This window comes from Panicum virgatum, chromosome 2N, assembly GCF_016808335.1.
Source record: "Panicum virgatum strain AP13 chromosome 2N, P.virgatum_v5, whole genome shotgun sequence".
Taxonomy (NCBI): domain Eukaryota; kingdom Viridiplantae; phylum Streptophyta; class Magnoliopsida; order Poales; family Poaceae; genus Panicum; species Panicum virgatum.
In genome coordinates, this window is record NC_053146.1 from 63,232,884 (window position 1) to 63,298,530 (window position 65,647).

A 65,647-nucleotide genomic window follows, 5' to 3' on the forward strand; every position below is an offset into this window, starting at 1 on the left:
ACAAACCGACTTAGAATCAAATTACAACTCTAATTCGGACTAATCTGCTAAAAAACCGGTCAGACCGGTCACCAAATCCGGTCAGACCGGACTCCTCGCGTTGCACAACAGCTAAAACCGGTCAGGCCGGTTCCCAAATCCGGTCAGACCGATTTTGCGCAGATAGCTGAACTTACTGGCGCCATAACTCCTACGCCCGGACTCCAAATTAGGTGATCCATATGTCCGTTTCGATCGTCTCGACGAGGGCTTCGTCTTGGTGCATTCAAACCCATGATTTGACCTCATCTTGATGCCTTTTTGTGTCCATCTTTGTCTATGAAATCATATCCAGAATATCCCAAAACGATCTCCATATCCTGCACAATGGTCATACATGCCAAACTTGCAAAATAATAAGAGTTAATATTGAATTGGCTATTTTGGCATTTATCTTGCCTACTTCAGGTAATGCCAATTTTGAGTGTCAACAGGGGCGCCCCACCTTGAAGACGCTGGCGCGAGCATTGCGAGGATTCGATACGTGCGGATGGCAGCTGCTTGCGTAGTCGGATGTCTGCGTAATCGGGCGCAACGGTGAAGAAGGCAGGAGGAAGAGAAAGAAGAAATCGTTTGACCCGATCCATCTATCAGAAATTCAGGTGTTGAAAATGGGCAAAACATTTAGGAAATCAACTTTATTGGTATGGGCCTTTGTTTAAATTAAGCAAAGGTTTTGAATTGACTTTTATTATGGTGATGTAGAAATCACACGTCCTTATTGTTATTGATTGGCTTCTCCAGTTGAGGACACTGGATTCTACAAGCCCGGGCTGTGTCGGCTCCACAAGCCGGCCAGTTCTTATTTCTTCGTACTAGTATATAGTCTCGATCCTGTCACCATCTTCAGAGTCTTAGGGGCAGAAGACGACATTGTAGTTTGTTCCGGTGGGGCACGTGAAGGTGCTGGTGGCGTCGTCCTTGGGGTAGCTGTACGCGTCGGGGCACTCCCCCTTGAAGTACCTCGAGTAGTTGGTCGGCCCGCAGCTGTTGGCCGCCGAGCCGACGCAGCAGTACACGTCCTCCTTGAACACGGGGCACGCGTTGTTGCACGCCCCGTCCTGCCGCAGCTCCGCGGGGCACCGCGCGTTCACGTCCGCCGCGCACCGGGGGTCCCGGCCGCACCCGGACCCGCCGTCGGGGAGGAAGCTCATGGGCACGTTGAAGCCGTCGATGAGGGAGATGTCGAAGAAGTCGAGGTTGTTGAACTGGTTCAGCGCGAACTCCGCCAGCGTGTTGGGCGCGCGCCCGTACCCGGTGCAGCGCAGCACCCCGCCGCAGTCCCCCGTGCGGCAGCTCCCGCGCCCGGCCGCGTCGAACTGGCACCCCGTGCGCGCCCAGATGCGCGCCGTCGAACTGGCACCCCGTGCGCGCCCAGATGCGCGCCGCCGTCGTGCCGGCGGGCACGTTGATGCGCCACGACTCGCTGCGGTTCAGCTGCCGCCCGCCGCCCACCGGCACGGAGGCCGCCCACACCGTGAAGGGGCACTGGTTCACCACGGTGAAGACCGCGCCCTCGCCGCCCGCGGCGAGGAGGGCGAGCGTCGCGACGGCGGCGACGCAGCCGATCATTGCGGAGCACGCCATTGAGAAACCGAGAGATGCAGCAGCGGACAAGGACGCCGAATGGGTGGGTATGATTGCTTAGACACGACGAGATGGACTGGGGTTTTATAGTGGACGGATCGGATGAGCTGCTGGATGGATTGGGATGTGGAAAAGATGAACTGGATCGGAAATCTGGAAGATGTCATCGGTCGTCGTTCACGTCCGTGCATGATGAACTGAATTGGTGGTGGCTGGAAAACTTTGAACGTTTCCATGGAAATTCTCGGCAAGATTGACTACGAGCTGCTTAGCTGAGATTGTTTGACGTTGACGCCCACACAGACGGCTAAAGTGGCGTCACGCGCGCATGAGCTAGTGCCGAGAGCTCATACGTGGTTCTTGTTCTTGATGTACTCTGCGATAACCGGGTTGGCCGTCAACGTCATAGGGCGCCTCGTCCAGCATTTGAACCTCACGTTCGAGTCAGGAGAGAACAAAACAACTGTTTGAGATAATAAGTGTAATAAGAGGTTGTTTGGATCTAAGTGCTAATGTCTAAATGTGCTAAAGTTAGCACTAGCCCATCCAATATAGGAGTGCTGATGGGACGGGCTAATCTTTAGCCAAGACTCAAAAAGTTTAGCAAAAATATAAGTGCTAATAAATGTTAAGTTTAGCAAAAGTATAAGTGCTAATAGATGTTAAAGGTATAACACTCAACTTTAGCCCATCTAAACAATTCTTAAGCTCCGGAAAAAATATCAAAATGCAGGTAACATGCTCCACATGCACTGAGATTAGGGATGACAACGGGTCTAAACCTATCGGGTTTTGCCGTCCCAAACCCAAATCAAAATATTTGAACCCGTTTTTCATACCTGTGACGGGTTTAGAATTTTGCCAAAACCCAAACCCATCAGGTCAGAGGTACCCACATGTCACCCGTGGGTCTACACTTTACTATCGCCCTGTTTGATTTAGGGGTGAAAACAATTGCATGAAAATGTTTCCATATGTTTGGCAAACCCAACGGCATGCAAAGTCAAAAAATGGTGGATGCACACACCTAGTTGTCCCCAAAAGCAGGTAGGGAGGGGGCCTAGGGGAGGTCTGCGCCCGGGGGGGCATCTAGCGCTGGGGCACGCGAATGGGGACACCTAACGCGGTTCGATGTGGGTCCCGCCTAATGGCCCCCTCCCATGGGCTCAATTTCCCAACTGTTGGAACCAAACATATGACATTCAGCACAGAGAAAATTTTCCCCTCCCCAAACCAAACACGGCCATAGGCGCATAACATAGTAAACACCATTGTAGCGTATTATGAGTAAGAAATCTATGTTCATCACTAAAAATTACAAAAGAAAATATAAATATAAATGACAAGCTCTATATTTAAATGATCATAACACCATAAAATATCACAAATCCATTATAAGCATATACAAACACGACAACTGCAAAGCGACAACACCCATACCCACCACTTAAGGGTTCACCAAAATAAGAATTGAAGGAAAATGATGTTAAATTTGTTATAAACTCACAAAATAAAATGACAATTGTTCTATGTTGGATCGGGTTTAAATAACCCATGGGTTCGCGGATTTGGGTATTGTAGGAATAAACCCGTGCACATAAACCCAACAGGTAGGATTTTGTGCCCATTAATAAACACACGGGTCTAAAAGTTGATCCAAACTTGTACTCTAATGGAGCAAAAATCCATCGGGTTTCGGATACCCATTGCAATCCCTAACTGAGATGGGGTTTTTGAATTCCTCACAAGTGGAAAGATTATTAGATGCCATGCACATATGGTGCAAGCTAGAAATGGCTAGGCTCCGTGTGTGAAATTGGATTGAACAAATTGAATTGAGACTCCACTTTCAGATTCACATGGAAATGGAAAATGAGCTCTAATTCAGTTATTTTGTTTGATTAGTAGTTGGATTATTAAATTAGAAACAAAAAAAAACAATTGAAAGTAAAATTTGGTCGCGTATTCTAACAGAAATCCAACCGAGTGAGTACGCCCCTCTAGGTGAATGTACCGAGCGCTATAGTATTAAAGCCGACATCACTGTGTGTCGCTTGGCTGTGTGGCTGATGGCTGGTGCTGATTTGTTATGAGAGAACAGTATTGCTGACTGGCTGGTAGCTGGTGGCTGGTGCTGATTTAGTATGAGAGAATAATACTGCTGGCTGGTTGGCTGATAAGCCAAGCGAACACAGCGAAGCAGTAAGTGGAAAGCACTCGATTTGTGGATTCAAAATAGAAATTAATTATTTTATTCCTTCCTAATTCTTTTAATCAACTATAGATTCAAATAACTAAAATGGGATGAATCATATTAAATTCCTCAATCCTAGTCTAGTTTTGTACACCAAACATGCATAAATACAGAGGTATGCAGTGGGACATTATGTGGTTAGTTCTTGGTCACTCTTTTATCCTATTTTATTGTTCTTCGTTTCAAACATGATTAGTTTACTTAGATGGGTTTTAAGTTGATCCAATACCAAAGAAAAAATACAAATAGCAAAGTAATCATAGAGGCCAATAATATAAAAGTTATATTAGTAGGTTTATCGTGAAACAAACTATTACAATATGTAATTTTTATTTAAAATAACTTATTTTAAAAGTAGTATTGGTTAAAGTTAAAAAATTTTGCTTTTGAAAAAAATCTAAATGTAGCTATATTCTAAACTGAAGGAGTACTATGCACTAATGCCATTTTTACCTTTTGTCAGCAGCACCGCACTACAGCAGCCAACAGCCATTGGATAACACACGCACGGCTCCCATCACCCACCTCACTCTGCCCACCAATGGCGACGGGTGGCTGAGAAAAACGGAGTCCAAGCTCCCCGAACCTCCCCCCATGGCTCCTCTCGCCTCCCCTCCTCTCCCATACCGCGCCCCTGCCTTCCTCGCCGCCCCCGCCATCCGCAGCGGGCGGCCTCCACGCCTGCTCAGCCCGTCGCGGTCCGCGTCCCCACTCCTCTCCTCCGGCTGCGCAGGCTGCTTCCCCCGCGCCCCTCGCGCGCCCTGTACCGCCGCCCGCGAACGCCGCCGCGACGCCGTGCGGGTAAGGCTGCCGATTACCGTCTCTAGCTCAATGCAATGTCCTGCCGCGGCGCTCGTGATTTGTGCTGCTGCGATTGCGCCAATCGAGTGTGTGCAGTGAGATCGTGTAGATACGAATTAGAGATGGGATGCACGGGCTCATGATGGCTCAGCGACATTATAGGTTATTATACATACCACTGGTATGATACAAGTGTTAGTGCGTCACTCCAGTACGTTCAGGAAAATAATGCTGTTGTTTCCTCGGGTAGACGACTAGAAACTGCTGTACCTGTAACAAGCATGCATCATGAATTAACTTTGGTCAGCTACGTCTATTCCACGACTCTGTTAAGGCACATTGGGCTTGGGGCTTGGAGGAGCATCAGATAGAGCTTTCATTTCTGCATGTATGGTGAGGAAATTTAGGAGTATGGTTGAGTGTGTTTTGTCTGCTTGAAGTGTTTTGTGGCCTTGTGAATTTAGGAGTCTTGTGCTGAAAAAGTGATCCTGCCTGGCAGGAGTGACTTTTTAAATTTCTCCTTAACTTTGTTTTTAGATTGGAAGCTTGGACACTGCAAACATGGATGCGATTCAATTTGTTTAGTTACTTGGAGAGTGCAAATACGGATGCGTCTGGTTCAGTCAGCCATAGGTGGAGGACAGGGAAAAACAATGCTAATCAGCGATACTTCGAGTCATGTAGAAGTTTAATATACTTTGTGGCGCACTTTAGAAATTCCTAGTTTGTATATATTAGTTCATTATTTTTCTAATAATTTCCTCAGTATCCCCATCAGTACTTTGTCTGCACTACTGAAATTGTGCTAAACTGTTACTAAATGATAAGCTAAGGCTTTTTATTAAGTACCTAGTTCAATTTGGAGTTGTGTATTGAGCTCTTAGGCTAATTGGGGACCATCACAAGTATAATGGATATGATTACTCTTGCACCTGTATTGTGTTACTTAAAGACAGTTTCATAAGTGATATGAGAAAATGGGATTGCAAGTCGAGCATAGCTCAGTTGGTGCGGCTCCCAGGTGTGGAGGCGCACCCGCCCGGGCTCGAACCCGGGTGCTTGTACGCTGGGGCACGGCCCCTCTGTGGCGCGGCCCAGGCCGCCACAGTGGCACTGGTGGACCCCTCTGTTGGCCTTACCTAGTGAAAAAAAGAGAGAGAATGGGATCACTATTATTATTACTCAGGGGTCAGGGCATCACTTTATTTATCTTGGCAATTATGCGTGTCTTGTTGTATAGTATTACCATATTGATCTCACCTGGTCCCTTACACAGACATTCTCCCAAACTGATGCTGCTGGACAAGCACCTTTATCAAAGACTCTGTCAGACCTCAAGGATTCCTGCTGGAGATTTCTGAGGCCACACACAATTCGAGGAACTGCTTTGGGATCCATGTATTTATTTACTGTTCTCATTACTATCTTTTGTTGCTTTAGTGTTGGATTATGTTGGTAATTATGTTTTGATTTTTCCTTTGGTAATTTATAATTGGGTTGATGACTTGATGCAGAGCTTTGGTTGCTAGAGCCTTGATAGAGAATTCCCACCTGATAAATTGGTGGTTGTTATTCAAAGCATTCTATGGACTTGTAGCGTTAATCTGTGGCAATGGTTACATAGTTGGGATCAATCAGATCTACGATGTTGCTATTGACAAGTATGTACAATCATTCCATGGGTTGGATTATTTTTAGTACCTAAAATTCAGGAGCTATTATGAATTACGATTGATAGTGAAATATTTGCAACAGTTGTTATTGTGTACCTCACATTTCTGATTTTTTTTGCTATTGAACAGGGTAAATAAGCCATATCTACCCATTGCTGCTGGTGATCTCTCAGTTGAGTCAGCATGGTTGCTGGTGACATTATTCGCAATTGCAGGCTTTTCAATTGTAGTGTTAAACTTTGGATCTTTCATTACCTCTCTATACTGCCTTGGCCTATTTCTTGGCACTATATATTCCGTTCCTCCATTCAGACTGAAGAAATATCCGGTTGCTGCTTTTCTTATCATCGCAATGGTACTTGGCCCCATCCTGTCTCTGTATTTACTTCCCTAGCACCGACTGATTCCTTTTTTTTTTGTTTTTGTTTTGGTCATTCTTACCATAATTTGTATTGAAGTGCTATTGGTTACATTATGTGCTAAGTGAAACAAAACTTAATGCAAAAAAAGGGTAGTATCTCAGAAATTACTATATACTCCTACAATAGTTGCTTGCAACAGAATATCTAACTCTATTGATTCAAGGATTATGTGGCTTACAAAATTGTTAGATATGTCAGTGTACCTTGCAACATAACTATGCTTCTTATTCTACTTCCTTAAGAAGATGGTAGTGGCATCAAATCCATTTGTCAAGTGTTAACCAAGCATGAGTTGGAGCTAACAGTACTAAGATCCAATAGATATGATTGTCCAGGCATGCTTGTGCATGCTAATTTTGTTTTCATGATCTTCAAGCTCCTTGTAGAAACGGATGATTAGTTGAGAACTCAAATTTCTAGGATATGTATTTGTTGGAAGAAGAGAAATAATAGCGTGACTAGCAACTCACCTGTACCAGTGTTGCTATGCCTTTAAAAAGGTACCTTACAAGGCTTTCTGAAAAACTTTTGATCTATTTATTTGCTGGAACTTTGACTAACCGAGGTAATTCCATTCTTTACAAATTACAAATCACACATGATACTGCCTGAACTTCTTAATTTCTCTCGGTTTACCCTGCATGATCTTGTTTCCTGCATTTCATGTTTATACAAACACTTCATACATATGCATATCTTTTTGGCAAGAGAATCCCACATTTCAAGATTTTTTTATCAGGTTCGGGGTTTTCTTCTCAACTTTGGTGTGTACTATGCTACTAGGGCTGCACTAGGTCTTACATTCCAATGGAGGTAAATAGTCACTGGAAATTTCTGTGGAACTATTCTTGCATTCAGCATTATAAGTAGACATTCCATGTGTCTTACTTAATAGAAGTGGTAAAGGTTCTGTTGCTTTTGCTTCTCATTGCAGACGAACATTCAGAGACAAAATGATGTCTAATGCCATGTGATATTTTTGTATCTGCAGCTCTCCTGTTGCTTTCATTACATGCTTCGTGACACTATTTGCTTTGGTCATTGCTATAACCAAAGATCTCCCTGATGTTGAAGGGGATCGCAAGTGAGTTTCTAATTTTACATTGTCCTATAGTTATGTCCGCACTTTTTCTAATTTTACATTGATTTCGGGTATCAGTGGTAGCGGTTGGAACCAAAAACTCCGTTAGGATAACACAATATATGTCTAGGTGTACGTGTTTTAAAGAACATGCATCGAGGGTCATTACAATCTTCATACTAATGCCCAAAATCAATTGGTCAAACCATCAACACCTAGTTATCAAGACGAAGTTGTAAAGCAGACAATGATATTTTGAAACTGTGAGGTTTGTGTTACACTTCTCCAAGTTATGCCAAAAGAAATATCATTCAATGGTTGAATTGCTGACATTCTACTTATAATTTTTTTCCCCCTGTCAGGTATCAGATATCAACTTTGGCAACAAAACTTGGTGTCAGAAATATTGCCTTCCTTGGCTCTGGTCTATTGGTAGCAAATTACATTGCTGCTATTGCTGTAGCTTTTCTCATGCCTCAGGTTATCTTACTGCTACGTTTGAGCTCCCTTGTAGCTTGTTTTCTCCTTCTGGCTAAAGAGACAAACCCAACAAGTGTTGTACACAACATACATTTTACTGGCATCATTTCCAATACCTTGTTTTTGCATATCTCTAATTCAACTCCAGTAAATGCTTAGATGGTAGAAACACAAATAAGGACAATTGTACTACTACCTTACTGCTACTCGCAGTGTTAGTATATACTACAATTCCATACATAGTGTTACGATTTGGAAGATGCAAAACCACTTGTAAATGTAGGTATATGCACTATCTTAGCCTCCAAGAGCATCAAGATTTATTCAAGGGTATTTCAAGGATTAGCAAACAGGATTGTGTTTGAATATTAAAAGTTATCATCAATCTTGAGGCATGTTTGATGATGATGATGATTGCATGTGTAGTCATGTATCTGCATGTAAATTTTGAAAGATTTCACCTTTTCTTCCTCCACTCCATGCAGCATGTTCAATCAATATGGCCTCTCCCATTCTGTCAATTCTCACACTTTATATAATTCCACATATTTTTTTATCATTTATATTTATGCTATAAAATGCATTCATTTCAGACACTTAGTGATGATTTAATTTGTCACTGTAATTTTATATAACTTTTGTTCAATATTCAGACTCTTATATTTCTGAAGTATATCAGCATGGAGGATTGCTGTTCTTTCCATTGGATTTTTCAGAGCAGTATGCATGTTCAATATAGATAAGATAGTGTTACCTGGCTCCTTTTGTACTAATATTTTCTAATTTGCAGGCGTTCAGGCACTCTGTCATGGTCCCTGTGCATGTTGTCCTTGCAGCTGGTTTAATTTTCCAGGTAAACATGTTTGGTATTATGAATGATTGGTCCTGCAGCTTATATATGTTCTTACTGTTTCTTCTTAATACAAGACATACATGGTTCTTCTGCGTGTTTGAGAGAAAAAGTTCTTAATTTCTCAATGCAAACCTATGTACTTAGTGAATTGGACTAATCAGTATTGTTACCTTGCTTCTGTGGCATGTATGTTCTAGTTCTGACTTGTTTGTTCTTTACCATGATTTCAGACATGGGTTCTGGAGCAAGCTAAGTACACTAAGGTGAATCTTTCAAGTTACACTTTTCACAGTTGAGGTGTATTGTTGGTGTATATGCGAGCTCATGTATAGAGGCCCATCTAGAGGCCCATGTATAGGATCTATATATCCCACCCTTCTAGGGTTTGGAGGAATATAAGGAATTATTCTCTCCATCATGGTATCATTAGCCTAGGGTTAGGTTTTCTCTCTCCCTTCCCTCCCAGCCGCCCGCAGCAGCCACCGCCGCCGGCCTCCTCCTCCCCTTTTCCCTTCTCCTTCCCTCCCCTCCCTTCCTCTGCTCCGCGCGCCGCGTGGGACGCCGCTCCGAGCGCCGCCTGGGCCGCCGCTCCGTCCTCTGCCCTTGCAGCCGCCGCCGCCTGGGGCCGCCTGGGCCTTGCCGCTGCCGCCGCCGGCGCGCGCGCGGGCGCGCCGCAGGGGGCGCTGCCGTCCCGGCTGCCGCTGCCCTGGTAGCGCTGGCGCCCCTGCCCGCGGGCGCAGGAAGCGCGGAGGGCGCGTGGGGGCCCGATCCGCCGCCGCCGGGGCCCGATCCAGTCCCTCCTGGCCCTGCCTGCCGCTGGGGAGCCGCCTGTGCCACCGTCCGTTGTGGAGCCGCCCGTGCAGGCCGCCGTCGCCGCCGCGGGCGCCGATCCGGCGGTCCTGCAGGCCGCAGCGCAGCTCCTGCAGGCCGCGGGTGCTGCTCTAGGGGATGCGGCCGCCGATCTCGCCGCCCTGCGGCTCCCACGGATGCCGCCGGCCGCCGATCCCGCCGCCGCTGCTGCCCACCGCGCCGCCATCACCGCGGGCAAACAGCCCGCCGCCGACACCACGCCCGATCCCGCGTGGACCGGGCTCGGGATGTCGCCCGCGGATGCACCGCTCTCCGCCGCCTCGCCGCCTAGTCGGAGGCTTCGGCGGCCCAGGAGCGGCTCCGCGTGGCTGCTCTCGCCTGGGAGCGCGAGCGCGCCGCGGCCGACACCTCCACTCTCCGGGTTGCCGAGGCGGAGCACTTCCTCCGCGTCTCCTCCGGCCGGCCCGTCGTCCCCGAGCCCGGCGCCTCTTCCTCCCGCCAGGCCCCGCCCGCTGGTTCTGGAGCCCGGTACGACCCGACCGACCCCATGGTCGCCCAGCTCCACCTCTAGGCCGCTGGCGTCCAGAACATCAGGGCCCTGGTCAACGTCCTCCTCGACCCGACGTCCTCTTCCTACGGACGCTGGCGGGACCAGGTCCTGCTCGCCCTCCGCCGCTACGCCCTCGACGACCACGTCCTTCTCGACACGTCGATCGAGGCGCAGGACGTGGCGTGGCTGCGCCTCGACAGCATCGCCCTGTTCTGGATCTTCGGGACTATCTCCCTAGATCTTCAGGACCTCGTCAGGACCCACGGCGGCACCGCGCGGCAGGCCTGGTGGCGCTCGAGGGGCAGTTCCTCGGCAACGCCGAGTACCGCGCCCTCCAGCTCGACGCCACCTTCCGCACCTTCGTGCAGGGGACCTCTCCGTTGGTGAGTACTGCCGGCGGATGAAGGGCATGGCCGATGCTCTTCACGACCTCGGGGATCCGGTGTCCAATCGGGTCTTGGTGCTCAATGTCCTGCGGGGCCTGAGCAGCACCTATGACCACCTGAAGAGCTGGATCGCCCGCCAGAGACCCTTCCCCTCCTTCCTGCAGGTCCGGGACGACCTCGCCCTCGAGGAGATCACCAGGGGTCTCGCGCCCGAATCGCCCTCGTCCACCTCCACCGCGCTCGTCGCTGCTCCACCGGCTTCCTCCGCCGCCCCTGCCACCTCTCTCCTTGGTGCTGCTCCCGCCGGGCAGACCGGAGGTGTGGGGGGGGGTGGACGTCGTCGGCGGGGGGGGGGGGGGGGGACGTGGGGGTGGCGGCGGCACCGGTGGCCCTGCTTCTGGGGGTACCGGTACCGGTGGGGGCCGTCGGGGCGCGCCAACTCCGCCGGCTCCGACTCCGACTCTCGCTTCTGCCCCTGCCCCTGGAGGTATGCCCTGGCCATCCTTCAGCAACCCATGGTCATGGCGCATCTCGATGTGGCCGTTTCAGGGTCCGGGCTGTACTAGACTCCGCCTGCTCAGCCCAGCCAGCAGCCGATCTGGCCTGGGGGGTGGGACCAGGCCGCTTTGGCGCAGTCCTTCAGCACCATGGGACTGACGCCGCCGGTTAGCACCGGGTGGATCGCCGACTCGGGTGCCTCGTTCCACACCACTCCTGGTGCCGGTATCCTCTCTTCCATCCGACCCCCACACCCCTCTTGTCCTTCTTCTATCATGGTTGGTGATGGGTCTTGCCTTTCTGTCACCGCCGTGGGTTCTGCTCCTTATCTTCCTAATATTCTTGTTGCTCCTCAAATGGTTCACAACCTTCTTTCCATTCGCCAGTTTACTGCTGACAACTCCTGTTCTATCGAATTTGACTCTTCTGGCCTTACTGTGAAGGATTCGGCTTCCCGGCATCCGCTCCTCAGATGTGATAGCCCGGGGCTCCTTTACACTCTTCGGCTTTCTGCTTCCGCTGCTCCGTCTTCGACTTCTTCTTCGTCTACTGTCTTTGCTGTGATGCCTTCTTCCACCACCTGGCACTGCTGGCTTGGACACCCCAGTCGCGACGTTTTGGCTAAGCTCAGTCATAGTACCAATGTGTTTCATGTACTAGGGCTCCTGCTGAGCACCTCTGTCATGCGTGCCAGTTAGGTCGTAATGTTAGACTTCCGTTTTCTTCTTCTTCTTCGCATGCTGCGCATGCTTTTGATCTTATTCACTGTGATCTGTGGACATCTCCTGTACTCAGCATGTCTGGCTACAAATATTACCTGGTCATTGTTGATGATTTTTCTCATTACTCTTGGACTTTCCCTTTGCGCGCAAAGTCTGAGACCTTCCCCACCCTCCTCCACTTCTTTGCCTGGGTGTCCACTCAGTTTCGGCCTCACTGTTAAGGCCGTCCAGTGTGACAACGGGCGGGAGTTCGATAACTCCACCTCCCGTTCCTTCTTCCTCTCTCGGGGTGTTCAGCTGCGTATGTCTTGCCCGTATACCTCTCCTCAGAACGGTAAGGCTGAGCGGATGATTTGCACGACGAACGACGTCGTGCGCACCCTTCTGATCCAGGCCTCTCTGCCCCGCGCTTCTGGGCTGAGAGCCTCCACACCGCCACCTACCTGCTCAATCGCCTTCTGTCCACTGCTTCTCCTGCTCCCACTCCACACCACGCTCTCTTCGGTACCCCTCCTCGCTACGACCACCTTCGGGTCTTCGGGTGTGCGTGTTACCCTAACACCTCCGCCACCGCTTCTCACAAGCTGGCACCCTGCTCGACTCGTTGTGTGTTCCTCGGGTACTCCCTGACTACAAGGGGTACCGATGCTTTGACCTCACCTCTCGCCGCGTTCTGATCTCCCGACACGTCGTCTTTGACGAGTCGGATTTCCCCTACTCCACCTCCTCCACACCTTCTCCTGACCCCGAGCTGGAGTCTTTGTTTCCGACTGACCCGGTGGTTCAGCCACCGTTACCTGTCTGTCATTTTCCTGTAGGTTTTCCCGGCGCACCGGCACCGCTTCCGGTGATCCCTGCTGCGCCGAGCGCGGCCCCGGTGCCCGCGGTCGCGCCACGCGCGGCCCCCGGACCTCCGATCGTGCCGTGCGTGGACCCGGTGTTTCCCGCTGCGCCACGCGCGGCCCCGGTGCCTTCCCCTGCACGGTACGCTCAGCCGGTGCAGGTGTACCGGCATCGTTCGGCGTCGACACCGGCGCCACCTCCTTCTCCGGAGGCTCCTGCGACGCCTACACCGGAGCCGTCGCCGCTGCCGCTTCCTCCGGCTCCCTCTCGAGTCGAGCCGGAGGTGTACCACCCGCCAGTCATCCATCGGGATCCTCGGCATATTCATCCCATAGTGACTCGGCAGATGGCGTCTCAAGCCGCGACTCTCTGCGCCACCGAGGGAGAGCCGCGGGTCTCTCAGGTACCCTCCTCTGTCCGCGACGTCTTGGCGGATCCTCACTGGCGTCGCGCGATGGAAGAGGAGTACGCGGCTCTTCTTGCCAACCAGACGTGAGACCTCATGCCGCGTCTGTCTGGTTGGAATGTGGTGACTGGCAAGTGGATCTGGACGCATAAGCATCGGGCTGATTGCACACTGGAGCGCTACAAGGCTCGCTGGGTTCTCCGGGGGTTCACTCAGCGACCTGGTGTGGACTATGATGAGACATTCAGCCCAGTGGTGAAGCCCGCTACGGTGCGCACGGTCCTCTCACTTGTGCTCTCGCGCTCCTGGCCTGTGCACCAGCTGGACGTGAAGAATGCGTTTCTTCACGGCACTCTCTCAGATACTGTCTACTGTTCTCAGCCAGCGGGATTTGTGGACTCGAGTCGTCCGGATATGGTTTGCCAGCTCAACAAGTCTCTCTATGGTCTGAAGCAGGCTCCTCGGGCTTGGTACTATCAGTTCGCCACGTTCTTGCTGACATTGGGGTTCACCGAGGTCAAATTCGACACGTCTCTCTTCATCTACCGCCGTGGGGATGAGACTGCATATCTGCTGCTCTATGTTGATGACAATGTGCTCACAGCCTCCAGTCAGCAGCTACTTCAGAGTGTCATCTCCTCTCTGCAGCAGAAGTTTGTTATGAAGTATCTGGGTCAGCTCCACCACTTCTTGGGCGTCACTGTTGAGCCTCGCCCGTCTGGTCTTCTCCTTCACCAGCGACAGTACGCACTCGATATTCTGGAGCGGGCTGGGATGACTGATTGCAAGCCCTGCTCCACTCCTGTCGACACTCAGGCGAAGCTGTCTGCTGATCTGGGTGATCCGGTGGCTGATCCTACTGCCTACCGGAGTCTGGCTGGCGATTTGCAGTACCTCATCTTTACCAGGCCGGACCTCACCTATGCTGTTCAGCAGGTCTGTCTCCATATGCATGATCCCCGGGAGTCACACCTTGCTGCCCTGAAGCGTCTCCTCCGCTACGTTCGTGGCACTGTGGACCTCGGCTTGGTGCTTCACCGCTCGTCCTCTGCTGAGCTGGTGGTCTACATCGACGCTGACTGGGCTGGCTGCCCGGACACTCGTCGCTCTACTTCCGGCTACGCCGTCTTCCTGGGCGGCAACCTGGTCTCCTGGTCGTCCAAGCGGTAGCCGGTTGTCTCCCGCTCCAGTGCTAAGGCGGAGTACCGGGCTGTCGCTAACGGCGTGGCGGAGGCGTCCTGGCTACGACAGCTCTTGGCGGAGCTCCACAGCCCGGTCGCCAAGAGCACACTCGTCTACTGCGACAACGTCAGCGCCGTGTATCTCTCCACCAACCCCGTCCAGCATCAGCGGACGAAGTATGTGGAGATCGACCTACACTTCGTGCGCGATAGAGTCGCCATCGGCGATGTTCGGGTACTCCATGTCCCGACTACCTCCCAGTTTGCTTACATCTTCACCAAGGGATTGCCCTCCTCGACCTTCACGGAGTTTTGCTCCAGCTTCACCGTAGCCGGTGGCTAGTTGTGGCAGCGGGGGGGGGGGGGGGGGGGGGGTATTTGCCCTTTGTACTCTATTTGTACTCTCTTCTTGTCCAGTTTTGAACACCGCTGCGCCGGTAGTTTAGACTGCGGGGGGTGTTAACTTTCTCGTTATCCAGTCTTGAACACCGCTGCGCTGGTAGTTCAGACTGCGCGGGGGGGGGGGGGGGGGGGTTGGTGTATATGTGAGCCCATCTAGAGGCCCATGTATAGCATCTATATATCCCACCCTTCTAGGGTTTGGAGGAATACAAGGAATTATTCTCTCCATCATGTATAGATATACTATTAAGAAAAGAAAGGATTAAGTAACTGAAATTGCTTGCAAAAGCTTATTGCATGTGATCCTGTGTGTATTTTTGCTGCGACAAGTAGTTGCCACTTTATTTTTAATGCACTCTAATCTAAAGGTACTAATATCTTTAATTCTTCTTGGGTTGGGAGGAAAAATGGGCCTTTCAGAGCCTTAAATATGGAAGTGCGTCTAACCTAAATAAAAATAGCTTTCATGTTTTGATGTAGCATGTGTCCATGAATTATCTGTGTTATTGCTTTTGGATGAGATGGCACAATAGATGTTATAATCATTTTTATACTTGTATCCTGTGTTTGTTTAACCGTTTTCTTCTTGGAAGAGAACTTGCAAAAATAATTGTGATATCTGATGGGGCAAAAGCTTATGATGAATAGATTTTTTTTTTTGTTTAGTGACCACATGTGCCTCATTTATGATATGAAGTTTGCCTTAATCTGTTTTGCAGGATGCTATTTCGCAGTACTATCGGTTCGTTTGGAATCTCTTCTATGCTGAATATATCTTCTTCCCATTAATATAGAGCCTAGAGGTAACCTTTTCTTGAGAAATTTTATTAGCATTTGACCCTACTTTTAAATTTCGTTTAGTTCCGAAATTTATTTCATAAACATTCTCAGATCTGGTAGTTCAGAGTGGGCTACAGCCTAATGATGGGAGCAAATCAAAAAGGGTGGAGTCGATAAAGTGCAGGGGCTATCAAGGATCCTGGAGTTGTAGGAGCTTCGGAAGCTTTTGTCATGCTGAGGGTGAGGGCTTTGTTGGAACTGCGGTAGCTGTCTTTGGCACAAATTCAGCAGTGCCCCGTTCTGTAGGGTCTTGTCTGGGAGGGCTTGAGCTCAGGTCTGACGTCGATGGAAACTCAAGTTCTGGCCCCAAACAGGTGGTGGTGCTGGTGCAACGGCCAAGCCAAGCTCGTAGCTTGTCACTCGAGGTTAAGCTAATACGCGAGACATATTGACGGCGTGCCCTCGCAGTGAGTCACGAATACAGACCACGGACTACTAACTCTAAGCATCCCTTTGGCTTATACTGCATATATATTCCTTGAGCTTCAGCTGTACCTGTTGTATAGTCGGAACCACTGTCTTTTCCACCGTTCTGGAAGGACTGAAACTTTCTCCATGTGTGTTTTTCTGCATCATGTCAGGTAGCTTCGTGTCATACTATAGCAATGCGGCAAAGAGCCAGGGAGGCAAGGAGCTAAAGGCCTCGGTCGCGCGACGCGAGGCCGGGCCTCCGCTGTCGGTCACAACGTGCGACGAGGCGCGCGCATGGCGAGGTTCCGGCAAACGGGTGAAGGCACGGTCACGGTCGCTTTTTTCGGCACTCAGGGTTGCTGGTCCGCAGAGCCGGCGGTCCCGGCTCGCGTGACAACGCATGGTCGTGCGGCCCGGCGACGGGGACGGCGGAGCCGGGCTGTTCCCAGCGCGGGAGGTAGCCTCCCGGCTCCGCTGCCGCTGTCCCCGGACTCTGGCTCCCGGAGCCGCCCTCACCGGCCGCACCAAGCACCCAGCTACCGCCATCCGCCAACGTGTACGCCCCCGCACCCACGTCGCGGCGTCCGGTAGATCTGCGGGCAGGATCTACACGCACCCCCGAGCGCACGTGCCACGGACGACCAGTTCACACAGTCAGTCACAGCGGATGAAGCTGTCAAAGGTCAACGTTGCGGCCTTGGTAGCAGCGATTTCCCGCACTCTGAGAAAATCATAAGCCGGCACGGTCGGTGCCAGTCTGGCAGTCTCGATGCTCCGAAAGGACACGAGATGAAGCCTGCTGCTGTGTAGGGAAGATTCTTTGCGTTGCAGAAATCGTAAATCCTGCTGCGTACAGTATGATAGCATTTGCATTATTTGCAAAAAAAAGGTGATAAAATTTTATGTTGAAAGAAAATTAAAAGGAACATAACATTTTATTACAGTTCTGAAATATTCAGTCAAAAGATGCTGCAAGCCTGCAGCCCGCAGAGGGGGAATTTTGGAGGACGTTGGCCCGTCCGCGAGCGAAAAGCTGAGCTCTGAAAAAGAGAGAGCCCTGCGTGTGACTGGCAGGGTGAGTGCCTCTGCATCGTGCCCGTGCCCTTTTCTTTTCTGCGACCCTTTCCATTTCAAAAGGGGGGAAAGGTGAAAGTTAAAAACATGGGCGAAACAATTTGAATTCGCAAGTTCCCACGGCGTGAAAAATGCACCAAGTCTCTATAGTATTGTACTAGATGTTTTCAGTTTTTTCACCCTCCAGTGAACCTGGCACAGAGTTCTTCGGTTTCTAGTTCCATGGAACTGGAATGTGTTTCGCGAAAATGGATTTGCGAAGTTCAGATAGTAACAGGGTCTGTCTGACGGTAATTGCAAATTCAGAGCGCTCCTGCTTGTCAGCAGTAGTACCGGCATAAATTGGTAGGTTCAGAGTTCAGAGTGGATCTTTCCATCGCAAATAAAAATAACGAAAAAAAGAGGAACGATTGGATCTTTGTATGAACATGTCCCATGTGTCCGACGACACTTGTATGATCCAAACGATAGTTTAATCGAACCACAGTTCTGGAATTTTCATTTGCACATGCGTTCGGGGTAACGGACAGGGCTTCGAAAGGTGTTGCCACTTGCTAGTCTGATTATTTCATCAGTGAATTGGTTTGTAATTGCATTGCTTGTGCCAGGCAAGTGCCGTTCATAAACAGAGGAAAATGGGAGTGCCTCCTCCACATTTCAGTATTTCACCACTGGCTGGGGGTGATAAACTGCTGATTTCCTAGTGAAGCGTTGATCTGTCAACCGCTGAAATGGATATATTCATGAATCCCCATCCTCTAGGAGGCAAAAAAAAAAACCTGTAACATACTCAATCCAAGCAATGAAATTTGACCTAAGCGAATTCTGCAACTTTGGATCTTCCGTGGGGCATGATGGGTTTCGGGTAACATCTGTGGGACTATTTTTTTCTTAGGGATAATAATGTACCATGAATTTAGAAATTTCATGGTTCCTTATATATTTTAGATTAGAAATTAGAAATTTCAATGCAGATATGTACCATGAAAACTCGTGATTCTGTTTTATTATTTTACGTAACACCGTATTTTGCATTTGAAAATTAAACATGATATAATGAACTTTCCATACTGCAAAATGCGTGAAAATTTTTTGGTAGATTATGTGCACTATAAAAATCAACGCCGAATAACAAGTGGACTGCAAGAATCACATAATGATTATATGGAAATTACATTTTGAGCAACCTAATCATGTAACAATTTAGGTTTTATGATGATAAAGCCTACTCAAATGTCCAAATTCCATCGAATTGTAATTGCATGTATTATTCGTCCTTCATCCCTCCATAAATTAAATCCAGAATGTTTATATAAATTTGATTTTTGGCTATAATAAAAATGTCCACTGGTTATAGATGAGAATGTGTTTTCTTTTCTATATTCGGCACTACTCAGTTTGTAGCAAACACTTCTCAATAGGACCGTACTAGCAAATTTGAAGGTCCTGTGTGAAGCTATAAACTGGGCCCTAATGCCGTCGCTGCGGCCTGCGAGTGCCCAGTGAAGTCCAGAAGGTGGAAGTGTGTCGCGACTCGTGTCTTGCCTGGCGAGCGATGCCGGGGGGGGGGGGGGGGGGAGCGGAAACGATCGCACTGCGTCTACTGATTCGATCGAAAGATAATGATCGAGCAGCATATATCCTCTTCTATGACATATTTGAGCTAGTTTGCTTCGTATTGGGTCAAAAAATAACTAAAACAAAGCCTACTATATAACTATACCTAGTATACTCATTGTATTTTTGGGCCCCTTGAAATTTGGGAATCATGTGCGGTTGCACGGGCTGCACATGCCTAAAAACGAGCGTGCTTCTCAATCTACATGTCAGTTTTAAACCAAATTATCAAAATTCATGGTGTTGTATGCTCATCAGCTCCTATAGTATTTTGTGGTACTAACCTGTCATCCAGGGAGAACATATCTGGCAATGACACAAGGAAAAAGAATTAACAATTGAATAAGTTAGTATGTGATCATATAAATGGTCCATTGACAACTTTCTCAAATCACTGACACTCTCTCCCTTCTCATATTAGCTCATAAAAAATCTAATGTGGAGACTCAAGAGATAGCTGACTCGTTATAGTTGGAGGAGATCTAAATGTGTCCATGGGATTTGTATTTGTACTGAGAAAGACACCTTGGATTTTCTTTTTTTTTTAAAAAAATAGCGCCCACTACCTTCAAAGCTCAATTTAAGAGTCCAACCAACCCACAGGGTAGCCACAGGAGTGTGACCGCAGAAATGCTGGCCTCCTGGCCTGGCCTGTCCTTCGCCGCTCCTCTGGAACCTGCACACTGCACACCTCCCAACTCGTCAGTCCTCACAGTCATCACGCTCCCGCAGTCCCGCTGGCCGCTACCACGCCTCCAACGATCAAAAGCTCCTGCTTTGATTCCTCCTCCGGTCCTCACCCACCGCACCATCCTCACCTCTTTTCCCTGTTAATTTATTCTCCGTGTCCCCTCCTCTCCAGGATCTCACTGAACTGTGAGCTCTCGGTCAATCGCTCGCATTTCTTTACTAATCGCCACTTCTCGGAGAGATTGGTTTTAAATGGCGCTTATTATAAAGTGTTTTGAATTAAACCTCCAAGAAACAGAGGGAAGCTAGAGAGCCTCCAGAGGCCATAGCCAAGAAGAACACAAGCTCCAATACCTCGGATTCTCTGCGTGCTGCCGCGGGAGAGGGGAGAGAGCTTCCCGTTTCCCATCATCTATCACCTCGCACTCGCAGGACTGTTGCAGCAGTCAGTCTCCACTCCCCCAGATCGTGCTCACTTCTATTGTCGGGGGCGGCGGCCGCCGCCGCCGCGGTTCGTGCTGCTCCGCGGCGGCTTTCTTGGTCCTATCTCCGTCTGTAGCGGGTTCCTCCGTGCGCGTGTCAGGAAAGGAAGGAAGAAACGGCTCTTCATTGAGGACAAAATCAGGTGGCGATCTTCTCTTCCCTTGCTTATTTTGTTCCCCTTTTTTTCCTGTACTGTTGTTGAGATTACGATGTCGCCGTTTGTTGCGTTCTTTTGGAGCCTTGCGGGCTTTCCTGCTCGTGACTTTCTACCAACTGAGGTTCCTCTAGAAAGGGGTGGCATTTTAGCCGACAAGCGGCGGATGAAGTTTTTCCTGAAGCCTTGTTCACATGGTGCCTGAAGGAACTTCTAGGTGTTCATTGATCTCTGCTCTTGTTCTCTAATGTTTCTATTTTGAAGGGGCATTCACAGTTCTCCGTTGTTCTGTCCATGGTGGTTTAGTTCGTGAGAATTTTTAGTGTAGGTTTGAATTGTTCATGAATGTGTGGCGATAGAAATTGGGAATCTTTTGCCCTCATGATTTAGGGATGCCCACTCACTGCCTCAATTTCTCCATTTATTAGCAGCAAAAGGTTTTGCATAATTCGGGGTGACATTTTAAGTCGTGGATTCTTTAAAGACGTTAGTGCCACTGGACAAGTTCATGGGACTGCCTGAATACCGTGTAATGCAGTACATTAATGTTTTCTAAGTTTGTTGCTCCGGGCTGAAGATTTAGGTACATCTGAAAATTGGTTTCCCAGTATTATATTTAACGTATGCTCTACAAATGTGGATGCATATTGCTTGCACTTGGTATCATCAATGACTTTCATAGCTTAAATATCTCGGCATATATGCAATTCTCTAGTTAAGAGTTGCTATATATTTAGTTTGTGATCTTGGTAAATGAATAAAATAATCACCTTTTTTTTGTTGCTGTTTCAGCTTTGCTTGAGAGCTTCCGGAGTATACCTTCTTCACAGCTAATCAGATCCTTGGTTGCAACAATATGTCGCCCAAGCGACCACAGGGTGTGGTTATGCTGTTAATGCTCATGGCTTTTGATGTTTCAGGTACTCCAGTTCATCATATTAGTTTGCAGTACGTAGATATGGTTCTAGGATGAGTAGTGCAAAAATTATATTACTGACTGTAGAAGTAGAACTATGGTGGTGCAAAAATCATACTATGTTCTACATAGATGTACAAAAACATTATTTTCCATATTGTAGTACCTCATTCTGATTTCCCTGACTGTGCGGGAAACTAGTTTCACAAGGACATTACAAAATGTTGTTTTGAACCAAAAAAATAGGTTCTAAAATGTAATGCCTATGTTTGCATGCATGACAATCATCTCTGCAATTTGTTGTAGGTGCATTTGTTGGTATCACTATTGGCAACGAAATGTCAAATCCACCATCAGCAACAGACATAGTGGCTATCCTTAAAGAAAAGAAGATTCAACATGTTCGTCTGATTGATTCAAACCATCAGATGTTGACTGCCCTTGCAAATACTGGAATAGAAGTGATGGTTGGGGTTCCCAATGATCAGCTACTACGTGTGGGGCAGTCTCGTTCCACAGCTGCTGATTGGATTAACAAGAACGTCGCTGCTTATGTTCCAGCAACTAACATCACATATATCGCAGTGGGTGATGAGGTTCTTACTAACATTCCAAATGCAGCCCTTGTTCTTGTACCTGCATTGCGATTCCTCCAATCAGCACTGTTGGCTGCAAACCTCAATACTCAGGTGAAAATCTCGAGTCCACATTCAATGGATATGATCTCGAAGGCATTTCCTCCCTCCACTGCCACTTTCAATTCGACATGGAACACAATAATGTCTCGGTATCTTCAGTTTCTGAAGGATACAGGATCTTCATTCATGCTGAATGCCCAACCATACTATGGCTACGTCGGAGGGCAAGGCATATTCCCCTTAGAGTATGCACTGTTCCGCTCACTCAATCCCAACAGTCAAATTTCAGATCCCAACACCAATCTGTTCTATACCAATATGTTTGATGCAATAATTGATGCTACTTACAACTCAATCCAAGCAATGAATTTCACAGGGATCCCTGTTCTGGTCACAGCTTCTGGCTGGCCATGGCGTGGTGGGCCAAATGAGAAGGCTGCTACTGTTGATAATGCTTTGGCCTACAATACAAACCTCATACGTCATGTACTGAATAATTCTGGTACACCCAGCCAACCAATGAATCAGTCAAGCACCTACATCTTTGAGCTATTCAACGAGGATCTTCGCTCAGGACCTGAATCGGAGAAAAGTTGGGGGATTATGTTTCCTAACGCAACCACTGTGTACTCTCTATCATTTGAGGATGTGGCCACAACTATCCCAGAATCACCGGCCCTGCGTGGAATGTTTTGTGTGGCAAATTCTAGTGCACCCCATAGTGCACTTAAGCATAGTTTGGATTGGGCATGTGGCCCTGGCTCTGCAAACTGCAGTGCAATTCAGCCTGGGCAACCATGCTATGAATCAGATAACATTGTAGCTGTTGCATCATATGCTTTCAATGATTATTATCATAGAACACAAGCTAGTGGTGGCACGTGCAGCTTTAATGGCACTGCAATGATAACATCTACTGATCCAAGTAAGCTGCATTTTGCTCTTCTATAATTAATAGGATACAGTAGATTTCTTTGCACAATTATTGATTACTTAGAATGGGTTTCTGTAATTACTTTTGTAGTTTTGTTGGCATCTAAGTTATAGTTGCTCTTTACATCAGCGGTAAAGCAATGTTTGAGAAGACTAAATTTAGCACTGAAATGTTTGATTGTTTGAAGGGCTCAAGGTCCTTGTTATGCAAAATTTAATCCATCAATACTGCAGTTGTTTTGATCTGTGATTTTTATTGCACAAAAGCCCTACTGTACTTCTGTTTTACTATAATTAGTCAAGAGTTCTACACTTGTAGCTAGCCAGCACTCAATCTCTTGTTGATCTGTTATTGTGTCCCCACCAGCAATGGGACAGTCCGAGAAATACCCTACCCTGCAAAGCAATCCCTAATTGTGCAAATTTCTGTAGGGAACATGTAACTAAGCTGGCGAGCATTTACCTTAGATGTGTGTCCTAAGATAAACCATATGAAAGGATGTGGGGGTTACTCAAACGAGGATCATAGCTAGAGCTGTTACATCCTATCAAAAGCATAAGCATTGTCCAAATCATAATACAACATAAATAATCTATGGCCACAAGCCCACAACAAGTTTCATCAACATCTTGTGTTTTATTTTAATTTCAAGAAATGTGTTTCCTAGTTTAAAGAACTCACTGTTTTATCATTTGAATTTAATTTCAAGAAATCAAGGGTAGGATTTTGGTGCTAATGTCAAACCGTTATATAGCATGTAAATAACATGATCAACCTAATCTGAATTTCTATATTTCTTGCAGGCCATGGCTCATGCATTTTCGCTGGAAGGTATGTACAATGCACCATTTTGTGTTAAAAGCTGCAAAGTTCTATAAGCCTGTTTTGTGCTCTATACTGAGAATGTGATTTGCTCCTGTTTGTAGCACTGGCGCCAACGGCGATGGTGGTACAGCCTCCGGGCCCGTAAGCCCTGACAGTTTTGCTTCGAGATCCCAATCCTGCTGGTTGACTCACCTAGCAGCTGCATTGTTGCTCATTCTAGTGGTGTAAAACATTGTAACCATGTCGCATTTTGGATGAGATACCCGCCATTTATCGTGGATCTTGTCATTAGATACTGTAGGGGCATATTTGTTAGACGCCATGTAATCTTATCCCCAAATTTGTTCTACGAATCAACATTGCGAGCTGTGACAAGCAGCTTATCTGGAACGCTGGAAGTTCCAAATGATCTGCACCCCCTGCATATTGTTCAAGTGGCATGCTGCTGTTTTTTCCCCTTTGCAATTGGACTTTACTACTATATATTGTTTTCGAACACTCGGCCTCACCGGAAATGGCTTTGTTGTGGTGAGGGGAAAAAAAAAGATTCTATGTGTGATTAACGGCCCAGTAAGGCCTATTAGCCCACCACCAGGTCCAGCCGTCCAGGTCCATTCTCAGTTACCGTAATGGGCCTGCTCAATGGGATTTAAAGCCTCACCTGGATGGTGAGCCGGCCCACACGGTTTCACCCTCCGTCAGACCGTCATTGTCGCTGCGGCCATGTCCTCGTCCTCGTCCTTCCCCACCTCCCGCTTCCCCTTCGCCGCCGGCGCCGGGCCCCCCGGCGGCGGCGGCTTCGGAGGAGGTGGAAGCAGCGTGCGGCCGTGGGGGTCGAGCGGCGGGACGTCGGTTTCGTCTTCGGGGAAGCGGATACAGAAGGAGCTGCTGGACCTCAACGCCTCCGACTGCTCCGCCGGGCCCAAGGGCGACAACCTCTACCACTGGCTGTCCACCATCATCGGGCCCCAAGGTATGAGCTATTGAGCTCCCTCCCCTCCGCTTATCCAATTGGTCCGAGACAGTTGAGAGCTCGTGGAAATTAACTGCGCTGGCGGATGACAGTTTTACTTGTTCAAATTGCTGCTTCTATTTTTGGAGTACAAATTGCGCTTTGTACACTAACTGGGCTCACAAGTACGTTGCGGTTGAGTTAACGCATCATGTTATGCCTTGCAGGATCGCCGTATGAAGGAGGGATATTTTTCCTTGATATCGTGTTTCCCCCTGATTATCCTTTCAAACCTCCTATGGTAAGGATTCACTTTTCTTGTTAGCATTGGTTAACGTTAGTCTGTTGACATGTGCTGGGAAATCTTTATTTAGTACAGAAACTTCTGTGTCCTGAAAACTAGGCTCCAACTTGACATTTCTCCACTTATTGTTATGTATACCTTCTACCTAATCCCTTGATTCCTAGTTCGGGTACTCTTTTTTGAATGGACAAGTTTCAAGTAATGTATGTCACACCTGGTTGTGGTGACTGTGACTACTGAAGTACTAGAAAGTATTTGTAAGAGAAAATCTAGTGGGCAGGCAGTCAGATCAGTTAGGCTGGTAACAGTGTTCTAGTTCTAATTCTGATTGTTCTACTCTTGGGGTCCCTAAATTACTCATCATTTATAATTATTCCTACTTCCTAGGAAACTGAATGAACCATGCAAATAGAGGTTTATCAGACTGATGAACTTTAGTATGCTTTATAAGTTGCATTGTGTCACCTGTCCTGAAGCCTCATATCCCCTAATTTTCTACAGTCTGGCTATCATAATACGGGTAACATGATTTTGAAACAATAATTTATGAAGTTTTTCTTTGCCCTAGAGAAATAAGAGTATGATGATTAATCTAGAAGTGCCACACGACCACACCTCTGGCATGAAGACATGTTGATGGTGAGGAGTAGAACTAAAATGAAGAAAGTTTGTGCTAAAGGACAGTTTTCTTTGCTGCTAATTAAAGTTACCTTGTTTCTTCTAAAGCGGTGCTTGTACGTTTTCATGTGAAGTACTGTTTTGTGATGTTTTATGTCTTCTTAGTATGATCTCGGCATATGAAGAAAAGCTATCTGAAGTTTCTAGTTTACTGTTGTTGTTGTTGTTGTTGTTGTTGTTTTTCTTTTTTTTAAAAAAAAAAGAATGCAGAGCTGCTAAGGTATTGGCATGCTTCTGCTAATACTTCCCTGAGCAAAAGATATCATAAATTTGTTTTTACTCGGGGATAGCCTTACTATGGTAACATGCACTTTTGACATAACCTCTTATCATGTGGTGACATATTGTTTATTCTACTAATATAAGAGAGTTTGTCATTCTGCTAACTGGGGAAGTGATTGTAAATGCAGAGTCCACTCATTCCTGTTATTGATATTTATTTGTCACTATCCGGCTGCTAGGTGCTAGCCATAGCTAAAATCACCACCGATATTTTTTTATCTTCCACCGACACATTTCAGGAGGATGCCAACACCCGCGCTGTTCGGTTGGCTGGAAAGGACGCGGCTGGGGCTGCGGCTGGCACTGTACTCGCTGGAAACAACGCCGCTGCGGCTGGGCCCAGCAGCTCCAGCCCAGCCTCCAGCCCAGCCAAAACCGCGCATCCGAACAGGCGGACCACTTCCATCTATTTCCTATTATTACTTTATGAGTTTTGACAGGTTTCTGAGATATGCCGGACCAGAAACAACCAGCCTTTTAGCTTTTCACCTACCACTCAAACCTTCAGGGGCACAGTTTTACCATGATTAACTAATGGAACTATTGGTGCAGCTAATGCAGGCCACGATAACAACCATACTAAAGCTATTAAAGATATGATAGTATTAAAAATATTTTTGACTGTTGCCCATCCCAGCTTGCTTTGGACTAAAAGGTTTTGTTGTTGTTTTTTTTGTTTTCTTGAAATATCATTTCAATGTTCTACGATGTGATTATCAGATCTATACTTATGTACGGTATATGTATATAGTGTTACAGGCAATGTTAATCGTGACTTGATATTTCACATGTTAATAGTTGAAAGTATTCACAAATTATTTTACTCTTCTGGTTGCATCTATTAAAATTGAGTATATTTATAGTCTGGAATTGGACAATTTAGCTTCTTAACTCCGAATTTGTGTTATGATGGTATTCTCCCAGGTAACATTCAAAACAAGGATTTACCACTGCAATGTTGATGCCACTGGTAAAGTGCATCTGGACATTCTGAAGGATGGCTGGAGTCCAGCTTTCACTATTTCAAAGGTGTTACTGGCCATCAAAGACATCATCAGCAATCCAGATCCATGTATGTTCTTATAATCTTTTGTACTACTTATTATGTAAACAATCGTGGATTTTGGTGCAAATTAAGCCTACTATCTATATAGTTTCTACTTTGCTTTAATGCTTTAAAGTCTTACGTTATGATCTTTGTTTGTGCAGACACCCCGCTTGTGATGAACATTTCACGTCAGTATCTGACTGACAGAACTAAACACGATGAAATAGCAGCTGAGTGGACAATGAGGTTTGCAAGATAGAGAATTATGTCTGTATCTAAGCAATGTTGACCTTGTAAAATAATAATCCTTAATGTGGCTCGAGATGTAGAACATTGGCAAAGGACCCATGTTTTGTTTAGACTGAGTTGTAACATAAAGATGTACTTTATGCTTGAGGTTATTTAGTTGCTTCTTTTAGGTGCAGAATGACCTTTTTTTCGATTTTGCATTTCTGCCAAAGTTGCTCAAGTAACTCTTCAGAACCTGCTATCCAAGTTTATTAGTTTCTTGAAATGCTTTCTATTGAAACGGCGCCAGTTCCTAGTTGAGGATGCCAATTTCATATACTAAAAGCAAAGCACCTAAGATAATCGGAAATGTACAATGACTGACAACTGTTAATGTTACAGTTGTGCAAATCATCATTCCATTTTCTCCATTCAAAGTTGTTAAGCATGACATTCAAATCTTTCACTTGAAACCAAATCTTGCTGGTTATCATTGTCGTGGTGATGTCGGACAAGGCTTCAGTTACAAAGGTATAATCCCTTCCAGAACTTTGTCCCTAGTTCATAGGTGTTCCTTGGACAGAATAAATGTAATATTGCCATCCAGCAAAGCATGATCGTGTTTTAAAAGCTAATTGTAGAACAAAGATATCATATGCTTATGGCAGAATAATGGTCACTTGCCTACTGCTGCTAACTTGGATCTCACTTCATGTAGGGATGAAAAGCTACCAGGACAGCTACTGATTTTACAAATGACCAAACTGGGCTTCACCTCTGAAATGGACGCCTCACCAGTTCACTGATTCCCAGTACGGACTGTTCAATTGATCACATCTAGTGACCTTATAACTCCATCCATAGAAGAAGATGCAAATCAACTCTTTCTGGTGGTCTCTCTCCTCAGACCACAGACCATGGCCACCGAGCTAGATGTGAGCAAGTCTCGCCGCTTCGACATTGCCATGTCGAGGCGGACACGGCGGTCCACGAGCCTGGTTGCTTGTTTCCACGATCAGTACGTGCCATCCCTGGCGCATCATCACCACCAAGAGCTGAAGGCATTTCTCGAATGCCAAGATGCAGGGCTGAAGGCACTCCAACAATGCGAGGATGCAGAGCATCTGGCACCGTGTCTGGATGAAGATGAGGAGCAAAAGATTCCACAAGCACCACTCCAATATGAAGATGACGAGTTGAAGATTTCACAAACATCACTCCAGTATGAAGATGACGAGCAATATCAAGATGAGCAGGAGAAGAAATCTCAGCAATATTCAGGTGAAGAGCAGAAGAAACCAGAGCATTATCAAGGTGAAAAGGAGAAGAAACCAGAGCAGCATAAAGATGAAGAGGAGAAGACGCCAGAGCAGTATCAAGATGAAGTGCTGATGACACCAAACCAACATGATAGCAATGAGGACACGGCAGCAGAGCGATACCAAGACCCTGAGCAGGAGGCACCTCAACAATGCCAAGAGGCAGATGAGAAGGCGTCAGAACAGTCTGAAGATGATGAGGAGCAGCAGCAGAAGGCACAGCAGGGATGCTGCAACACGGAGCAGAAGAAGCTGGAGCAATTCCAAGGCTTGAAGAACCTAGGCACACCACAGCATGCTGTGGACAGTGTGCCCCGGTTCTCCCTTCAAGAGTTGATACAACAGAAGCAGCTTCAAACCAGTGAGGCAAAGCCTACAAGCAAGCTAGCCGGCCACGGGGAGACTGTCCTTCCTGAGAATAATGTTTCAGGATCAGGAGGAGGAGCAGCAGGCGGCACGACGCTGGCCATGGTGATAAAGCGACCCGAGGGAGGGAAGAAGTCCATGGGGATGATATGGCGGTGCGTGAAGGCCTTGAACCAGATGATCAAGACCAAGCATGGGTCCAAGAAGAACTTGCATATGTAATTGAACAGGACTCAGGAGTACATGATTATGAGTACATGTGTTCGAGACTCGAGAGTTTCTTAGTAAACTGCATATCTCTGAAGAATGCACACGCAGTTGTGAAGAATTCAGAGTGTGCAAGATCTGGTAAGAAACTCCAGCCGTACCGGGCTTTTTGCGCTCCGGTCTATTACCGATACCTATAGCAATAAACTGTGAAATTTAGCTGAAGATCGCCAGTCTGTTACTACTTGTTATAAGATGCTCTACTCACTGAAGTTGTGCACTATTTGCTCGACGATGTAACGGGTAAAATGTCAAAGGAGTCGAGATTAGGCTCTGAACGCGTGTGTTGCTGACTTCCTCTGCGAAGCTTCTTTTTAGAAGTGTGATCGTGATCACAAAAGGGGAAATTGATCGGTTGTACCGACACTTCTGCCCCAGGTCAGCAGTGGTTTTGGTGCTGGCTCCCTTTCTTCCTTTTTTGTGTGTCACGTCCCGTTTCAGTTTGGTGTATGATAAATGCTGAGAGTACAAGTTAGATCAAAAGAAAAAGGTGGAAGAGCTGAAGCCTGTGAAGTGTCTTGAGTTCTTGGGTTAGGTCTTGAGGATGTTGTATCAGTGTCACATTGTATGCCATTGCCATCACACATCTGGTACCTTTTATATCGCTCTGTACTCGGTTTGAAAATTTTGCACTGTTGAGGTTGGTGCCGCAGGACGTGTTCATGATCTAAAAAGGAAAAATTGGATGCCTACCATTAAAAGAGGAAAATTGGATGCCTACCATTAAAAGATGTAAAGTTTAGCAATATACCATTAATTGATACAACTTTTATGAAACTGAATTTGAACAAACAGGTTCCCCCCTTAACACCATTAACTCATTCCATAACATTTTATTTCCTCTTTTAGAGACAATAATATATTTTCACACACAGGAAATCTGCGTGGCACACGAGCGCCTCGTCGCTAGCCGATACGAGCAGTGACGTGCCTACATGGCAGCAGCCAATGCGGTGGCTCCCACTGATTTTTATCAGCTCCCAGCCGGGGGCGCACTCCACGTCAGCGCGATCCGGCGTGCCGGAGCCAGACGAGGAGATTCTCCGCGCCGCGTGGCGCCAGGCGGCCGCGCTCGCTATCTCCTCGCGGATAAGCCGGCCCCGCCCCGGCGCGCGCCCGCCGCGAGATCCCTTAAACCTGCGGCGAGCGCGCTACCGGCCACACAGCAACTCCCGCGCCACAAGCTTTCGCTGCCATGGCACTCGTCTCGGCCTCCTCCTCCTCCTCCACCGCCGTCGCGGCGCTCCCCAGGAATGGGCAGCGGGCGCCGTCCTTCCTCGGCGGCAAGACGCTGCTGAGGCAGGCCGAGGCGGCGCGGCCATCGTTCGCCGTGCGAGCCGCGGCGGACCCCGACAGGCCCATCTGGTTCCCCGGCAGCACCCCGCCGCCGTGGCTCGACGGCAGGTCCGTTGATTCTTGGAGCCTTGGATTCACTCGCTACCTTGTCGACAGAGAAAAAAAAAGCCACGTGCTTCAGCTTGTGTGTGACTCTGACAGTGTTCTTGCCATGTTGATGCAGCCTCCCCGGCGACTTCGGCTTTGATCCCTGGGGCCTCGGTGAGTTCTGATCACGGATCAATCTGTTTCTCTTGTGCACATACAATCTCTGAGCCGAGCGATATAACTAACTGTCCATGCATGTGTGCTGGCGAATGTGTGCAGGATCTGACCCGGAGAGCTTGCGGTGGAACGTGCAGGCGGAGCTGGTGCACTGCCGGTGGGCGATGCTCGGCGCGGCGGGCATCTTCATCCCGGAGTTCCTGACCAAGATCGGCATCCTCAACACGCCCTTCTGGTACACCGCCGGCGAGCAGCAGTACTTCACCGACACCACCACCCTCTTCATCATCGAGCTCATCCTCATCGGCTGGGCCGAGGGCCGCCGCTGGGCCGACATCATCAAGCCCGGGAGCGTCAACACCGACCCCATCTTCCCCAACAACAAGCTCACCGGCACCGACGTCGGGTACCTACCACCTCTCGCTCCATGCATGATCGAACCAGCAAGAAAACACTTTCAAAGACCAAACCATCTAGCACTTCTGATCAATGGCTAACGATGATTCACCCCGTGGGTTGGAAATGTAATCAAGGTACCCTGGTGGCCTGTGGTTTGACCCGCTCGGCTGGGGCAGCGGCTCGCCGGAGAAGATCAAGGAGCTGCGCACCAAGGAGATCAAGAACGGCCGCCTCGCCATGCTCGCCGTCATGGGCGCCTGGTTCCAGGCCGAGTACACCGGCACCGGCCCCATCGACAACCTCTTCGCCCACCTCGCCGACCCCGGCCACGCCACCATCTTCCAGGTCAGCTGAATCAATCCACACTGCGATACCTCATTGTAGCTTTGATACCTACGATTTGGTCACTGATTGGTGAATTTTTTGTTGTGTTCTTGATCAGGCCTTCACCCCCAAATGAGGAGTTGGAGTTAGCGATTTGAGATTGCGACCAAGCATGCATGGGGGTGGAGATTGTTAGGTTGATGGTCGATCGATGCGACTTTTTTCTGTTTGTGGGGCGGAAGACTGTCCATGCATGATGATTGAATGGTTTGTGGAGCGATGCATGCCTGTTGATCGTGCACTTGTACTGTGTTGTAACCAATGTAAAAATGCAATACTCGTTAGATGCTATGCTCTGTCACTGAAGCAACGACGACTTGATGATTTGTGCAACGCTCGCGGTGATCGTGTTAATTACTGATATTGTGTGTATACTAGCTAGTTACGTGAACACTGATAGGTTGCCTGAAAAAACGTTAATAGCAGGTTAGGAAGAACACGAGTAAAATATGATGTCAGTAATGCTCATATGTGGCCTTGCTGGAGACACCATCAAATATAGCTTTTGGGCCATTCCACCATTGGGATCTGGGCCTCTAAAGCCGAACCACATTGAGGAGAGAGAAGAATATAATTCCAATTGAAATTCAGATCTAGAAATGCAAGTTATAATTAGTTTTGGGGATGAACTAGACTAGCATGATATCGTAATTAATTACTCCCTCCTTCCCGAATTATTAGTTGTTTTGGTTTTCTAGATGCATAATTTTTACTATATATGCATCTAGATATATCTCATACCTAGGTGTAGGTGCATAGTAAAACCAATTTATCTATAAAAGCTAAAACAACTATTAATTTGGGACGGAGGGAGCAAATTCAAGTAAGAAACAAATAGACACGGCTCCCTTCACCCAATTTTTTTTTTCATGTGGACAAAGCAGCTTAGAGCAAACGGCGAGGAGCAATCTACGATTTTTTTCACTTTCAAGTAGACCACATACTATTTTCCAGCCAAGGTTTGATGCAAATCTTGGGTTACGCGGCTGTATGAATCAAATTAACGCCTGTAGAAAGCCTATTAGAGTGTGAGAATCTTGACATGCGGCCTGTACTTCAGCTAAAAATATAAAAAATAGAAAGCCATTGGATGAAGGAGACGTGAACTAGGAAAAACAATAGATGATTTTTTACGTTTTCAATCATTAAATTCTTGAAGTCGCTTAATTTACATTCAATTGTATGAAGATTTCCTGCATACAAATTTAACGCTTTATTCCCAAAGAATATGCTGTTACATTATTTGGTGGGGAAGACGATTGAAAAGTGTAGCACTCGCTTCAAGGGGCCTTTTAGTTCCCAAAAATTTTTTTGGGGCCGTTTGACCACTAATTAGGAGTATTAAATATAGATTAATTATAAAATTAATTACACGGATGGACGGGAAATCGCGAGGCGAATCTATTAAGGCTAATTAATCTGTCAGTAGAGGTTGATTACTGTAGCACAACATTGTCTAATCATTGCATAATTAGATTCATTAGATTCGTCTCGCGATTTCACCTGGGTTTATGGAATGGGTTTTGTCAGTTATCCATATTTAATACTCTAAATTAGTGGTCAAACGTTATAACATTTAATACTCTAAATTAGTAGTCAAACGTTGTAAGTTACTGTGGCGCGTGAAAATTTTTGGGAACTAAACGGGCTACAAGTTTCGCTCAACGAAATATCGACACTACGGGGGGTCTAACGCGAAGTTTGACCGACCGCTCAACTTTCCCTGCAAGAATGGATCGCGAGAGCCCAGAAGAGTAGACCGAAGACAAAGGAAGGCGAGGGGCACCATCCCAAAAACCCGAAAGAAATCGAATCGAGTTGGGGGAGAAAAAAAAGAAAAAGGGGGAAGAGCACGCGCCGCCGCCAGCACCGCGCCCGCCATGGCCGCTGCCTCCTCCCGCCGCGCGTCGCAGCTGCTGGGGTCCGCCGCCTCCCGCCTCCTCCACGCGCGGGGCTTCGCAGCGGCTGCCGCCGCCGCGCCCTCGCCGGCGGTCTTCGTCGACAAGAGCACCCGCGTGATCTGCCAGGGAATCACGGGGAAGAATGGCACCTTCCACACCGAGCAGGCCATCGAGTATGGCACCAACATGGTACGCCCACCGCCGCTGCCAACCCCTGTCTATCTCCCTCTGATTTGCGCCCTCGATCCGTGCGTTCCGTTCTGTGCTGCGCGATTCTAGGGTTTGACGGACCCCGTGCTGTCCAGTCTAGTGGGTTTGCGGTCGCCGATCTTCATTTCCTCGGGTCCTACGGTCTCGTTTCGCTGCCTTACGGTTCGATCCAGAGCGAGATATTTAGTACGCTTAACTGGATGTTATTGCCAACTGTTGGAGGCAAAATGTGTGCTATTATGATTGTTTGTTTCTTTTCGCGGATAGTGATATTATGTGGCATAACGCCTGAAACTGTAAGTGAAGCAGCAGCAATGCCTAGGTTTCATTATCAATTTGTTGAGTTGATTTGAATGCTGGTGACTTATGTTTATTTGCACTGTCTAGTAATTTTCAGCGCTGTTCGCCATGCAATCTAGAGGTCGCATTTGGCAGTTTGATAGAATGATAGGGATTAGTGATTTATGTGCTGTGACTCAAGAAAATGTCATCAAAGTATACAATGTTTTGATGGAATTCTTGATGTTTTATAGAACCAACATGCAAATTAATTGTATTTTTTGAGGTTCTGAGAATCATATCCATCATGAATGCATTGAAACCTTTCATGCTGTTCTAGTACAACCTAACAAAAATATCATGTATGAAGACGCAATCATTCCTCAGTAAGTGGAATCGAGGCAAGTTTTGTTCCTGATCTGTCTTATGTAAATGCGCTGCAGTCCTCACACAAGTAAATTGTGACATAGGAAGAGGGAAGTAAGGAAGTCAGCATGTTGGCATGTGTTTGGTTTGGGGATCAGGTGGGTTGGGTTGGGTCCATTCCAGGTTTTTTAGGTTGGGTCCGACCCATATAGTGTTTGGTTGGAGGGTTGGGTCGAACCCAGTTTTTTGTTTGGTTAGAGGGTTTTGTAGAGATGGGATGGTGTCCATTTCACACCGTTAGCAACAGTAAAACATGGACCCCACATGTCATCCTCTATTAGTTTTTATTCCTCTGCACCTTATCTTCTTCCTCCAGCTCAGCGGACCGCTCGCCTCCGCCGTCCTCCCCCGCTGCGGCCCGAGCTGCCTGCACCGCCCCCTGCTCATCTTCTTCCTACCGCCTCCCGCCTCTTCACGCCTTATCTTCTCCCTTGAGCTCGGCCACTTGCTCCTGTGCCGGCATCTTCCGCGCAGAGCTCAACCGTGCACCGGTGGCGCTGCCCCCAATCGCCTCAGCGTAGAGCTTGACCATGCACCGCTCGCCTATGATTTGCATCCCCCAGCCTTCGATTTGCGTGGCTGCTCGCCCACCGCCGCCCCGCGCCTGCTGTGTGGCTAGGCGCCCGCAGCTCCACGCTGCGCAGCCTCCGCTCTTATGCGTGGGGCACGACACTTGTCGTTTGCCGCCCCCAGTGCTGCGCCGGCCGCCTTGCCCGCTCCCTCACCCCATGCTGGCCACCGCTCGCAAGCACCATGCCGTGCCGTCCGCCCCCGCGCCCATGAGCTGGAGGCAGACGGGTCGAAGTGGGTTGACCCCGTCCCCTCATTTTGGGCAGATCAGATGAACCCACATCCAGAGCGAATATTCCTTTGCGAGATGAACCCAACCCACATGCGCCTCCAACCAAACACGGGTTCATCTGTGTCCAACCCATTCCAACCCACCTCAACCCATGCACCAAACACAGCCTTGAAGTCTGGGGTGTTGTATGATAGGTTCCATTTACGTAGCATGATGCTTGGAGGTTTGAAATTCTAATTTCCAGTTATGTCCTTGACTAATTGATTCATATAATTAACTGTGCCACAACAAAAGAATTGGCTTGGATGTGAACATTTTTTGCTTGCAATGTGGTGTTTTAATACAGCTGAAAGGGTTCATGCTGCACAAATTGTTTGGGAAATTCATTTATATGTTTCATCAGTTTTCAGTAAACAAGTAGCTTTTGAATGTAATTAGTTTGATTTTTTACTTGTATTTTGTGGAACTCTTTTTTTATTAAGGTCCTTTTTGTTATAACAGGTTGGTGGAGTGACTCCTAAGAAAGGTGGAACTGAACATTTAGGGCTTCCAGTGTTTAACTCTGTAGCTGAGGCTAAGGCTGAAACAAAGGCCAATGCATCTGTTATATATGTTCCACCACCATTTGCTGCCGCTGCTATAATGGAGGCAATGGAGGCTGAGCTTGACCTTGTTGTCTGCATTACAGAAGGAATTCCTCAGCATGACATGGTAATTTTTGCCATTTCATTACTTCGTTAGTTACTATCATTTTTGTCTTGTGAGCTTGGGAATCTGCTCAATGCCGTATCATCTTTGGTTTACTAGTAACAATACTTGAAAATTACTTTTTTTTTTTTGGCAAAAGCATTAGAAAATAGTGTGAATATCTTGTCAACATCATCTTGCGCAGATGGATATGTAGTATGTCATTATTCTCTAGTGGGCAGGATGAGTTCAAATTTTGTTAAATAAAGTAGGTGATCCAAATAGACACAGATTTTACAAGCATAGTCCGTGTAGCAGTTTGCTTGCTGATATTCGTTTTATGATATTTTTTTCTACACATTGCTATAACCTTTTTTAACTTGTTTCAAAGCACAATTTATTCTATTTTACTTTGTTATTGGAACTCCATGAGGTGACAATGTCCCCTTTGCAAATTTAGGTGAAAGTGAAGGCTGCATTAAACAAGCAGTCAAAAACTCGATTGATTGGGCCGAATTGCCCTGGTATCATTAAGCCTGGTGAATGTAAAATTGGAATCATGCCAGGTTACATCCACAAGCCTGGGCGTGTTGGGATCGTATCTCGTTCTGGTACCTTGACATATGAAGCGGTATGTCTGTTATTATTATTTTTCTTATGCGTGCACCTAATCAGATAATTTGTTTGACTAAGTTGCATTTGAATTTTGTTGACAGGTGTTTCAAACAACTGCTGTCGGCTTGGGGCAGTCAACTTGTGTAGGCATTGGTGGTGACCCATTCAATGGCTCAAATTTTGTTGATTGCCTTGAAAAGTTTGTTGACGATCCTCAAACAGAAGGTACACCTATAGTAACTGATACTTCACAATTTTAAGCAACTTTCTTAAAATAATAACTGTGAACTGCGTATTCTTCTGTGGCATTAATCCCATATATCTGGTGTTTTTGGCACTTGAATGCTTCAACTGCATTATTTGTTTCTTACTTATCTTCGATACTATCTCCATATGCCTTTTTCAGTCAATACAGTTCCATTCCATTTATGGATTGTTCTCCCTACTGGACAATATGCTGTGCCTTTCAGGTATTGTTCTCATTGGTGAAATTGGAGGTACTGCTGAGGAGGATGCTGCAGCATTCATCCAGGTAAGAGTTTGTTAGTACCATCATATATTTGGATAGTCTTTTTTTTTCCTGAATGACATATTTACATGCCATATTTGTGTATTGATTCCGCACTTTGCAACACCATTCCCTCATGAACTAGTGAAGTTTCATGCAGTTCAGTCTTGAGCACTTTTTCAGTGTCATAGGGACACATTTCCCATTGTTCTTTACGGAAGGCAATTAAGCTAGATGCCTGGACCTTGATTTAACTTGAGCATCTTTGCTTACTCAACCCTAGCTTGAAGCTGGTCCCACACTTCCTATGCAAGCTCTGGGTTATGGCCCACATTTTCACTAAGTAGGCCATCTTATCCATCTGGTATGTGCATTCCAGTTTCGTAAAAAACCCTTGTGGCTCCATAGACCTAAGGTAGTGGCAATGAACCAAAGAAGTTTCATGTGACATGGAGTGACTTCATGTATCTGGTCGGGTTAGAAGTTTTCTTTTGTCTTGTGAAGGGATTTACCATTTGTTGTTGCAGACATTACATTTTCATAATTGCATGTCTTCTGGCTTGGTTCTGGAACTTCTCCTTTTCTGTCTCTTTTTTAATGTTTTGCTGAATTAAGTTACGTTTTCCATCTGCTAACTTCATCTATTATGCTCTTCAGGAAAGCAAAACACAAAAGCCTGTTGTTGCATTCATTGCTGGACTTACGGCACCCCCGGGCCGTCGCATGGGTCATGCTGGAGGTATTACCTTAGCAAGACCTTCATTCTTTTATTTCGAATGTTACATATTTTCCCCCATTATTTATATATACGCTATATGGTGATCTAACCAATTTACTAAATGTCTATAGATAACAAAAGATACTTAAGCAATTTACGAGGCTATACATGAATAAAAGAGCCCTTTAGTCCCAAGCATGTTGTAGGCAAATTTATACATTTCTACCAATTTGGGGAAATTCCTTGTACTACTGTGACATTCATCAAACTTGCGCTGACAACCTGGTTTGCATTTTTGAATACACTGTAAAATAATCAAATCACGGTAGTATGCTAAAATGGGTTTATCTGGCCATTCTGATTTTTATTACACTGTTATATATTAATGTGCTAATTTTCCTAATCCAGTTTCATTTCCTTACATGTGCTAATATTAGTTCCATGTGATCCTTGTTATGCAGCAATTGTATCAGGAGGAAAGGGTACTGCCCAGGACAAAATCAAGGCACTCAGAGAGGCTGGTGTCACTGTCGTCGAGTCACCAGCAAAGATTGGTTCTACCATGTTTGAAATCTTCAAGCAGCGTGGAATGGTAGAATAGAGGGACGAAATAGTACAGTTGAGATTGGAAAACCTCTTTTTGGTGCTCGTGGTGTAATTGCGAGCAATTCCTTGGTAGAGCTGCGTCGCTGGCCACTAAACAAAACCACTTCGGCTTCCTTTTCTTCCTCAATTGTATGCCGTGTGCACCATGATCCTTCCCATGAGCTCATCAATAAGACATTCTGGAGTCATGGACATGATGTTTTGTTTGGAGTCATTGTGGATGCCTAAGCTGTTTAATTTTTTTATCATTTCACAAAGTTTTCAATCCAGGTTTATTGATCTGTTGGCATGTCTTCAATGCAAATTGTATTATTTTCATGTCTTCAATGCAAATTGTATTTTCAAACTGGCTCTCCGACCGGCGTCTTTTCTTCTGTCTTGCCTCCCAGTCCCAGCGTTGAAGCTAGCAATAAAATATCTTCGAATGGGTGCAGAACCGACCAGACGATGAGAGAATTTAATCCTTCCAATCTTTGCTAGCTCATCAAAGATCACACTTGACAATTAGATACATCGAAAGTGAATTTAACTTCATCAATGTGATCTTTGTGAATCGGGGTAGCATAAGCTATAATATTAGTTTTTTGTATCTCTAGATCTTCTAATATACTCTCTCCGTTCCAAAATATAAGTGATTCCAATACTCTTGGAAAGTCAAAGCATCTAAAGTTTGACCAACTTTATCTAATAAAGTTCCAACATTTATGATACCAAATAAGTACCATTAGATTTTTTATTATAAATATTTTCATAGTAAATCTATTTCGTATCATGAATTTTTGTAAATCATCTCTATAATTTTGGTCAAACTTGAGATGCTTTGATTTTTCAAGAGTGTTGGAATGACTTATATTTTGGAATGGAGGGAGTATTCAGCAACAACGTGCGTGGAATCTAATTCGACCTCTAGAAACAGTGATCTCGCTTCAAGGAGGATACGCGCACGACGTACTTGTTACATAGAGCTTCAGGCCGGCCGACACACAGGGAAACCACAGTAGAACACGGGTCTAGCATGCGCGTACTTGTTACATAGAGCTTCAGGCCGGCCGACACACAGGGAAACCGCAGTGGAACACGGGTCTAGCATGCGCGTACTTGTTACGTAGAGCTTCAGGCCGGCCGACACACAGGGAAACCGCAGTGGAACACGGGTCTAGCATGCGCAAAGCGGCAAATTGTGTCATGGAGAATCCGGTGGTACATTCACTGAGGAGGTGTGCTATGTCAATAAGATAATAATTACATGTTTGTGCCCAATTACTAGCTCAACTAAGGTCCCACTCACTCTGTTTTAAAATTGTAAGTTATTCTAACTTTCTTAGAGAGTTAAATTATTTTTATATTTCACCAAATTATAAAAAATATTATAAATATATTAATAGCACCAAATAGATATACAATAAAAGTATATTTATTGAGAAATCTAATAATATTTATTTGGTATTATAGATGTTAGTATTTTATTATATAATAAATTTGACCAAACTTATGTTTTGGTCAAAAAAGTTATAATACGGTTAACCTATTTTTACGAATTCTAGATGACGAAGCGCTCTGCTAGCGTTCTTTTTACCATTGCCGTTAATGAAACAGCTGATCGGTTTCATCAAGTTCTGAATCCGACTTCCGACTCTCATGTCTCATTCATAAGGCGAATCGGACTCGGACTCATTTCATGCCCTTCCTAGTGCGTGGATCGAAAGCAACTGACGCCACGCGATCCTGCTCTGCTTTTCCCTTTTCGTTCCAAGTCGTAACGCCCCGGCTCTTTATAAGGCGAATCGGAGGCAGGGTTTACGTTATCACTGATACATGGTTTATCAGTGCCCTCCGGTATCGATAATCGATTGAAAATCGGTGAAATATCGCTAAAATCGACTGATAAGGAAGATCAAATTCAAATATCGATAATCAATGATTTATCATTGATAATCGATGCAAATCGGTCGATTTATCGAAAATTCGGCTGAGAAATGTATTTAGCAGATGGAAAATAGAAATTTTTATAATATTTTTATTTGGTTTGTTATGTATGGTATTTTATAAGGTAAATTATACATACATACGTAGCTTACGATAGAATTGCATTAGAAATAAACATGTACATATATTTTGGATATAAATTGAATAAACTATAGATACATATTACATATATCCATGTTATGTATAATTATGCAAACCACACAAATAGACATACACCAAATGAAATTGCACATAAATACAAAAAAGTACATAGTCCATACAAACCACATTGTCCATATTAGCATAAATTGACACAAGTTTTATGCAAATTGGTAACAGACTCATATGACCACATCCATAATTCATACAGAAAGACACTTAAAACATCCATTTTTCATAAATGACACTTTTTTATATAATAATTATGTAAACCAATTAGACATTTAGACATAGTTTTTTTAGTATAAGCATACATATTATAGTCAACATTGAAGCCTATTGTATCCTAACCGATTTAACAACAAGTCAACATTGAAGTCTTTCTTCCCACCACTAATATTTAACACTAGTCTACATTGCAAATTATCAGTATAACCATCCATTTGTAGCATAATATACAACAATATAGTAAATACCCCATGCATATTTGGTCAAGTTGGTGAAAGGAAATAGAAAATCAACCAAAATTGTTGAATATCAACTGATTTGCATTGATTATCGATGGATTTGCATCAATTATCAGGCTTTAGTATTGGAAATATTTTTTTGTCTAAGCAAACGGTGGTTGTTTTTAATATGTGACATCATTCTAGACTATAGAGAGGCTCTAGTTTCTTATAGAATTTTTTCCACACTAGTTATAAATTTTTTTGAATTTTTGAAATTTGGATTGAAATCCATCGAAAAATCAATTGATAACGTTTATCAGTCAACATCGGTAACGGTAAATTTCACCGATAATCGTGATTATCGAACGATTTTGTATTCCATGATCGGAGGAGCAGCGAGTCCACTCTAATCCACGACCGCGCCAATCTCGCCCCCTCCCCTCAGCCGCTCCGGCACGCGCCGCCGGCTCGCGCCGCCGACGTTCTTGGGTAGGGCGAGAAGCTCGCGGATGCAGGTGATCAGCGCCGCGAGGAAGATGCCTGGTCCCGTGGCCCGGGCGCCGGCGAGGAAGCGTGGGGAGTCGCGCGGCATGGCTGACCGCCGCCATGTCGCCCGCGACGGGCTGAGCGCGAACACGAAGATGACGGCCTTCGCTTCAGCCGAGATTTCCATCCAAGATCCGCAGCTGGTCCTCAGGAAGAGGCTGCGCGCGGAGATGGAGGCGCTCCGCGGCCTCCTCAGGAAGGCAGAGCTACTGTCCGGCAAGAAGTCCGTCGCCAAGAGCCGCGCTCCACCTCGCTGCGGCAAAGACGGCCGGTTCTTGGCGGCGGAAGACGAGGCTACGGAGGCGGAGATGACAACATGTGCCAAGAGGAGGAAGGCGGTGCCTGTCGCGAAGGTCGCCGAACCCAGGATGTCAGCGGAAGAGATCTCCAGCCTAACCGCCCGGGTCGCGTCTCTCTCGGAGAACATGCCGGCTCACATCCTCGAGTTCCTGAGGAAGGAGTGCACCGGTCGCGAAGACAGGAGCAGCGGCGAGATCGAGATCGATCTCGGATCCATGAAGCACTCTGCCTTGTTCAAGCTGCGAAAGTTGCTTGACGAGTTCGCTGAAGAAGAGAAGCGTCGGGACCAGACGGATGCGGCGAGCGTGTCAGGGCGCACTGGGCCGTCGCCGCTGGATGAACAAGAAGACGGCGAGATCGTGGAGGAGGATGACGCCATCGTTGCTGATATATGCGGCGACGCCTCTCCCTCGGCAGCACAAAAGGTTCTTCGCTCGCCACCGCGTTTACTCGTCGTGGACGGTGAAGTAGAGGAGACAGAGGACATGCTGATCGATGTGTGCGGCGGCGGCGCCGCCTCCGCTCTGGCAACCAAGACGTTTGATGAAGCAGGGAACAACCAAGACAGCGGCGGTAGCAGTTGCAGCAGCTCTTCTGGATCCTCCAGCGATTCATCATGTTCTGACAGCAGCAGCGACTCCGGCGCAGACGACGCGAGAGTGACAAGCTGCCCGGTTCCATCTGACCATCTCCATGTTTGCTTGCTTGAAGACGGAGAGATGGAGGAATGCGGCGGCGCCTCCCCTGTCGCGGCGGCCAAGTCCGCCGACACCGCGGACAGTCGAACTTGTGGCAGCTCATGCCTTGAACAGCCCAAGGCGCTGGTGATTGCACACGATCAGGGCGCGTATCGCGGTCTCATCGCCAAGGCTTGTCAGAAGCAGCGCAGGATGCGCAATCCGGAGAGGCAGAGAGCCTATCAAGAGCTGGAAGAGATGGAGAGGGATGCGGCGCCGATCAGCGACTGGATACACCCGACGCACTTGGCGCAGCTGGGGATCACCCCGGCGGAGTACGCCGTGACCTCTGAGCGGGGTGTTCCTGGTCGTGGCTGCCCGGTGCAGAGGCTGCTTGGGCTCTTCGTGAAGAAAGTAGAGTAGCAGGCCATGGTGGTGAGGAAGATGTCAAAGGGAGCAAGACAAGTTACTCAAGACGTAACATGATGTGTTGACGTGTTATTCATGTAACTCGAATGTACTTCCTGACTTCCTGTTGGACAGGATCATGTACTCGTGATGTTTTATGTTGCTCAGAGCCTAGCAAAGCTTGTCCGGTGTTGATCTGTCTAGTGAACCTGAGTATAGCACAGAAAGATTGCTAACATTTTTTTTTACGAAAGGAATAATTAATAACATTGACCGATAGCTCTGACAAACACAACATACTGAATTACTGATTGCCACCCAGACCAATCAACTCATGACACAACATCAGTTCAAGCCTGATCTTATCTTATTATAGTGCCTTCATGCCTTTCATTCTCCCAGCCAGCCGATGTGTCTGAAGTCCCACCCCGCCTTCAGCCGAGAAATTTGCAAAAATGAGACCGCAAACATTGGCCTTTGTAATTTTGCCATTGGCCCCACATTTCATAAGCACATATGGTCCCACCGTGTCATTCACTGGGAGTGGCAAATTCACAAGTGGTCAGTGTTTGCAGTCCTAATATTGCAATTTTTTCGCCTTCCTTCAGCCGCATCCCATTTTTGAACTCCACTGTGTCTGCAAGTGCTTCTTGAACTTGAGGATCGTCGGCGTGAAGATCACAGCGGTGCGGCTGTGGAACACCACGACTAAGGAAGGGCCTGCCCTCGTCCCCATGGCTTGGCTGTCTTTATCTTCTCTTCAATGGCGGCCTCATCCGGGAGGATTTTGATTCTGAAGAACTATCTGTTGCTCACCTTATCGCTCGGCCCGTGGAGGATATGGACTTCTTATCTGAAGAAGATAAAAATGCCTACCAGCTTGCAACTGCAATTTGTCATGTTCACGCAGATAAGCAAATTTTAGGGATAGCAAGGAAATTAAAATTATATAACCATTAACATTGATGCCCTCAGAGTCACAACAGAAGATCTGATTTTTTCATGACCGACCAACTCATCAACACATATGCACTCCTTATTCTACTGCAAGTCTGCAAGTTCCTACTGGAAGTCATAAGTTCTGCCAATGGCAGGCCACTGGGCTCCTGACACGATGGTTCTCGTTCTCCCAGCTAATGTGTCCGAACTCCCACCCTGTATTCCGGTTTCCACGGGCTTCATTTCTGAAGTCAACCGTGTAGCTCTCTCTCGTTGGGCTCCTTGAACACCAGGGACGTCGGCGTGACGGTCACCTTCACGTGCTTGGGCGCCTTGACGAAGACGTTGTACGTCTCAGCCTCCTCGGACACCTTGGTCAGCGTCCGCGTCAGCGTGCGGAAGGCGGTGCAGTTGTCGAAGACCACGACGAAGGACGGGTAGTTGAGGCCGGCGGGGCCGCCGGCGAGCGTCCTCGTGCACCTGACGAAGTCCGGCACGAACGGGCGGATCTGCCCCGCGCTGTAGTTCATGGCGCACAGGAAGTCGACGTAGTCGCGCTCGCCGGCATCGTAGACCAAGCCCGGGTCCAGCGTCAGCCGTGGGCGGATGTGCCCGGCCCCGGCCACCAGCGGCGTCGCGGCGGTGTCGTTGTTGCTGCCAAAGGTGACGCCGTTGTCGCGGATGTCCCGGCCGCGGTTGTCGAGCGTTCCGGCGGTCGTCATCAGCGCCGACCGTATCATGGCCTGTGTCCAGCTGGGGTACTCCTTCTTGATCAGCGCCGCAACGCCGGCGACGTGCGGGCACGCCATGGAGGTGTCCGAGATGATGTTGTAGTCGGTTCTCCTCCCGTCGTCAAAGCGGGAAGAATCTCCCAACAGAGAGGCGGCGCCGGACCAGGCGGCAAGAATGCTGACTCCCGGCGCGATGACGTCGGGCTTGAGGAGCTCAGGAGCGGATGTTGGGCCCCCGCGACGAGAAGCTCACCACCACCGGCGCCCGGTTCTGGCTGGTTACCGTCTCACAGCCGAAGCTGAAGGACGCCACTGGCTTGGGCTCCGAGGCCATGTAGGCCCTGAGCTTCTCGCCTCCGGCGTAGCTCAAAGTGAGAGCAGGAAGGGGGAAGGCGGTGGCCTCGATGCCATCCCGTAACCAGCTGGTAGTATCCACATCAACCAGCCCGGCTCCGCCAGCATTCTGCGCCATGACGCCCTGCGCGATGCCTGCTCCGGTCATGCACACCACGATCTTGCCCATGATCTTGTCGGGCGTGAAGTTCTCCACCACAGAGCAATCGGTGGACACCAGCTCGACCATGCCGGTGCCCTTGGCCTTCATGTAATAAAAGGACTGTCCGGCGATCACGACCCCGTTCCCGAGCGTGACGTTCGCCGGGAACAGCCGGTCCATGGTCGCAGCGCCTACGGTGGTCATCCACGGCGCCGAGTTGATCACCGTAGCTGCCGTCGGGCCGAAGTTCCCGGCCGAGAGAGCCACGAAGATACCTTTGCGCTCGGCGCCGAACGTGGCGATCGCGATCACGTCGTCGTGGAAGGGTTGGGGAGAGTCTCCGAGGGACTTTTTTTTTTGAAAACTAGGCAGGAGCACTGCCGATGCATTTAAGGGAGGAAGCAAGAGTTAAAAGTTAATACAAGAAGTTGTGATTACATAAAACAAATAAATCTCCTCGACTCATTAAGAAAGCGCTAAGACACCACCGGAGTTCCACAAGCTACCCTTCTAAGATTAACTTCTTCTCTGATCAGTTGAAAAACTTGTGGTGGCTGCAGCGACTTTTGATCAAAGATCATTCGGTTCCTCTCTTTGCAAATATTCCATGTAGTATATAGTTGAATCGCAACGACTGATCGTTTCTGAACTAGAGGTAGCATCTCCAAGCTTCTCATCCACCAATCCTCAAGCCCTTCATCTTGGTCCACAGGTACTTGGATTATGCCCGAAGTCCAATTGTTTACCAGAAGCCAAACTTGCTTGGCGAAACTGCAGTACAAACAAAGGTGAGCCCCTGTTTCAGGTTCCTGATCACATAAAGCACAAACGGTATTACACGGCCAATGCCTAGCCATCAACTTATCAGCTGTTAGGATCTTGCTTTGAACTAAAAGCCAACCAAAAAATCTATGTTTCCCCTCTGCATGCGAACTCCAAACAGCTTTGGCATCAAATGTACAATAAGTTCCTTGCAGTTGCGCATGGTAAGCTGACTTTGAGGTGTAACAGCCATTTGCAGTCCATCTCCAAATTATCTCATCCGGTCTGTCGACTAGCTGTATTTGCTGCACAGCATCCCAAAGCAACACAAACTCAGCCATTTGCTCAACATATTCCATTCTCTAGAGCCCCCGTGTCCATTGTTGGTACGTAATATCCTCTTTTACAGTTCTATTTTTCCTCCATGCCAGCTTATAAAGTCCAAGTGCTATGTCCCTTGGTGCTCTCCCGTTAAGCCAACTGCAGTTCCAGAAAGTAGCTCGATTTCCATCTCCTAGGTGTACTATTGTGCTGGCCCTGAATAGTTGTTTGTCCACCTCATCACATGGTGGACTTGTCCCAACCCAAGGTCTGTTAGGTTCGGTCCAGGCATACCACAGCCACCTTAGTCTTAGTGCCCTTCCAAAGCAGTTCAAATCCAAAACACCTAAACCTCCCAGCTGTTTTGGCAAAATTATTTGCTTCCATTTGACCAGACAGTGTCCACCATTTACCTCATCGATGCCTCTCCACAGGAAAGCTATGCGCAGTCGATCAATTCTCTTCAAGGCCCATTTTTTAAGAGGAAAAATGGTTAGAAAGTAGATAGGTATAGCAGTTAGAACCGATCTAACTAAAGTCAGCCTGCCTGCCTTGTTCAGAAGCTTCCCTTTCCAAGCTGGGAGCCTTGCTGCAATCTTATCAATTAGTGGTTGCACTTCAATTCGTTTTAGGCTTCTAGTACTCAAAGGCAAACCAAGATATTTGCAGGGAAAGGATCGGATTGCACAAGGAAAATTTTGTAGTACCTCCTGTAGATCAATATTTTCACATTTTATAGGGTAAGCTGCACTCTTGCTTAGGTTAACCTTGAGTCCTGATGCAACTCCAAACGCTTGAAAAACCTCCTTGATACTATCAATTTCTTCTTTTACCGGATTTACAAAAATAGCTGCATCGTCAGCATACAGACTAATCCTGATTTTTGTCATACTTGTGTGTATTGGTGACAGATTTGAAACTTCTTCCTCCAAAACTAACAGGTGTTGTAATGGCTCTAAAGCCAAGATAAAGAGCATCGGCGATAATGGATCACCTTGCCTTAATCCCGTCATATGTTTGAACTTCCTGCTCTGCGCTCCATTGATAAGTACCGAAGAGGTGGCTGTAGAAAGCAAAGTAGAGATCCATCCTCTCCATCTTGGGCCGAAACCCATTCTTTCCAGAACTTCCAGCAAATAATCCCACCTCACTGTATCGAAAGCCTTTGCAATGTCTAATTTGAGAAAGAGTGATGGCCTGTTGGCTTTGTGCAGAGCTTTGATGAGATTTTGTGTATACAAGAAATTATCATGGATGCTTCTTCGTTTTATGAAAGCACTCTGATTTCTGGATACTAAGGAGTCAAGGCAGCTAGACAGCCTGGTAGCCAATATTTTGGATATTATTTTTGCAATGCTACTTGTTAAACTTATAGGCCTGTACTCAGAAAGAGCACTTGCATCCACTGATTTTGGTATAAGAACAATATGTGCGCAGTTCAGTAAGTTGAAGTGCTGGCCATGAAGCTCATAGAAAAAATGAACTGCGGACATGAGATCCCCCTTGATTATATCCCAACAAGATTTGAAGAAACTCCCTATATACCCGTCAGGTCCAGGCGCCTTTTCCGAGTGCATTTTCATTATCACATCATGAACTTCCTTTTCTGTAAAAGGCACCTCTAAATGACTGAGATCATGCCTTTGCAAGTTCACACGGTCCCAGTTGATTGTTTCCTCCCTGCTGCCTACTGAGCCAAGCAAGTCAGTGAAGTGATCGACCACAGCCCTTTCCTTGTCTTCTTGCAAGTGGACTGCTCCTTGGCTTGTGTGCAGGCTTTGAATGAAGTTCCTCCTTCTTCTACCATTTACTCTGAGAAAGAAAAACTTTGAATTGGCATCTCCTGCTTTGATGTAAGTCATCCTTGATTGCTGCCTGACTCTCAATTTCTCAATGGCTGTCATGGCCAAGTACCTATTTTTCAGATCTCTTTTCAGTAGTAGTTCCTCAGGGCTCAGCTGCCTGTACTCCTGTACCACATCCAAAATCCAAATAAGTTGTCTAGCCGCTAGCAGTAACAACTTATTGTTTCCAATAATAGATTTGGCACATCCTCTCAATTTCTTTGCCGTGCGCTGCATCTTTGTGTGAATGCGTAGAAAAGGGTTGTGTAGAGACACAGGCCTGTTCCAGGCTTCAGCAACCTGATGCCATACCCTTATATAGTTGGGGTTCAGCGGTTCTTGCATGCACATATTGTGGACTCTGCAAGGTATCACGGTCAAAATGATAGGAATGTTGTCCTAGTGGGGTGCCCAATTCTGCTACAGCTTTGGTCTTACGAGAGGATTGCTATCGGTCGTCTCATGATTGACCAGTCACCGTACACGCCGGATATGTACGGTGACATGGAGGACGACAGACCCACCATGGAGATTCTCTGGTACTCTCGACAGGTATGGACCCGATAAAAATTTATATTCTATGCGTACTATGGTCATACATTGTTCTCTCAATACCTTTCTTATGGACACATAATTTTTATTTTTGCAAAAAACATGGGCACATGTACAGACCCAGCGGTCTTATCATGAGTTTGTTGCCGAATTTGATCGATTGACCCCAGAAGACATTGTGTGGGAGCCATACAGTCCTTCGGCTATAGCCGCACGTGCACCGCTTGGGATATCTTCGGTGTGCACACAGGACCAGGGCCTATGGATGACTACTGCAGCTTTGGTGTACGACGTTGCAGTTGAGGCCCACTGGCCGGATAGAGTCATGAGGCAGTTCGGTCGACGCCAGTCTTTCCCTGGGCCTTCAGCGTTGGATCGTGTTCAGCGCCACGATCATAGGTAATAAAAATTTATGAGCACCCATGTACTAATAACGTGAAACTAATTTCTATTTAACGTGCAGTTTATAAAGGGCTGGACATCCTTTCTCGACAATGTGGGTCACTAGATTACAACCATGGGTGGCTGCGTGGGATGATGCAGGCGAGCAATTGGCTGAGGATACCGGTCCACACACTGAGCCTTCGTTTCGGGCGTACCTGACCTGGTACGAATCGAAGACTCGTTGCCGTTTGACGTATGTTGACATGCATCCACAGCCGCATGTTGCGACTTCGCAGGATCGCTATGCACGACACAGGGATGAGGCATTAGCTAGGGCGGTGAGTAAATGTTGACGGCATTTTCGATATTTTAATATTTGTATACTAAGTTTTTTTGGTTGCAGTTCGAGTCATGTAGGCTGCTTGAATTAGATTGCTCACTGAATGTAATGAGGATTCATGGCGGGTCTACGATGAGCGTGCCGGCACAACTCGATGCCTGGACCACTCAACGTGATAAAGCCCGAGATATCCTTCAGACCTTTGGTACGCGGATGGAGTACGAGGATTCCTACAGATCGTCGCAAGCGTCGACGTCGGTTCCTTGTGGTCCCGCATGGCAGCAGCCTCCCTTATACCACCGACAGTACGAAGGTATGGTGTGATATTTACCGATCCTTATGTTTATATGCAGTATTTAAATACGACTCCACACCGGGTACGGGTACCCTGGTTCTCAGCCCTATGGAGGGCCAGGTGCCTCGCAAGGGGCTCCATTTCAAGGAACACAGTTTACCTCTATGCCACATGCTGGAGGGACTTTAGGTAAATATGTGGTGCTTAATTTTATTTGCTTATGTTTTATGGTCGAAGGCTCATACGTTATTATTTATACTCAGGATCACAACAGTTTACCGGAGCGGGACCGTATTCGTATCACCCTATGCCGTCACCAGGAGGATATGAAGGAGCTTCTTCCTATCCACCACCACCACCACCTCCAACACAGGGTACGTACAATAATTTATACGGAATTGCATTCACCTTTTGAATGTTGCTTAAAATTTTTTTTGTGATCTATAGGGTGGTCTGAAGACAACGCCGCGGCCTCCTTGGAGGACTTTACACGGTTGTTTGCTACGCCTGCCCAGGACGATGATCCCAGCTTGCATACACCTCTGGCTCAGTTACGCCGTCCTGCCAGAGACATGAGGCCACCGGAACGTCATACCTACCCTACAGATTACGTACACGCACAACGTAAGAGAGGTCGGAATGGTAGGGGTGGTTAGTTGTTTGCACTTGTTTCTCCGGCGGCATTATGGACTGTTTCGACTGTTCGGATTATGGTTGTTTATAATTGTGGTAGTTTACTTGTCATTTGTTTCTATAGATATTATTGATGTGAACTTGTTCCATAATGCTCGTGAAATAAGGGAAGTTCTTGCAAATTTTTTCCGTGATTTAATGAAGGACAAGTTAGTTGCGGGAGGAGTTAGCAGCCGAGATCCCGCCGACGATGATGACGACTACCGCATACAGAGTAAACTTCATGACACGCTCGTATAGCTCAAAATAGGGACCATAGTGTATCTAGCTGCGAGTACGAGATCACAGGTTGCCACTGCTCAGCATGGCGATCACGGGTTTCGCATATGTCGCATTGTTTGCCCAGACAAACGGGACAAAAGACGACAGCCCAATAGCAGTGCCATTTCCTCATTTCAAAAAGATGTGACAACACGGCAACCACACCAGCTCACCTTGAAAGCAGTCTCTCAGGCGAGGAAGACGGAACTGTCATTCTACAGCGAAGGTCTGTGGCGTGTAGTGGGGAAGGCGGCATCTAGGCACGATCGACCGAGCGGCAGCGATGTAGTGCTGTGAGTCTGCATGCACAGAGATGCATCGAGTAGTCAGTTCGAGAATTGAATCTAGCCTTTTCAGTGTTCGGTCAGCTAGCCTCTTCACTGTGTTGTCATGTAGGCTTTTCAGGTCCATTTACACTCCACACTCCGGGTATCAGACCTTTGTGCGCCTATAAATACTCCAAAGTTTGTGAACTCCCAGCAGCACTGAAACACCAAAGCTCGTTGTATACCTAATGTCTGGAGGTGGGTCTAGCGGGAAGAATTACTACGGTTTTGGGAAAGGAAAAGGGGGAAGAAAGGGAGACCCCATAATATGGGAGGTGCCTCTTGGACCTGATTCCTTTCCGGAACTAGTGTTTGAGTTTCCGCCACAGCACAAGAGTGAATTTACCAATGAAACTCCTCTACGACAATACGATAACCGTAGAGAACCGTGGCCAACATGCAGACATGGTGAGGACTGCTTAGTGCAGATGTGCACCGACGGGATGGATGGCGGTCGGCGTTTCTTCAAATGCCCACACGCATGGGTAATACTCGGTTGTTTTATTTCTTTATCTTCATTGAGATACCTTACATGAAATTTATTTTGCAGTCTTCAGATGCTCCAGAAAACTGTGGTTTTACCAGGTGGGTCGATCCTGCACCAATTGATTCAGTTCGGGAGTTCATCGAGTACCTCCAGATAAAGATCTTTGATCTAGAATGGAAGGTAAACCATTACGAGGAATTGAGCGAGAGTAACAAAGACGACGAAGATGATGATACCAGCAATGCTGCCGCTTCACAGGATGAACCATGCATTATTCCTTACTGCAACTGCCCTTGTCACAAGAAGAAGGGCCCTGCCCCTCCGGCACCACCACCTGCAATGGGTGGATACTGCGGAGAAGGCTCAACGCAGTTTGCTACGTGGGGGTACGGCTACTAGGACTATCTAGTGCTAGTCACATGCTGCATCGTTGTGTTTGTTGTATTTTTTCTAAATTACCTAAGGCATGTTAGCTTAGTTCAGAATATGTTTACCGTAGTTGCAACGGGTTCTGTCATGCCACTGCATGTCTGATGTGTGTTTCATTAACGTTGTATTATGATGTAATTCATATGGTTTACATTGTGTAATGCAGTTTTTAGTTCTTAATTCTTATCGTTATATTTGATGTGTGGTTCACAGTATTTTAGTCTCCTGAAAATATCCGAAAATATTAAAGGCAAGTTCGAATATTCACTATATTGCTTGTGCTTGCGTGGCACCTTGGCGCCGTGATCTGTGGCGCCAAGATGTGTTATCTCGGCGCCACATATTACAGCGCCGACCCCCAGTGTCTATTTCTGCAAAAAGTTACAAAAGGGCACATATGTGAAATTATTTCGCGAAAAGGGCTAAATTGCAAAAAAAATAAGGCCGGCCGCCCAGCTGCCGGGTGACCTAGGGGGCCGGCCGCCCCGCTGCCGGGCGACCGGTCCCCAGGGACCTGTCTGCAATTTTTTGTCGTCTTTTTTTTGCAGATAAGCCCCTGCCGCCCGGCTGCCGGGTGGCCAGGTCCCGGCCGCCCGGCAGCGGGGCGGCCGGGGTATATTTCTGTAAATTTCCAAATCGAAAATATTTTTTTAAAAAAACAGAAATAAAAAATAAAAAAACCGCGTTGAATAGATTTTTCCCAATCGGACCCTAACGGACGGCTCACGGACTCCTAACTGGAGATTGGTCAGCCCACAGTAGGCTGGGCCGCGCACAGAAAACAACAGGCCACAGTTAGGCCCAGCAGTGAGAGGGGCGAAGCCCATGAGCAGGTTCGGTTGCATTGTTTATGTGCAGTTGATAATTTCAAATAATTGATACAAGATTCTGAACAAGAAAAAGTGTTCCAGCTCATAAATCTCTTCCTACGTTTTTCTCTTCCTACTTTCCTTAAGAAATAAGAACTTATGAATTTCTTGGCGTTTCAGTTCATCATTCTCTTCTTACGTTCATTAAAAACAAATTGTCTTCCTACTGTGCTTTCTCCAAGAGCTTCTGAATTTGTTGGTCCGTTGCGATGCCTCCAGCGCTTCAAAGAAGAAAGCCGCCGATCCGGACCCTAGCACCGTCGGCCACACGGGCGCCGTGTGCTGCCGTTGCCTCGGCACCAAACCAGAGGACCTAGCAGCCACGCACGGAAGCCATGGGGATCACCTTGGCGTGGTGGCTCTCCTCTACACCATCTCACTGTCTGGCCCTCAGCCCTGGAGTACATGGACCCTGAACTCTGTAGAACTCTCTGCTGCTCACCTGGCCTGGCTTGGAGGACACGGATTCAGAAGAAGGCTGAATTGCTTTACTGCCTAACCTCACCAGCTTACGAGAACACAAAGCAAATATAACAGCATCCCATTGTTAACATTTTTTTCGATCGAATTCGATTGATTGATATGATAGCTCTGAGCTCTCACAACACAGTATACTGGAATAACCGACTTTCCCCGACCAATCAACTCGCTAACATAGCATCAGTTGGCATGATCTTATTCTGCTGCAAGTTTCTACTGTCACTTCTTCCACTGGAAGGCCACCGGGCTCCTGACGCGATGCTTCTCGTTCTCCCAGCTGATGTGCCCGAAGTCCCACTCTGCCTTTTGGTTCCCTGCAGCTTCGTTTCTGAACTCTGCCGTGTAGCTCTTCGTCTCCATGCGCTCCTTGAACTCCAAGGTCGTCGGCGTGATGGTCACCTTCACGTGCTCTGGTGCCACGACGGCGACATTGTACGTCTCGACCACCTCGGACACCTTGGTCACCGTGCGCGTCAGTGCGCGGACGTCGATGTCTTTATCGAAGGAGACCACGAACGACGGGTAGTTGAGGCTGGCCGGGCCGCCGTGGGACGTCGTCGTGCATTCGACGAAGTCCGGCACGAACAGGCGCACCTGCGCTGCGGTGTAGACTGTAGTTGAGGGCGCAGGAATTCGGCGTACTCCCGCTCGCCCGCGTCGTAGACGAGGCCCGGGTCCAGCGCGAGTTGCGGGCGGACGTGCCCGGCGCCGGCGGCGAACGGCGTCGCCGCAGTGATGCCGCGACCTTCGAAGACAGAGTTGTCCATGATCTCCCGGTCGGCGTTGTCGAGCGTTCCCGCAGTAGTGATCAGCGCCGACCGTATATCATGGCCGGCGTCCAGTCACCGTGTTTCTTCTTGATCAGCGCCGCGACGCCGGCGACGTGCGGGCAGGACATGGACGTGCCCGACTCTATTCTGTACCTGTCTAGCCAGGGCGCAAGAATGTCCACTCCCGGCGCGATGACGTCAGGTTTGAGGAGCTCAGGGACGACCGGGTTCGGCCCCCGGGACGAGAAGGTCGCCACCATCGGCGCCCGGGTCTCGCCGATCACCGTCTGGCAGGCGAAGCTGAAGGACGCTACAGGATACCGTGAAGAGACCAGGTAGGCCCTGAGCTTCTCGCCGTCAGTGTGGCCTAGAATGACAGCCGGAAGGGTGAAGGCAGGGGTTTCATCTTGGGACCAGCTGGTTGAGTCCATGAGAACAAACCCGGCTCCACCAGCTTGCCGAACTAGTGTTTCGTTGACAGGGGTCATGCAAACCACGATCTTGCCCATGATCTTGTCGGGCGTCAGATCACCATCCTCCATCCATGCAAGAGCTTGGTACTAGCGGGGCCATGGTGGTGTGGTTGGATTTCTTAGGATAAAGGGACTGCCCAGTGAGCACGACCCCGTTCCCGAGCGCGAGGTTCGCCGGGAACAGACGGTCCACGGTGGAGGCGCCGACGGTGGTCATCCACGGCGCCACGTTGGTCACCGTGGACGCGTCTGGTCCATCGTTGCCGCCAGCAAGGACGACGAACACTCCTTTGCGATCGGCGCCAAACGCCGCGATGGCGAACGCGTCGTAGAATGCGTGCGGTTCATCATCGTCACCGAGGGAGATGGATATGATGTCCACGCCGTCCTTCACCGCGGCGTCGATTGCCGCGACAACTTCCGCCGTTTGATGCCGGATCAGCGTGTACATAGCGATTTTTGCTTTGGGCGCCACTCCCCTCGCCGTCCCCCGCGCGAACATGAGAAAGCCGGTGTCGCCGACCTCGGAGCCGGCAGCTGTCGCCGCCACGTGCGTGCCATGTCCGAACGTGTCCCTCGGGGAGGCGGGACCGCCGTTGCCCCCCTTGATCACCGCCGCCGACTTTCCGGCAGCGTCGAAGGCCTTGGCGCCGACCAGCTTGTTGTTCACACGCTGGCGTTGAAGTCCCCGGCGTCCACGCACTCGCCCCTCCAGCTCGACCGGACGGGACCCAGCCCTCTGTCGCTGAAGCTCGGGCTCTCCGGCCATATACCGGAATCGACGAAGCCGATGATGACGCCGTCGCCGGAGTCCGTGTCCCGCCAGGCTCCGAATCCGGGGTCTAGGCCGAGGAAGCCCGGCGTCCTCGTCGTCATGTGATGGAGAAGCCGGTCCTCGTACACGCCGGCCACGCCCTCAGCACCCGACATGCGTCGAGCCTCGTCGCCGGTGAGCTGGACGGCGAAGCCGTGCATGACGGTGTCGTAGGTGTACAAGATGCGGCTGAAGTTGTTGGCCACGGAACGAGGTGATGAGTGGGCGGCCACCATGGAATGGTACCAGTGCTCGAGGGAGGTGAAGTGGGGCGGCTTGGCGAGGTGGTTGGCATGGACGATGTAGGTGTTCGACGCCTGAGGCTTGAGCGCGGGCTGGTTGTTGGTCTTCGGGACGAGGGCTGAGTGGGTGAGATGCGTGAGGTAGAGGAAGAGGGCTAAGTGGTGAAAGAGCCTGGTGGTGATGGACGCCATTGCTGGTGGATGTGTGAGCTCGGTGGTGAAGGAGTGCGTGCCGGGGGAGGGCTTTATATAGGCGCCGAGCCAGTTCATCTGTCACCCTGGAAACCTGATACAGCCCACACACACACACAACACTATGGTTTCAAACTGGTGTAGTGGTAGATCATGGTGGTCCGTGGACAGAAACTAGGAGAAAACTCTGCTCAATATTGGAAAGTAGTTCAAGAATTGTTAGAGAGGTATAACACATGAGGATGACACGTGGTACCCCAGGACCACTTGTTAGTGACAATAAGGAAATGCCTAGAGTGTGCCTCTAGGCTCGAGGGCACACTTCAGCAAGTGGCAGATGGATTTATTTGAGGTGTGAGCCTATAGTAACGCTTGTACTATCCTCATGGCTTATGGCAATTACCAGCACTAGGTGAGTTCATCTGAGGATTATCCTAGATTTAATCTCATCACACAAACCCTGGATAATTACTGGATTGGAGGTCTACTAGAAAGATATGAAGTTCCCAGTAAAATAAAAGAAATATATAAAGTTTGTGAACACTGCTCAGGAGCTCTTCCAAATTTTGGTCCTTGTTGCAATTATTAGGTAAAATTTATCCTATTCAAACTATGAAGATGTGATGCGATGAATTATCTTGTATTCTATGCTCATGGGTAGCAAATTCCAGGCCAGAGATATGTATCTGAAGCGGGCAAGTCACAACCTGTGCTACGCTGCAAAGCGCTAGTGGGAATTATGGGTTATAAGACAAACCATAATTTTGGGGCTATCTATTTCAAAAAAAAAGGGGGGGGGGGGGCATCTGGCTTTCGTACACAAGATAGCGCAAATGCGCAATGGAAGTGTAAGAATTTGAATTTATCATGCCACCAAGGTCATAAATAGCAGTGCAGGTTAGTGAATATGAACTCTTAACTCTTAAGCAATCTTCATTCGGAAAAGATTAACTCTGAAGCATAATATAATACTCCTAGAAAGGTTAGACAACGTTTGTCATGTAGCTTCCTTCAACCATCAAAATTTGGCTCATATATTCTTCCACTGGGAGGCCAAGATTACATGATAAACCCTTTTTTGACGAAAACTCCAGGCTCCTTCCATTTCAGATTAGGAATTGGTAGAAATAAAAATCGAGTGGTCAGTCACCTTGCAAATACAAAGCACCATTTATTCTGAATGAGAGTGCATCCACAGAACGGAAGTGTAAGAATTTCAATTTATCATGCCACCAAGTTCATAGATAGCAGTGCGGGATAGTGAATATGAACTCTGAAGCAATCTCAATTTGGAAAAGATTAACTCTGAAGCAATAGTATACTCCTTGTAAGGTTAGACAACGTTTCTCCAGTAGCTTCCTTCAACTATAAAAAATTTGGCTCATATTCTGCCATTCGGAGGATGAGATTACATGACAAACCCATTTTTGAGGAAAACTCCAGGTTCCTTCCATTTCAGATTAGGAATTGGTAGAAATAAACATCGAGTGGAAGTCTGCCTTGCAAAAACACAGCACCAGTTATTCTGAATGAGAATGCATCCACTATACCTACCCAGCCTCAAATATCCTCTTGGTTCAATCAAATCCAGTTCCAGCTAGCAAAGCATGCAAGAAAAACAGTGGTCAGTTATGTTTCTTCCCATGTATGTATGGATGATGCTACCAGTTGCTTGCATCTGACTCCTCGAATATCCGAAATAGTGTAACTGATTGTAGCTCTGAAATAGCTTCAGCCATTTATAATGAAATGAAATGCTATAAAAACAATTCAGAATGGATTCACGTACAAGCTATATACAGTTTCCGATCAATTGAAGCTTTCTTGCTCCTATGATAGTTTTGATCCACACTCGTTGCACGCACTCGAGGGCTGTGATACACTGAGTATTTGCTTAACACAAACCTGTGCCCGATGCACCTAACAGATAGAATAGCATCGAAGAGGTTAGAAGTGATCTTATAAGAGTAAATATTTCCCTCCTTTTTTCTGGTTTGTCATGAGACACAAAGTACAACAGATACCATATTTTTTCTTTAGACTACATACAACTCAAGGTATCCTAGATTTGATGCCACTTGACAATGAAACTATCTTCTAGAGAACTTTGACAGGAGATAGACAACCATGAAGCAAAACAGAGCGAAGAGGACAACATGGAGAACATGATTTGAGCCCTGCTGGATGATGCTCTTGTTCAACCTTCGCATGTTATTCTTCACTCCTGCCTGAGCTTTTGCAAGGGTCATTTGCTGTACATGCACAGGAGATAACAAAGGTCAGAGCGTGACCATAGATTGTCAGAGAGCATAGGAAAACATATCTGTTCTGTAAGGTAATATTGCTGTTATATTACATGTGGGGCCTTAACAACCTAAATGCAGTTATATGTAATGCATCAATCCACTGTTTTATGTTTGCTAGTTCATCCATCGCACCTAAAGATCAAATAAGATAACTGACCTCATGTGTAGACGCAAATATAGAATGCACAGGGAAACATTCTAGAAAATTTCATGATGAGGACTGGTAAGATTGAACAAACACTGAGGCATACGAACTACTAAGGACAAACAAAACATACTCCCTCCATTCTCATATGATGGGCACATTTTCTCTTGGTTCAATGACCAAGGCAAACAAGTGTGCTTATCATCCCATTTACTCCCGTCATTATATTTTCCTCGTGAAAACCAGCTGTCAAACTCACGACGCTTTGGTGTCCACACCAAACCACCCCCGTCCAACATGCATGCAAAACGATTTGCTGCAGACGAGTCCATGTAGCTGATTAAGTGACGATTAAGTTCCCATGGGTGCTACGGAGTAAATGCAAGACGGCGTGCTGCATTTCCCACGAGGCAACGTCCAGTATATGCCAATCATATGTGAAAACTTTTTCTTTTGAAATGTGCCCATCATATGAGAATGGAGGGAGTAACAAAGAGGATGCCAAGATATAATCCAAGTAGCCACAGTAAATGTAAATAAGAAATAGAGGAGAACATTACCAATTGGTTAAGGAAATCATTCTGGAACTTGGCTTCAGAATTTATCTCCTGGGCCACCTGGAGAAATAACAGATGCCAAAAGTTCAAATCTTGGATCCCAGAATCAGAACAAACTCCGACATCAGTAGCTTTCAAGAATCTAAGGAACAGCTTATAATAATGATTGCAAAAATGAGCAGTTTCTACTTTATATACAAAAAAACAGCCATCAACTAGCTCTAGATGTGAGAGTTTACAGCATCAAGGCCTATGATAACAAGTAATGGAGCCACATCAACATGAAGGTTTAATGAAATCAATGAATACTCTCAGCAGAGATAAAAGAAAATAAGAGATCAACAAGATAGCTAATCATATAAAATCTAATGATGGGTCAGGACCATGACCAACATAAATCATCATGAGTTTCTTATTAACAAATGGAAAGCAGCACATGCAAACTTACGGTGATCTGAGCAAATGACTGTTAACATACACTAATATATATATATATATATATATATATATATATATATATATATATATATATAATGCAGGTCTATTGGGTACCCTGGGTATGGAACAAGTATTTCATACCCGAGTAATCCAGCCAGCATCCGATGCACCACGCACCCGGTTTTTCGTCCAGCCTCTCACCGGTCTGCGTCGTGCGCCACCTCACCCCCGCCAACCCCTGATTTTATGCCCAGCCCGTTCCCTGAGCCACAGCACCCAAAACCATTCCGATCCCGGCGGTGCCGCACCACCCTTACGTCGCCGCGCGACGCTGCACCCCCTCCTCGCGACACCGCTCTCCTCGCGACGCGCCCGGCTGCCGCCTCCTCCTCCCTGGGCGAGCTCCGCCTGGAGGCCAGTGGTGGCGGACGCGCAGAGGTTGCGCCCGAGCCCTACTCCTCCGACTTCATATGTCGCATCCTGCTCCCTTCTCCTCTGACTCCTGGCCATGTGGGGCTGCCGGGCACCAGATCCGGCTGCCATGGACCAGATCCGACCGCCATGGACCAGATCCAGCGGCATGGGGGCACGGCCCAGCCGCCCAGCTGTGCGCCGCTCCCTGATCTGGGGCGCTGCCGCGGGAGGCGCCGGTCCTCCACGCCGACGCTAGGGTTTGGGCCATGGAGCTGCCCCCCGGCGCCGCCCACCGCACCACCTACTCCCTCCTCTCCCAGTTCTTCGACGATGCCATGGCCGCAGGGCCAGCACCCGCCAACATCCTGCAGCCCCAGTCCAGCGGCAGCAACTACGGCACGGGGAGCTCTATCTCCGCCTCCAGCGAGTACCCCTTCCACCTCCCGCTGCTCACCTCGGCCACGGCAGAGCTCGGATCGGCGGCGGCGGCTGCGGGGTCGTCGTCCTGCAAGAGCTGGGCGCAGCAGGCTGAGGAGACCTACCCGCCTCGCTCCCGGCGGCAGCTCCTCTACTTGCCCAGTATGTTAGTATGTACGACCATTTCCCTCGATAAAATAATGCATCGTTCTAGCTTTAGTGATCTCCTCTACCTTTAATTTTGCAATCTGAGTGCGCTCTTTGAAATTTGAATATCTGACAAAGCACAGATGATGAGTATAACTTTAACATGAATATTCCAATGTGGAGAAGCTATTGTTGTGTTACTTTTTGTTATCCATCCTTTTCAGCAATCAAAAAAAATAACTTGCACTCCTGTATCTAACATGCTTACATGCCTGGGATGCAGCCTGAACGTAGCACGACATCAAATTATAGGCAACTTGCCTACGATTTGGTGGCTTGCCTGCTCATGCCACCCAATTAGTTTTGTTGATTTGCTCGCTCATGTGCTGCTTTCTCACTATTAGCATGGGGAAAATGGCAAACGGTTTACTATGTGGTAGGTGATGGCTGTTGGAGGTAGCATACTAGCATGGTTAATGCACAGCGACATGCCGACATGTGTGCTGTTTGGCTGTTAGATGGGCAGAAACCACAGTTGTAGTAGCACTGAAGCCACAAATTCTGCCAGAGATATGCAGCTGGATGCTCTCTTGATTGCACGCATAGACATTAATTTAATTTACTTTCATGCATTTATGTTTTATTGTAGTCACTAATAAGTTCTGGACAATTACCAAAGTATATAATTGTCATTTTATTTGCAGTCCCTTGTTCATCAATAACAGGTGAAGTTATAGGTTGTATATTTCTTCTAACCAGGATTATTTGTCAAGGTATAAAATCTAGATGATCTGAATGTTATTTATCCTTGTATGTCAGCCCTCAATGTCTATTGCATGAAAGCATGCTTCCCTGAATAGTTGTCATTGTTTCCAAGTTAAATCAAATGCCAGCCTTGAATGGAGTTTAAGAAATATGGATAATCAAATACTATATCGGATCAGTTCTATAATTTGCAAGCATTGTGTCATACACAGTGGTATTCTTTCTTGCTGGTCCACTCAAGTTTAAATTGTGGCCATTTTGATAGCTCAGTTTCAGCTAGCTGCTCAGTGCGGTGTGATTGTTGATGAGTTTATTGCTGCACGGAGGTCATCTGATAAATCATCAGAGGTGAGGCATCAAGCAGGCGCATTGGAGCAAATTAGGATGATTGATATGATTCTCAGCATGTCTTAGCTTTGGTTGAGATTACACCTCGTCCATTCATGTATGTTGACTTATTTTGGTTGAGATTACAGCAACAAGGCGGAAGTCTTCGCTTTTGCTGCTACCGGATCAGAGCTAAACTAGTTAAGAAATTATTCCAGTGCTGCTAACCATGTCTGTAGTTTTGGTGCAATATACTAATTTTTTTTTCCAAATCTAACTTTTTTTTCCTGCATCAGATATAACATCCTTGCACAAGCATGGAAACAAGAGTCTAATGGAGCTAGGGTGCTCCGATGGTTGCAGTGCCTGGCAAATTCTATGTTGTCACCTGCTATGCTATGCTGCAAGACTTCATCAGTGGTGCACGAGCCTTCTTTGCACTCACTAGTTCCAACAAGGTCAGTCCGCAACCTAAGCTGTGCTATTCTGCAACTCCTACCTAACAAGGTAGTAATTTCTGATCCATTCTATTAAGAAGCCTGGTAAACTGACAAAGGATCTTTATATTATGCATCCACAAGGATTGAGCCTCCTGTATGCAGTGCGTGACCATTCTGCTGAATTATTAGCTATCAATTATATATGGCTTGTCATTTTGAACTATTTCCATCTTCGTGCAGCTCCAAGATCACATTGGAGCAGATTGGTCAGAACAAACAAGCTTGAGTTTTGTTTGCCTTGTGGAAGATATCCAAATAAGCTTGAGTTTTGTTTGCCTTGTGGAAGATATCCAAAGAAGCTGTCAGATGATGGCCATTGCTGAAATAGCAGCCTAAGGGAGTGTAGAAAATTCGGGTTAACATGGCGGATTCATGTGTGATGTAGGTGAAGGCCACCATATGCTTGTAGCTTATTCGCTTCACTTGTATCCCATCGCTTGTTAGATTGTAGATTCAAACTCTGTAAACTGTTTCCTGTGTATATACTTAGTTCACCAGATTTTATGGATCCTAATCCTTTTTTATTTTTTTTCCATATACTTAGCTCTTTATTTTTTTTGAAGGGTTTGTTGTTTTGCTAGTCTTTGAATTGTTCATTCATCTTTCCTAGATTTTTTTTGTGATTTTTATTCTGTATTGAATGTAGTACTATTTTGTGTTGAATATATGCGTAATATATTTTCTTTCTCTAGAATGAGTATATGTTTTTGACAAAAATGACGTTTCAACAAAAATCTGTACATTGGTCATTCAACTTCACAACAACAGTGAAAGATATTATTAGTCGGAAAACATTGGCCAATCTTATTCACACCAACAGTGTGGATCTTCCTGGGCATTGAACGAGAGACACATGCGTGGCGTGCTTGGGAAAAGAAAAATCAGGCGCTATCTGCTGGGCCCACCAGCCTACAGACGTGCGCGGTGCGACGCGGTCAAAACAACCGGAGTCGGATAGGAGCGCAGCGTGGGTTGGCTCGGGTACTATTCCATACCCAGGGTAGAGATTAGCCCTGGCCTATATATATATATATATATATATATATATATATATATTGCATTTCCAAACGCCCAAGATCACATCACTACATCAGTTATAAAAAAAAACCCACCAAACCCACTCTAACACCACCATGTCACTAATATCAAATAACTCAATGCCCATTTGGAACAAGGAAATAAGTTTCATATCATGTGGGAACTCAATAGTTCCTCGTAAAATTCCTACAACATTATCATGAAATTCTTGTGTTAGAAACCTTGCTAGCAACTAATATCAAAGTAGCAGTCTCCTGTGCTTGAAAAAACCTGGCACTAACGTGCTATTACCATTGGGAACCAGAAATCCCATTGGGTGCCAGGAGCACTTTAGGTCCCAATGTGAGTGTTATTTTGAGCTGTTTTTTACTGTTTGGCCTGGTTTACATATAGATGTTAGTAGCAGAACCTGTTGAAATTTCATGAATGTTTGGCAGAAAATAAAAGGCGATCAGATAAGGGCTGTGACCAGCCAGAAAATGCCTAATTTAAGGAAATTCATAGGAACAGGTTTTTAAAACCTTTGTAGCAACTCATACCAAAACCACAGTTTGTTATTCATCTGACATGGCTCTAAATCTAGTTCTATACACTCCTCCCAACTGTTCTAGGTTTAAAGACAGTGGAACAAAGTTAGCTGAAATAGCAAGGTGCAGCACCACCACGCGCTAAATCACGAATCAAACTACATGTTAGAACAAAATTGAGCAACTACGAGATATACCTTGAATCGCCACATGAACAATCTACTACGCGCTGCACACCCAATCAATAGGTTTCCTAGCTACCGAATCGCGGTTGCAAAGACCCCCCCCCCCCCCCCCAACACCCGAGCACCAAGCAAACATACCGCGCAAGGAACATCAAGCACCGCGATGGGCCAAGGCGGAAGGGAAATCAAGTCTTACCCCTTTGAGCATGCGGACCCTGGAGTGCAGCCCGTCGATCTCCTCGTCGAGGTCCCCGTGCACCGGGTCGATCCGCAGCTGGATCTCGTCCGAGCTCGCCGCGTTCCTGCAAACCCCCCACCACAAGCGCTCAACATCCATCGCTAGATCCGATCCAATTTCTCGGGGTACAGAGGATCGAACGAGACGCCGCGGAGGTGGTACGGTAGGGTTTACCTGGATCGGAGAGGGCCGGAGCCGTACATCGGGTGCGCCATCGCCCCTGACGCGCGCGAGGGTGTACGGAGCCCCGGGCCTGCCTCGAATCGGCGAGGGATCGTGGCGCGGCGGCGTGGGAAAGACGGCGACGGTGACGGCGACGGCGTGCAGACGCGGGGGACGAAGGGCAGAAGGGGAATTGGGAAGAAACTGCGGATGACTAGGAAACGGGGGAAAGGCGGAGAGCCGTGTCTCTGGCGCTGGGTCCCAGATGTCAGAGAACTATGTGATGGATTCCGAATTTCTGATATGTGGGGCCATACCATGTAGCCCTGTATACATACAGCTATACAGGCATCCAAATTTCTAATTCCAAAAAACCATGGTTGATTTTCTTTTTCTCTGACATACATGGGCACATGGCCATGCCATTCTTGTGTCACGATAGTAACTAAATGCAGGAATCCTGCAGCATTATCTCTCTGCAAGGGCTGCATGTGGCGTATACTGTTCGTTATTATCTCCTTGTCTGACAAACGATCGACTTCAGCAGGATGCACGGGAGATCTATAAGATTCGAAATTTGGAAAGAAAAAAAAGGCGAGATGGATGCATGCATCAGCATGGGGAAGCCATTTCTGTGGACCGCAAACAATTCCCACCTTGATCCCCCCCCCCCCCCCCCCCCCACAAGCAACGGCGGCATGGATCGACCCACACCAGGCCACCAGTCCACCACCCACGTTCACCGGCCCGGTCACCGCCGGCTGGCATCCGCGGCCGGAAGCACGCCGCCGCGGCCGGCCCCGCTGATCCAAGGGTGACGTGTAGGGGTGGTAATGGGCCATGGCCCTAATGGCCTCTTCACAGCCCAATAAAGTCCTTAAAACTTTTAGTTCAAAAATACATATGTTTAGAGTCCGGCCCTTTTAGGGCCCGATCCTTAGATTTTCTAGTTCAAAATGTTGGGCCCTTTACCACCCCTAGTGACGTGCGGTGCGCAGCACCCTTGCATCATCCCGGTCCGGCTAGCATCCTCCTGCTTTTTCTCCTGATGGGACCTCCCCGTCCAGCCACGTCGCCTTCCATCGGCGTCGCCGTCGGCTCGAGCGGAAACAAACGCTCGAGACGGTGGGTGCGGGGCTCCTCCTCCCGGGAGATTCGGAGTCCGGAATCCCTCGCCGCCGCTGCTGGAGAGGCCGTTGCAGACACTGTTCGTTCCGTTCCGAGGTACAGTACGTACCATGAAGGCGTCAATCGTTTCTTTTATTACACGTGCACAGTACGTGTACGTGTAAGTACGTACCATGAAGGCGTCAACCGTTTCTTTTATTTCTACACGTAGTGTGCACGCCGTCCGCGATCGTCTACAGGAGGAGATAGTCCTGTAGCATCATCTTCTCGGGAAAACAGGGATAAATCATCGGTACACCCTGCAGCTGGGATGGAACTTATCCTGGCCATCCGTCCTGAGATCTGTGATCTGCTGCGGATGTACATGAGATGTATTTTGTTTTTTTCTATACCGTATAGCACCCGATTCCTGGAACAGTTCAGTTCGAAGGGATGTAAAAGTGCTTTTTCACCATGATGAGCTGACATAAAGTGCATCGACAAGAGGGAACATGCATAAAGCTGCCCTCACACTCCACCATCCCACTTGCTCTGAGCACCCATATGGACCACTCATTTATATTTTATAGTACCAAAGTTACAGAAAACTTTCATGGATGTACCGCAGTGCTACACAATAAATTTAGCCAACTCTCTTGTACAATGAAATAAAAGGTACCACTTACTTCCAGCATAACAAATTAAAGGTATCAAAAACTATAATTCATCGGTATCACACTGTTGTCCTCTTGTTTTTCTCGAAGTTACGAAAAACTTCCATAGGTGTACCAGCACTGTTATACGATAAATTTATCCAATTCTCTTGTACAATAAATAAAAGGTACAACTTATTTCCAGCATGACAAATTAAATATATCGAAATCCATAATTCATAGGTACCACACTTTTCTCCTCGCCCTTTCTCATGCATTTATTTTAATATACACTATGGTACTACACAGTATACCACAGTATACACTATTATACCACACAGTACCACATATTCATTCATAGGTACCAAAAAAAAAAGAGTTTCAGCTAGCTTGAAATGCACTTAAGTA

The 65,647-nt window shown here is 47.3% G+C and overlaps 9 protein-coding genes and 1 pseudogene across 15 annotated transcripts; 7 read left to right on the forward strand and 3 right to left on the reverse strand.

Moving 5' to 3' along the window:
* Positions 1-702: 702 nt before the first annotated feature.
* Positions 703-1,732, reverse strand: LOC120661770 (alpha-amylase/trypsin inhibitor-like). Of its 2 annotated transcripts, none has more exons than XM_039940711.1 (2): positions 1,418-1,732; positions 703-1,380 (listed from the first exon to the last, which is right to left on the reverse strand). In XM_039940711.1, exons 1-2 carry the CDS (start codon positions 1,624-1,626, stop codon positions 894-896), a joined length of 696 nt encoding a protein of 231 aa, XP_039796645.1. In that variant the 5' UTR covers positions 1,627-1,732; the 3' UTR covers positions 703-893. The 2 variants fall into 2 exon arrangements, with proteins under 2 accessions (XP_039796645.1, XP_039796644.1); XM_039940710.1 differs by having other exon boundaries at positions 703-1,365; positions 1,403-1,732.
* A 2,633-nt stretch (positions 1,733-4,365) lies between these two features.
* On the forward strand, positions 4,366-16,384 carry LOC120661772 (probable homogentisate phytyltransferase 2, chloroplastic). Of its 3 annotated transcripts, XM_039940712.1 has the most exons (11): positions 4,366-4,681; positions 5,958-6,079; positions 6,196-6,342; positions 6,484-6,709; positions 7,516-7,589; positions 7,768-7,860; positions 8,220-8,337; positions 9,128-9,190; positions 9,421-9,453; positions 15,708-15,791; positions 15,880-16,384. In XM_039940712.1, exons 1-10 carry the CDS (start codon positions 4,475-4,477, stop codon positions 15,780-15,782), a joined length of 1,158 nt encoding a protein of 385 aa, XP_039796646.1. In that variant the 5' UTR covers positions 4,366-4,474; the 3' UTR covers positions 15,783-15,791; positions 15,880-16,384. The 3 variants fall into 3 exon arrangements, with proteins under 3 accessions (XP_039796646.1, XP_039796648.1, XP_039796647.1); XM_039940713.1 differs by lacking the exon at positions 9,421-9,453 and having other exon boundaries at positions 4,377-4,681; XM_039940714.1 differs by lacking the exons at positions 9,128-9,190; positions 9,421-9,453; positions 15,708-15,791; positions 15,880-16,384 and adding an exon at positions 7,988-8,125 and having other exon boundaries at positions 4,373-4,681.
* A 3,150-nt stretch (positions 16,385-19,534) lies between these two features.
* LOC120661773 (glucan endo-1,3-beta-glucosidase 4-like) lies at positions 19,535-24,028 on the forward strand. 3 transcript variants are annotated; one of them, XM_039940715.1, is made up of 6 exons: positions 19,542-20,245; positions 20,342-20,474; positions 21,050-21,177; positions 21,480-22,736; positions 23,549-23,576; positions 23,672-24,028. In XM_039940715.1, the coding sequence occupies exons 3-6, from the start codon at positions 21,114-21,116 to the stop codon at positions 23,796-23,798; spliced, it is 1,476 nt and encodes a 491-aa protein (XP_039796649.1). In that variant the 5' UTR covers positions 19,542-20,245; positions 20,342-20,474; positions 21,050-21,113; the 3' UTR covers positions 23,799-24,028. The 3 variants fall into 3 exon arrangements, with proteins under 3 accessions (XP_039796651.1, XP_039796649.1, XP_039796650.1); XM_039940717.1 differs by lacking the exon at positions 20,342-20,474 and having other exon boundaries at positions 19,535-20,245; XM_039940716.1 differs by lacking the exons at positions 19,542-20,245; positions 20,342-20,474 and adding an exon at positions 20,578-20,840.
* Positions 24,029-24,239: 211 nt separating this feature from the next.
* Positions 24,240-27,261, forward strand: LOC120661775 (constitutive photomorphogenesis protein 10). The gene is made up of 4 exons (XM_039940719.1): positions 24,240-24,543; positions 24,750-24,823; positions 26,711-26,858; positions 26,996-27,261. The coding sequence occupies exons 1-4, from the start codon at positions 24,294-24,296 to the stop codon at positions 27,091-27,093; spliced, it is 570 nt and encodes a 189-aa protein (XP_039796653.1). The 5' UTR covers positions 24,240-24,293; the 3' UTR covers positions 27,094-27,261.
* A 228-nt stretch (positions 27,262-27,489) lies between these two features.
* LOC120661774 (adenylate cyclase, terminal-differentiation specific-like) lies at positions 27,490-29,598 on the forward strand. Its single transcript, XM_039940718.1, has one exon. The coding sequence runs from the start codon at positions 27,980-27,982 to the stop codon at positions 28,967-28,969; it is 990 nt and encodes a 329-aa protein (XP_039796652.1). The 5' UTR covers positions 27,490-27,979; the 3' UTR covers positions 28,970-29,598.
* Positions 29,599-30,141: 543 nt separating this feature from the next.
* LOC120661777 (photosystem I chlorophyll a/b-binding protein 2, chloroplastic-like) lies at positions 30,142-31,690 on the forward strand. Its single transcript, XM_039940721.1, has 5 exons — positions 30,142-30,418; positions 30,534-30,571; positions 30,677-30,980; positions 31,108-31,318; positions 31,416-31,690. The coding sequence occupies exons 1-5, from the start codon at positions 30,210-30,212 to the stop codon at positions 31,431-31,433; spliced, it is 780 nt and encodes a 259-aa protein (XP_039796655.1). The 5' UTR covers positions 30,142-30,209; the 3' UTR covers positions 31,434-31,690.
* A 1,354-nt stretch (positions 31,691-33,044) lies between these two features.
* On the forward strand, positions 33,045-38,407 carry LOC120661776 (succinate--CoA ligase [ADP-forming] subunit alpha, mitochondrial). Its single transcript, XM_039940720.1, has 7 exons — positions 33,045-33,447; positions 35,477-35,686; positions 36,123-36,293; positions 36,379-36,502; positions 36,748-36,809; positions 37,443-37,524; positions 37,965-38,407. The coding sequence occupies exons 1-7, from the start codon at positions 33,238-33,240 to the stop codon at positions 38,102-38,104; spliced, it is 999 nt and encodes a 332-aa protein (XP_039796654.1). The 5' UTR covers positions 33,045-33,237; the 3' UTR covers positions 38,105-38,407.
* Positions 38,408-41,108: 2,701 nt separating this feature from the next.
* Positions 41,109-42,816, forward strand: LOC120661778. The gene has a single exon (XM_039940722.1). It carries the CDS (start codon positions 41,192-41,194, stop codon positions 42,626-42,628), a length of 1,437 nt encoding a protein of 478 aa, XP_039796656.1. The 5' UTR covers positions 41,109-41,191; the 3' UTR covers positions 42,629-42,816.
* Positions 42,817-43,685: 869 nt separating this feature from the next.
* On the reverse strand, positions 43,686-55,391 carry LOC120662897 (annotated as a pseudogene).
* A 1,638-nt stretch (positions 55,392-57,029) lies between these two features.
* On the reverse strand, positions 57,030-63,724 carry LOC120661780 (bet1-like protein At4g14600). 2 transcript variants are annotated; one of them, XM_039940723.1, is made up of 4 exons: positions 63,492-63,684; positions 63,276-63,381; positions 58,325-58,381; positions 57,030-57,565 (listed from the first exon to the last, which is right to left on the reverse strand). In XM_039940723.1, the coding sequence occupies exons 1-4, from the start codon at positions 63,530-63,532 to the stop codon at positions 57,404-57,406; spliced, it is 366 nt and encodes a 121-aa protein (XP_039796657.1). In that variant the 5' UTR covers positions 63,533-63,684; the 3' UTR covers positions 57,030-57,403. The 2 variants fall into 2 exon arrangements, with proteins under 2 accessions (XP_039796657.1, XP_039796658.1); XM_039940724.1 differs by lacking the exon at positions 58,325-58,381 and having other exon boundaries at positions 63,492-63,724.
* Positions 63,725-65,647: the final 1,923 nt, after the last annotated feature.

Bases quoted from the DNA above. Each gene is read 5' to 3' on its own strand.
- LOC120661774 (XM_039940718.1), top strand. From the start codon at position 27,980: ATGGCCACCGAGCTAGATGTGAGCAAGTCTCGCCGCTTCGACATTGCC.
- LOC120661770 (XM_039940711.1), bottom strand. From the start codon at position 1,626: ATGGCGTGCTCCGCAATGATCGGCTGCGTCGCCGCCGTCGCGACGCTC. The intron at 1,381-1,417 runs CTGGGCGCGCAC...GACGGCGCGCAT, and splicing joins GGCACGACGGCGGCGCGCAT to CTGGGCGCGCACGGGGTGCC.
- LOC120661776 (XM_039940720.1), top strand. From the start codon at position 33,238: ATGGCCGCTGCCTCCTCCCGCCGCGCGTCGCAGCTGCTGGGGTCCGCC. The intron at 35,687-36,122 runs GTAATTTTTGCC...TTGCAAATTTAG, and splicing joins GAATTCCTCAGCATGACATG to GTGAAAGTGAAGGCTGCATT. The intron at 36,810-37,442 runs GTAAGAGTTTGT...TATGCTCTTCAG, and splicing joins ATGCTGCAGCATTCATCCAG to GAAAGCAAAACACAAAAGCC.
- LOC120661775 (XM_039940719.1), top strand. From the start codon at position 24,294: ATGTCCTCGTCCTCGTCCTTCCCCACCTCCCGCTTCCCCTTCGCCGCC. The intron at 24,544-24,749 runs GTATGAGCTATT...TATGCCTTGCAG, and splicing joins CACCATCATCGGGCCCCAAG to GATCGCCGTATGAAGGAGGG. The intron at 24,824-26,710 runs GTAAGGATTCAC...GTATTCTCCCAG, and splicing joins ATCCTTTCAAACCTCCTATG to GTAACATTCAAAACAAGGAT.
- LOC120661780 (XM_039940723.1), bottom strand. From the start codon at position 63,532: ATGGCGCACCCGATGTACGGCTCCGGCCCTCTCCGATCCAG. The intron at 63,382-63,491 runs GTAAACCCTACC...GGGGGTTTGCAG, and splicing joins TCCGGCCCTCTCCGATCCAG to GAACGCGGCGAGCTCGGACG. The intron at 57,566-58,324 runs GTAATGTTCTCC...GTGCATGTACAG, and splicing joins ATGATTTCCTTAACCAATTG to CAAATGACCCTTGCAAAAGC.
- LOC120661778 (XM_039940722.1), top strand. From the start codon at position 41,192: ATGCAGGTGATCAGCGCCGCGAGGAAGATGCCTGGTCCCGTGGCCCGG.
- LOC120661772 (XM_039940712.1), top strand. From the start codon at position 4,475: ATGGCTCCTCTCGCCTCCCCTCCTCTCCCATACCGCGCCCCTGCCTTC. The intron at 9,191-9,420 runs GTAAACATGTTT...CCATGATTTCAG, and splicing joins CAGCTGGTTTAATTTTCCAG to ACATGGGTTCTGGAGCAAGC. The intron at 9,454-15,707 runs GTGAATCTTTCA...TCTGTTTTGCAG, and splicing joins AGCAAGCTAAGTACACTAAG to GATGCTATTTCGCAGTACTA.
- LOC120661777 (XM_039940721.1), top strand. From the start codon at position 30,210: ATGGCACTCGTCTCGGCCTCCTCCTCCTCCTCCACCGCCGTCGCGGCG. The intron at 30,419-30,533 runs GTCCGTTGATTC...ATGTTGATGCAG, and splicing joins CCGCCGTGGCTCGACGGCAG to CCTCCCCGGCGACTTCGGCT. The intron at 30,572-30,676 runs GTGAGTTCTGAT...GAATGTGTGCAG, and splicing joins CTTTGATCCCTGGGGCCTCG to GATCTGACCCGGAGAGCTTG.
- LOC120661773 (XM_039940717.1), top strand. From the start codon at position 21,114: ATGTCGCCCAAGCGACCACAGGGTGTGGTTATGCTGTTAATGCTCATG. The intron at 21,178-21,479 runs GTACTCCAGTTC...AATTTGTTGTAG, and splicing joins CATGGCTTTTGATGTTTCAG to GTGCATTTGTTGGTATCACT. The intron at 22,737-23,548 runs GTAAGCTGCATT...TATTTCTTGCAG, and splicing joins GATAACATCTACTGATCCAA to GCCATGGCTCATGCATTTTC.